The sequence below is a fragment of the Tenrec ecaudatus genome, chromosome 18, assembly GCF_050624435.1.
Source record: "Tenrec ecaudatus isolate mTenEca1 chromosome 18, mTenEca1.hap1, whole genome shotgun sequence".
In the NCBI taxonomy this organism is placed as follows: Eukaryota; Metazoa; Chordata; class Mammalia; order Afrosoricida; family Tenrecidae; genus Tenrec; species Tenrec ecaudatus.
Genome location: NC_134547.1, coordinates 11,768,385 through 11,839,187, shown reverse-complemented (window position 1 = coordinate 11,839,187; position 70,803 = coordinate 11,768,385). Strand labels below are relative to the sequence as shown.

The 70,803-nt window shown below is 52.4% G+C and overlaps 2 protein-coding genes across 3 annotated transcripts; both read right to left on the bottom strand.

The window, feature by feature from the left end:
- Positions 1–17,751: 17,751 nt before the first annotated feature.
- Positions 17,752–21,554, bottom strand: PNMA8A (PNMA family member 8A). Of its 2 annotated transcripts, none has more exons than XM_075536548.1 (2): positions 21,373–21,554; positions 17,752–21,204 (listed from the first exon to the last, which is right to left on the bottom strand). In XM_075536548.1, the coding sequence occupies exon 2, from the start codon at positions 21,164–21,166 to the stop codon at positions 19,601–19,603; it is 1,566 nt and encodes a 521-aa protein (XP_075392663.1). In that variant the 5' UTR covers positions 21,167–21,204; positions 21,373–21,554; the 3' UTR covers positions 17,752–19,600. The 2 variants fall into 2 exon arrangements, with proteins under 2 accessions (XP_075392663.1, XP_075392664.1); XM_075536549.1 differs by having other exon boundaries at positions 21,377–21,554.
- Positions 21,555–51,516: 29,962 nt separating this feature from the next.
- On the bottom strand, positions 51,517–55,305 carry PNMA8B (PNMA family member 8B). The gene has a single exon (XM_075537350.1). The coding sequence runs from the start codon at positions 55,203–55,205 to the stop codon at positions 53,289–53,291; it is 1,917 nt and encodes a 638-aa protein (XP_075393465.1). The 5' UTR covers positions 55,206–55,305; the 3' UTR covers positions 51,517–53,288.
- Positions 55,306–70,803: the final 15,498 nt, after the last annotated feature.

Here is a 70,803-nt window from a genome sequence, read left to right as displayed (position 1 = left end):
TACTTAACCAAAATAAAACTGGCTAGAAGACCAAGATGGAGTTAGAGGCCGGGGCCACCTGAATTCCTCTTTGATCTTTTTCAGCTGGTCTGGCAGGCAGCTTCCATATAAGCTGGTGGCACTTGTCAATTTGTCACCGAGTCAGACATTTATAGCCCCAGGCTGGGCTTGCCCTGGCCTGTTTCCTGTCACAGGCGGCACCTGTCACAGCTCCTGTGCCCTGGAGCTCCGAGGAAGGAGAACAGCCTGGCCAAGGACGGATTCAGCCGCGGTGATGCACAACTCTCTGGTAACAAGCAGTTGTGGAAGGGCTGTAAGACAGGATGGGATAGTTCCATGCTTGCAAAATCCAGGTGTTTCTCTTGGGAAAGAGGGAAATCTTTCGACTAGTCCAGCCCGGAGGCGTGCCTGCCCACGCACAGATATTGCCCTGTCCTTGGCCTGTCTAGTGGCCCGTGGGTGTGAGCTGCCGGGCTTTTGTTAGCGGTGGAGTGCTTCACTGCTGCGCCACTACTGTTGTTGTTGGGTGCTGTCCATTCGGTTCGGACTCATAGCAACCCTATGTACTAATGGGACCGTATCACGCCAGGCCCTTCGCTGTCCTCACCGTGGTTCTTATGTGGGAGCCCACTGTCCTGGCCACCGTGGACGTCCATCTTGACGAGGGCCTTCCCTTCTCAGTCTCTCCTGACCAACCTGTCCAAAGCAGTGAGACGTCATCTTAGCATCTTTGCCTCCAAAGGAGCATTCTGGTTGTACTTCTTCTAACCGAGTTGCTTGTTCTCTTGGAAGCCCGTGGGGTTTTCAGTGGATCGGTGCTTCTTCAGTCGTCTCCATCCAAGGCCCAACCTTCACCTGCACATGCGGGGACGGAACCTCCCGTGGCTGGGGTCAGGGTCACCTCTGTCCTCAAAGGAACACGCTTGCGTTCAGCCCTCCGCCACGCTACGCTTGAACCGGAAACTCTCCTTGGGTCATCCCACGGAAAGCGTTGAGCGCCACAAGATGGCCTAAGGCTTGTGAAGAGATAGCTCACCCCTGCTCACAGCCAGAACATGGTCTGAACGCTGGCGGTGTTTTGTTTCGATAACGACGAAAATGAACAAATGCACTGTCGTCAGTGCCCTTTGGTTTAGACAAGGACGGGCCTGTTTGCTCAAAGCTGTCAAACCAAACTGAGAAGCCCTACGGCATTTTAGAGCTGTGTGTGACCAAAATAAATCATGACAAATGGGGAGTGTGCAGATGGAAGTCCATCCCATGGCTGTTTCTCGTCTCCCGGTACCATTTAAAGGAGTTCTGGGGGCACAATGGGTAACGCCGTCATTTGCTAACTCAGCGGTTCTCAACCTGCGGGTCGAAAGACCCTTTTACAGGGGTTGATCTGAAAACAGATTTCCAATGGCCTTAGGAACCAAGACACGGCTCCTCTATCCGTATCCAGGTGGGTCCGCCCACCTGCAGGTCCGCCCACCTACAAGTACCTGGCATGAAGACTGTTCCCCATGCGACACCGTGCTTCAAGACAACATTTCATTGATTTGCCATTAGAAGTAACTATTTCACAATATAGAATGACATATTGTTTTTGTGATGAATCACCATGCTTTCACGATGTCCAATTTGTAACCATGAACATACATCCTGCCTATCAGATATTCACGTGGTGATTCATCACAGTAGCAAATTGACAGTGATGAAGTAGCAATGAAAATAATGTTATGGTTGGGGGGTCCCCACCACGTGTCGCGGCGTGAGGAAGGTGGAGAACCACTGCCATATGGCGGTACTAGTCCAAAAATCCCTCTTCAGACTCACGAAGCACATGCAATGAGGCCAAACGCAGGGAGATCACAGGTCAGTGGGTGGGAAGTCTTGCGGATCCAGTGGCGGTGGAAGCATCTCAGCGCTCGCAGGGTCTCCACCCACGTGGCTCCTCCAGCTCCAGGGCTCTCGGGTAGCTCCACGCGTCTTCAAAAACAAGAATGTCTCGCAGGGAGTGAGTGTGTGTCCCACCTCCAGCGAGCTGTTTATCTCCTTGGCACCTCCAAGTGAGGTCATCGAGTTGCGACCTGATTGACTGGCTAGACTCCACCACCCCCCAGGTTGACACCGGATTATGTAACTGCCACACCACCCTGGCCTCTAAGGAGCACTCTGGTAATACTTCTTTAAGACACACCGGCGTTTCCTTTTAGGAGCCCACGATCCTTTGAATAGTCTCGGCACCACAATTTTAAATGCACGGATCCTCCTCTGGTCTTCCTTATTCAGTGGCCAACTTCCACGTGGATGTTTTCCCTTCCAGAACAGAAGACTCGTTCATGTATGTACCTGCACACATCCCTCTGGTAGCGTAGCGGTTGAGCACTTGGCTGTGAACCCAGACAGACATCGGAACCTCCCGGCTATGGGGCCAGTCTGCTCCTATAACGGCTGACAGCCTTGGACACCCTTAGGTGGAGGGTTGGGGGGGTGGGGGCGGAGGAAGGGGAGGGGCACGTCTACTCTGTGCTAAAGGGTGGCTCTGAATCAGAATTGATTCAACATTTGAAGAGTGGGTTATCTCTTGATCAGAGTGCCTGTGTTCATGTGTGCAAGTATGTGCAGGTGTATGGAGGTGCACGTATATACTCTAACTTGTCACTTCACAGCTGAGTGTGTGAACCATCCAAATAATTTTTTTTTAATTTTGAAAGCTGAGATCCAATCTATTCTAACTCCTGGCGCCCCCAAGTGTTACAGGGTAGAACTGCACCCCAGGGCTTTCTTAGCCATCATCTCTACAGAGAGGGACCCTGGTTTTGTATAGAGGGCTCTCAGCAGCTAGCCACAAGGTGGCGGTTCAAAACCAGCAGCCTCTCTGAGAGAGGAAGGTGAGACTGTCCGCTCCTGTAACGGGTTACAGTCTGGCAAAACCACAGGGGCAGTCCTACCTTGTTCTTACGGGTCCCTGTGTGTCAGAATGGACTTCATGTCTATATGGAAGGCAGATCTTAACAGAAACAAGCCTTCCTGTCACTGTACCTCTGGGGACACGTGAACCCCTAATTTTCACTCCTTGAACCCCTAACCTTTTACTCAGAAGCAGAGCAGGGTAATCCTTGGACCCGGCCAGTGGTTATGGGGTGGGGGTGGGTGGGGGGGAAGCAGAGAGGGAGGTCAGTTCCACAAGCAATCAACAGATGTTTACCGTGCTCAGTGCAACCCTAGAAGGGGCCCAGGCTCCCAGCGCCCATCCCCCACGCCATATGCTCAGGCTCTGATACATTGTTACACATTTACTTGTTTGTCTCCAACTATTAGCCAGGGGGTAGGGGCCCTTCCGCAGCAGCAGGGAGCCCAGGCGTGAAGGGCCCTTGGCTGGGACGTGACTGACTGGGCGTGTAAGCATCTCTGTAGAAACAATTAGGTGGTGGACTTTCAGGGCAGCGCAGTGCAGCGCAGGTGGGGTCCAAGACAGAGAGGAGGAGGCATGGCAGGCAGCGGGCCTCCTTCCAGGGGGAGGAAGTCTGAGAAGGAGGACAAATGTGTCCTCAGGGCTGGCAGGAAATGCTTCCCCGAACTGCAAGGGCGGGGGTGTGGGGGGGCGGCAGCCTCATACTTGTACTGTCTGTGCATGTGGTTGCTGAGCAATTCAACTTTCTTTAAAAGTTGTCTTTGTGTGTAAGGCGAAGAAGAGACCATGAAAAGAGCCTCCCTCCTGGCCCTGCAGCCTCCTGCAGGGCGGGTTTGAAAGGAGGGGGACCCCAGCAGGGGGCACAAGAGACAAGCTGTCTGTCTACACTGCCTAGGTCCCCACCAGAAATGCAGCCACTTTCCCCAGTTTCCTGCTTTTCTCTCCGGAAGAGAACGCTCTTCCCCTCTCTTGACTCTATTTACTGTCTAGGAGCCCTGGTGGCGCCATGGTTGAGCATTAGGCTGCCAGTAGTAGCAAGGCCAGCCCCCCCCCCCGCCCCGCAGGGAGAAAGATGGGGGGGCTCTCTCTTTCTGCAAGGAGTGACCAGCTCAGACGCCCACAGGGGCAGTTCCCCTCGGCCTTGTAGTGTCCCTGTGAGTTGGCATCAGCCCAATGGCAGCGAATTTTGAGTGAGAAGGAACCTGGTGGCGCGGTGCCTTAAGCACTGGGCTGCTAAGCACAAGGTGGGTGGTTCCAAGCCCCCAGCCCTCCTGAGGGAGAAAGCTGAGTCTATCAGCTCCTATAGTGAGTCACAGTCTCCTAGGAAGGAGTAGAACTCACTGCCTCGTGGGTTTTCCAAGACTAACTCTTCGAGTTATAACTCTTTTTAAAAAAAATTTTTTTTTGAGTTATAATAACTCTTATGGCACAGAAAGCGTCATCTTTCAATGAAAGGCAATCCCGGACCGATGTTCTCAATATCAGTAGTTTTCACCTAATAACCTCCAGATGCGCATTCCATATCGATGGACCCCCCCCACCCCCTCCCACTCTTACAAACAGTATCATCTTGACTGGTGCTTGCACGCTTGCACGTACGTGAGCCATAGCCAAGAGTGGATAGCATACTGTTAGAGAAACGTAGAACAAGCAGGTTGCCAGGGACAAAAGACAAAAAAGGCATGACATTTTTCTTCTTTTAAAAGGGGGAACTGATTACAAGGATCCACATGTGACCTCCTCCCTGAGAGATGGACGGCAGAGAAGGGGGGGGGAGGGAGACTCCGGATAGGGCAAGATATGACAAAATAACAATGTATAAATTACCAAGGGCACATGAGGGAGGGGAAAAAAAAAGAGGACCTGATGCAAAGGGCTTAAGTGGAGAGTAAATGATTGGGGCAGGGAATGTATGGATGTGCTTTATACAATTGATGTATGTATATGTATGGATTGTGATAAGAGTTGTATGAGTCCCTAATAAAACGTAAAAAAAGAAAGGAAGAGAAAAAAACAGAAAATGATTAGGGCAAAGAATGTACAGATGTGCTTTATACAATTGATGTATGTATATGTATGGATTGTGATAAGAATTGTATGAGCCCCTAATAAAATGTTTTTAAAAATCATTATTTGGGGGGCTCGTACGACTCATCATTAACTTTTTGGGCAGCTCTTGAGAAACAACCCCAGCACCCGCTCACCCTCCAACAAGCGTGCACACGGGAGTGTGTGCTTTTGCCGCACCTTTGCCCTCCGAGTGCTACGCAAGCTTCCGCACTTGTGCCAATGAGATACCTGGCGGACCGCTCTGTGGCTGCTCCCTTGACCTTCAAGGGCCTTCTGATCTCCCCATTGCTTTGACGAGCATTTCTCTAAAGAAGCCTGAGGCTGAGCACGGGTTGGTGTGCTTCCTGCCAACTGGTTGGGTTTGTTTCCAGACGAAATACTCCTGACTCCTCTTCAGTCCGTGCCATGTGGTTTTAATTAGAATAGGTTCATAATACATTTTAATACTTATTCAAGCCCCCCCCCTTCATTTTTTCACCTCTCTTTTTTTCTGAGGGTGTTTTGATCTGATTTTCCCTTCTGCTGACCTGGTGACCTAGTGGTCACGCAGTGGGCTGTTAACCGCAAGGTCAGCAGTTTGAAACCACCAGCCATCCTGAGGGACAAAGATGAGGCTTTCTACTCCCTTACAGAGGTGCAGTCTCCGTAACGAACCACGGGGATTCGACCCTGCCCTATCAGAGGGCCGATATGAGTCAGAATAAACTCAGTAACAATGAGGGTTTTGTTTCGGATTTTTGGTTGTTTGTTTCAATTGCAAGGTTATGTGTTGGGCTACTTACCACAAACTGAGACATTCAAAATCACTGAGCCACCCACAGGGGCAGTTCTGCTCTGTCCTGCTGGGTCTCTGTGAGTCAGAATCGACTCCAGCACAGCGCACGTGGGCTTCTCATTCTCACGTGCCGGCAGTTTCCAAACAGCCCTCTGGCCACTCCTACAAAGCACTTGTGTTAAACACACACTCACCTGAACGGTCACCAAGAATGAGCGGATCCTGGCTCCCGGCGATCGGAGGTCAGGGGCGTGCCAGGCTCCACCTGGTTGTCCTCGGCTGATTTCTCTGCAGTGGACGGCCAGGTCTTCCAAGGTTCCTCAGGGTGGATTTGAACCTCCACCCTTTCAGATACTAGTCCATCCTCTTGCTTTTCGTGGCAACCCCAGGTGCACAGAGTCAAACTGCACCCACAGGCTTCCAGGGCGGGAACTTTCAGAAGCAGATCTCTAGGCCTTGATTCTGAGACCCCACTGGGTGAGTTTTCACTGTCACCCTTTCCATTCGTGGTCAAGCACTTAAACTATGTACCGCCCCAAACCAGCCCAATCAACCAACCCCATTGCCATCTAATCAATATTGACTCCTCGTGAGCCTATACAGGGTTTCCCAGGCTGTAAATCAGAGGTTCTCAACCTTCCTAATGCCCAGACCCTTTAATACAGTTCCTCACGTGGAGAGCAAATGTTTTGAGAATGATGAGGGCAGCGAGTGTGCAAATGTCCTTTACACAATCGAGGTATGTATGGATTGATGAGTTGTATGAGCCCCCAATAAAATGATTTAGAAATATTTTTAAAGTACAGTTCCTCATGTGGTGACCCCCCGCCAACCATAAAATTATTTTCGTTGCTACTTCATCACTGTCATTTTGCTACTGTTATGAATCGGGCGCCCCCTGTGAAAGGGTCATTTGACCCCCAAAGGGGTCTTGCCGGACCCACAGGTTGAGAACCGCTGCTGTAAAGCCTTCTGGCGGCAGAGAGCTTCCGCTTTCTCCCTTGGAGCAGCTGGTGGATTTGAACCAATAACCTTCAGGCTAGCAGTACAGTGTTTACTGCACGGTACCACCAGGGGCTCTTAAACACAAAGAGCATCTTGACAAAGCCATGGAGGTAGGGTCTGCCCAAATCTAAGTGTGAAAGGAGGTATCACTTAGGTTCCCAAACTTATGTGGCCGACCACCCCTTATCGCCCAGACTCCCGGACGAGGTGTCCAAACCAACAGCACTGCCATTGAGTCGATACTGACTTGTAGGACAGGGTCAAAGTGCACCTGTGAGTTTCTGCGACGGTAACTGGCTAGTGGTTTCGAACTTCGGGTCTTCAGGGTTGCAGCTCACTGTGTAACCATGGCTCCTTAGGATGAAGTGTAGATTGTGAACACCTGGCTTGCAGATGGCCAGGGATGACAGTGGAACCCCAAAATCCATTTGCAGGGTCCACGCCTGGATTCAGCCTCCGGTGAGTCTCATCCAATCATAGGTAGGGATTTGAAGATCCCTGTTATCGATCAGACAGAGAGCACTGTTAAGTCAATCATGGCAGACCTAGTTAGGTCGAAATGTCGATTCTTATCATTTGCTCTCATTTTGATCCATTTTAATGCTGTTTCAGGTGTTTGTTTTTTATTATTATTATTTTAATCATTTTCTTGGGGGCTCTTACAACTCTTATCACCATCCATCCATCCATCCATCAAGCACATTTGTACATTCGTTGCCCTCATCGTTCTCAAAACCTTTGCTCTCCACTTAAGCCCCTGGAGACAGCTCCTCATTTTCCCCCTCCCGGCTCCCCCCTCCCTCATGAGCCCTTGATCATTTATAAATTATTGTTTTGTCATCTCAGGTGTTTGTTTTTTAACGAAAGGGCTACACATCAGTTAGCTCTTAGCGAATCCCCTCTGATCCGGGACCAGGGCTGTGAACAGCCATGCTAACACGCAGACTGCACTGGAGAGCGGGTTGCTGCAGAAGCAGTTAGGTTAGAACTTGACAGCCTATCATTTGATCTCCTTTATGATCCAGGTGAGAGGTTTGTTTGGATCCAGGTTAAATGTATTCTAATTTAAAAATATATATTTTCTCCCTTCCTTTCTAGTGACTGTGAAATACAGATACCAGCTTTCGCAGGGCCGCCTGGATCGTTCCAGCGACCCCCACCAGGGGGTGGTATCGGCCAGTTCAGCACACACTGCATTGGCGATCTGCCCGGGGATGAGCCTAGAGTGGGCGTTTGCTGCAGTTCCTGAACCTACAGACAGACAGAGGGGGAATTGGGGGGCAGGGGGAAGGGGAGAGAGAGAGAGAAGAGGAGAAAGACAGAGAGAGGGAAGAGAGAGGGGAGAGAGACAGAGAGAGAGAGAGAGAGAGAGAGAGAGAGAGAGAGAGAGAGAGAGAGAGAGAGAGAGAGAGAGAGAGAGAGAAAATGCTGCTGCCAGTCTTCCACTTTTGCAAGAATGGTCAAACCCAGGCTGGGTTTTGTCAGACGGCGCCCCTGCAAAGCCAAACGGCTCCCACGCAAACACGTGTTTACAAAGAACGTCAAAGACCCAGGTGTCAAGTAGTCTTTCCTTGACCCACAACACAGCTAGCTAGCTTCCCAGACAGGAGACAATGGGGGCTCTATTTGGAGCAAACCTGTTTGTCTTTAGGGCTTAAAAAAAAAAGTCTAAATTGTCCATCAGACATACAGGACAGATTCCACATTTACATTCCGCCATTCCTCAATTCATCCCCTCCACGGATCCTGGATCACCCCCCTTCCTCCCTCTGTTTCCCAACTCCCGGTTTCCACGCCTCCTGCGCTCTGAATTTGGCCCTTGGGTGAATGCTGCCCTTTTGATCTTCAATGGTGGATGGCTCTAAGTTGAGATCAGTCCCAGACCTGAAGGAAGGGTGACTTACTAAGGCCACCGTCTTGGGGCGGGGTGGGGGGTGGGGGACACACAACACCTGAGGCCCCACCAATCGCTATGCGACCAGTAAGCCTGGGCTCCTTTAAGGTGCTGACTTCTGTCCCCCGCGTACTTTTCTTCTACGCTCTCCAGGAATGTCCTCGAGTGATCTTTTTTCAGAGTGGTGGGCACCCTCGCGGTCTTCCGGTCTTGGGGTTGCCGAGAAGGATATTTCTGTGGTTCCTTGCCCCGCTGAACAGATGAGCTTCCTGCGTCTTGATTTCCCTCGCTCTTCTTTCAGGCGCGCGCACACGCACAGTGTGGACCACTGTATTTGTGAGCTATCTTATGTCAATTGACCTTGGTGTAGCCTTTGGGCTTTTTTAAGGCAAAAAATATATACAAAGGAACCCTCTATGGGCCTGCAACCCCCCCCCCAAAAAAAAGGTCCTTAATCCCAATCGCCAGATTGTTCTTTCTTCTTCTTCTTCCTCCTCCTCCTCCTCTCCCTCCTGCACCTGTCCCCTCTTCCTCCTAATTGGAGGTGAGACTCACATAACCTAAAACATGGCAGGCTTGTTAAGCCCTCGTCAGCTCATGAACAGGTTGGCAGTTTGAATCCACCAGCAGTTCCAAACCGTGGCCCGCAGCCCCCCCCCCCCTAAAGCTAACAGCTTCAGAAGCACCCCAGGGCAGTTCTCCTAGAGGAGTGCTGAGAGTCAGAATCCACTGGAGGGTGAGGTGTTTGGGTTTTGTTACCAGTGGTCACCTAGGCAAAGGGGCTCTGACGGTGCAGCGGTTAAGCGCCGGGTTCCAAACAGAAAGGTTAGCGGTTCAAACCCGCCAGCGGCTCTCAGGAGAACGATGTGCCCACCAGTATCTGTGAGATGTCACCGACTGGGTGGTGACACCTAGAGCTGCCATTAGCTACCAAGTGCTTACCAAGCCCGCCATACTTCTCGTTCTGCGAATGCACCGTGGAAGCAGGCAGCCTCATCTTCTTCCTACCAGCGCCCCTCTTCGGTGAAGACTGGCAGCTCCGGAGTCCCACAGGAGCCGTTCTGTCCTGTCCCGTAGGGTCACTGGAAGTTGGCATCACCTCAAACACAATGTCCTAGGTTAATGGGTCAGATCACTCAGTCATACGGGACAATGATAGTCCAGCGCTCCCGTTAATCATGATGCCACAAGGTATGGTGTGGGGAGAACTCTCCCTCTTGTGTAGGAGACCCCTCTGCCACTCTGGACAACACACCTCACACACGCAGCCACCACCCATCTGCCGCGCTGATGCTGTCGGGCTTCCCGGGAGCTTCCTGCCCATGAAGGACGAGGAAGAAAGGCCTGGCAATCTGCTACTTCTGAACCCCGCCCCTGAAAGCCCTACGGGTCACAAAAGTTCAGGCCTGCGGGGCACAAGGGCACCGGGATAGGACAGCCAGGCCGCCTCAGAGAGGAGCAAGGTCTTTTACCCAGAGGATTCCGTCCCGCTGTTGGTCGGCTTTCCACACACGCGGAGGAAACTGCTCTGTGCCTCACTACTTGTAGATCCGCCCACCACACACCGGGCCTGTTATTTGCCTTTCTTTGGGTGTTGTGGTTTTCAGCGTGTTTTTTTAGCTTTCTGTTGAAGGTGGCCAGGTTAATCTCTTCAGCTCTCTCCATCTTTGCCCTCTAGCACTTTCGGGTGTGGGGTTCTCCTTTGAAATCTCCTTCTGCTTCTGAATGACCCACGACCCACTCATGGGCCTGTCTGGACGTTTCCGTATGGTTGTTTGTCTGGTAGGTGTATTCACTCCCTCCCTCCCTCTTCATTCACTCACTCACTCATCACTCACTGCCATCAAGTCAGTGCCGACTCACAGCAGCCTCATAGGACAGGGCAGAAGTGCCCCTGTGGGTTTCTGAGACTGTACTGTTTACGGGAGTAGAAAGCCCTGACTTTCTCCCTCAGAGCGGCTGGCTGGTGGTTTCAAACTGCTGACCTTGCTGACCGCAGCCCATCGAGCTACCGCTGTGCCACCAGGGCTCCTAGGAGTTCGGGGTTCTAGACTGGGACTAGAATAGGGGGTGGTGGGGTGGTTAGGCAGGCTTTGTTTCTTGGCATGGGGTTTCCAGGCAGAAATGGTTTAAGTGCTGGACAATTAACCTAAAGGTTGGCGCTCCAGATCCACCTGGAGGTTTGCAGCCTAGCTCCTCAATTTCTTTTCCGTGGTTCAGGAGCACCAAACCAAACTCACAGCCACCGAGTGACCTTGAGAACACCTCTAGAAGTGCCCGCAGGAGTAGAAAGCCCTGCCTTTCTCCCAAGGATCGGTGGGTAGTTTCGAGCTGATAACCTTGCAATTAGCAGCCCAGAGCAGAACCACCATGTCACCAAGGCTCCTGTGTTACAAAGCGCCCGATTTTAGAAGTGAGTTAAAATATGTAAAAGAGATTCAGGCACATCTTCATGTGTCTTAGATCTTTAATTTACTTGTCTATCTATCTGTCTGTCTATCTGTCTTATGTGGTCACTCCCTGGGAGCAAAAACTCTTTACTCCTGTAAAGAGTTACAGACTTGGAAACCCACAGGGGCCGTTCTATCCTGTCCTATAGCGTCGCCACGAGTGAGAAGCCACTCGATCGCGGTGAATTTGTTTGTTTGATTAGGTGGTCACTCTCATCGGATACATTTTATTTTTCCAGAAACACCCAGGTCTTCTCATGGGACAATCTTCCAAGAGCTTTCCTTGGCACCGCAGGATCTGCCCCAGTCCGATGGCCCCACGGAGAATGATGCGGCAGGCAACGTGGGTTCAGCAGCAGAGCTGCTAATGCTTTCCAACAACTGCCTGCTCCCATCACTGCCAAGGACATTCGATGGCAGAACTGCCAAATCGTGCGCCGAGCACGGAGTTGGTCCCTGAGCCAAGTGGCCCTGCACACACCTGCCACGGGGCGTCTTGGGGATGACAGGGCCGTTCGTTCCAGGGCAGGGCCAGGATTCAACGGCCTGGCAGAACCACCCAGAGGGGGAACTGAGTGGCACAGGTGTCTGGAACAAGCCCGGGCATGTTCCGGCGTGAACCTGGGCACAGCCCAGCCAAGCTCTCCAAACATCTCCTCCGCTCCCAAGCTTCATGGGCAAGTGCAAAGATAGACACAGAAGACGTTGTTGCTGGGGACCGTGGGGTCAATTTCAACTCACCGGGGGATGTACTGTGGTGGATTAGAACTGCCCCCCCCGCCCACATGCGGGGTGCTGGTGGCAGGCATGGTGACATGTTGCTGCAAGGTCAGCAGTTCAAAACCACCAGCCGCCCCTCCGGAGAAAGACAGGGCTTTCGACATCAAACATATCGAGGCTTCTTCAGCCCCCAACTTGCACCCGCATCCGAAGCAACTGGAATGTGTGGCTTGGGCCAGGTGCGCCTGAGTCCTCAAGGTAGCATTCTGCTTTTCAACACTCTCGTGCAAGCAATGTCCTCCTGCCTTCAGGAGATTTATCCCTGCTCTTCTTCACATCTCTCTCAAAAACAACGAGGAATCCCGCGGTGCCTCCTGGCAGGGAACACTATGGAAGACGCGTGCTCAGCCAAGTGCGTCAATCTCAGTAAGACAGCACTGCAAGAAGCCACTTTAGAAACGCCTACAAGATAAAATAAAATAATAATTTATAAACTACTAAGGGTTCAGAGGGGAGAAGGGAGTGGGGAGGGAGGGGGAGGGGGGAAAAAAGGAAAACGAGCTGATTCCAGGAACCCAAGTGGAAGGTGAATTTTGAGAATGACGAGGGCAACGAATGTATAAGGGTGCTTTACTCAAACTGATGTATGTGTGGATTATGATAGGAGTTGTATGAGCCCCAATAAAATGGTTTATTAAATTTAAAAGAAGAAAGAAACACCTACAAGATAAAAGGCTTTCACAAGGCAAGAAGCAGGATTTGAGGCCTACCTGGAGGCCTGGGACAGGGTTGGAGGGGGTAAGAAAGGGGAGCAAGATAAACAGTATTGTCATTCCAACAGAGGAGGAATAAAAAGAAGTCAATAAAAACAAAAACAGCCAAACCCACTGGGCCATCCGTGGATGCTGACTCACAGCGTCCCTATAGAACAGGGCAGGACTGCCTCTGTCGGTTGTTGCTCATCTCCCCCTACCTCCCACCTCCCAAGGAGCAGCTGGTGAGTCTGAACCTTCAACCTTATCGGACAAGACAGAATCACTGCTTTATCTGTGGGAGAAGGCGGTCAGCCAACCTCACTGGCTAATGTTTGGACTATGTAATCATTGGCGTGGGTGCTCTCAAATGTCTGTTGCTGTGTTTTAGAGTGTTAAACAAACAAACAAACATACTACCATCATGAGACTCGGACCTACAGCGGGCCCTGCAGGACACAGTGGGTTTCTGAGTCTGTAAATCTTGACCGGGGCAGTAAGCCTCAGTTTCTTCCTCAGAAGGGCTGGCGGTTTGATCAGCAGCTCAACCACGTTGAGAGCATTCCTGGGTCACACCACCTGGCCTGTGTTTCCAATTAGTTTGTTCGTCGTTTGCTTACGCAGCAAAGTAAGCCTGGCGATCCGTTTCTGTGAAGATTACAGCCAAGAAAACCCTAGGGGTGGCGATGGGCGCCCTCATCCGGACGATCTGTCTTTCTCCAGATTCAGATTTCATGCTTCCCCTAAGGAGCCCTGGTGGCCCAGTGGGTTACATATCGAGCTGTCTTGGGCTGCTAACACAGAGGTCATTGGTTCAAACCCACCCATTACTGCAGAGGAGAAAGGGGAGGCTTTCTGCTCCCTGGTGGTGGAGGTTGTTACATGTTGGGCTGCTAACCACAAAGTCAGCCTTTGGAAACAAACAGCCTGTCTGCAGAGGAAAATGAGGCTTTCTGGTCCCAGAAGGAGTTGCAGTCTCAGAAACCCACAAGGGCAGCTCTACCGTATCTTTTTTTTTAAATCATTTTATTGGGGGCTTGTACAATTCTTATCACTATCCATGCATATCCCTTGTGTCAAGCACATGTGTACATTTGTTGCCATCATCATTCTCAAAACATTTTCTTTCTACTTGAGCCCTTAATATCAGCTGCTCGTTTTCCCCCCTCCCTCCCCACTCCCCCTAACGTATCTTACAGGGCCTCGATGAGTGGACAGGGTCTTTCCCCAGATTGAGTTACCCAAACCAATGCCGACCCCTGCTGGGGGAACGTTGAAATGATCCAAAAACCAAACCAAGCTCCCTGCCATCCAGTGAGCGACTCTGTAGGACAGCGTAGAACTAAGGGATTCCCAACCTGTGGCCTTTTGGGGGAGAAGAAAGGCCTGTCTTTCTGCGGAGGAGGAGTTGGTGGCATGGCCCAGCAGGCTGCAAACAACAGCAAACCCCACTGCCGTTCAGCGGGTGCTGGCTCACAGCGACTCTCTGGGACAGGGTAGAACCGCCCCTGTGAGTTTCCAAGACGGTAACTCCTTACGGGAGTGGAAAGCCCCGTTCCTTGACCAGAGAAGCAGCTGGTGGTTTCGAACCGCTGGACTTGCAGTTAGCAGCTCAACTGTAACCACAAGACCACCCAGGCTCTGAAAAAGTAGATATTTAAGCTTCATCCTGGATAGTGGGCTCCACTGCAAACATTTTTCATTGTTGGGGGGTGGGGGTGGAGGTGGGGCGGGGGGAAAACAGAGGTGCTGAGTAATTATTTTTTTCTTTTTGGAAAAGGAGACCGTCGGCCCAATAAGTATGGGGGTCTAATGAAGGAATTGTGGCAGAAAGAGGTCTTGGGGTGGGCCGGGGGCTGTTAGAAAGAACAGTAGAGGCGGGTTAGGCGGCAGTCTATTCCAGGGGAGCTTTATGCGTCAATCTAGCCTGTCCTTCAGGGTGGCTGAGTCAGAGTCCTCTCATCACCTTGGCAACGGGCTTAGAGTGCTTTTAGTCATGGCCTCTGTCGGTGTTTTTCCCCTTTTCCACTAACAAACCCAAAAACAAAGCCTCCCTGCCACTGAGTGGTTTCTGACTCTGGTAGGAAAGGGTAGAAACGCCCCCCGCCCCCTGTCGGTTTCTGAGACGGCTTTTGTTTATATGATTAATTAGCATTGACTTGATTTTGCAGCAATATTTGTTGTTCGCCCCCGTGTGTTGTGTACTACAAACAGGAGGCTACGGGTCACACCGTGGGCGATAGCATGAGGAATGGTAAAATGGATTGAACTGATTTTAAACGACACCCCACCCCCTTGTTGGACGATGTATGAGCACAACGCGGGGTTGTGGAGTCCCTGTTCTTCTCCGTGTTAGGCTGTGTTATGATCCACATGTGTCAAACGCCTTCCCCGAGAAGAGCTCTTTGTGGGAGTGGGGACACTCACCTCTCTCCCGAGCAGCGGCTGCTGGTTTCGAACTGCCGATCGTGCGGTGAGCAGTCCGACCTGTGGCCCAGGATCCTGCCCGGCAGCATGAAGAGAGGGAGTCTTGGAGTGGTGCCCACGGCCCACACACTCAGCTGGGAGGCTTGAGTCTATGCCGAAGTACCTCTGAAGAAAGGCCTGGCAGTCCGCTCTCAAAGACCCACCCCCTGGAAAGGCAGGAGGCACAGTTCTCTGACACACCTGTTGGGGTCAGAGGACCGAGACTGAGTTACCGGAAAAACTGTACGGATCTAATGGGGGTGGGAGGTGAGGCGGGGAGGGAATTCCAAGCTGTAGATCGAAGGGCTTGGATCTTATCAAATCTACCCCCCCCCCCAAGGTTACATCATTCCCAGCTACATCTTGAGGCAGTGGCTGCAACCCCTCCCCCTTGTCGATTTTAGCACACTTTACCTGCCGGATGGAAATCTAGTAGCCTAGTGGTTACACACGGGACTGTGATGCGAAAGGTGGGCAGTCCCAAACCACCGGCCCTTCAGGAGAAAGAGTAGGCTTTCTACTCCCCCAAAGAGTGATCATTTCAGTGAAACTCACAGGGACGGTTCCACCCTGTCGGTCCTGTAGGGTCAGGATGAGTCGGCACCAACTGGATGGCAGGGACTTCGTTTTTTTTGTTTTGACCAATCTGATAGCAGGGGCTGAGGGGGGACGGAGGGTGGGTGGGCAGCAAATCTTCCCTTGAATTTTCAGTGTTCAGTTGAGAGCGAGATTGGGCGTCTATACGTGTGCGTCTATGATATGTAGGTAGTCTTCTCACGTTAAAGTCAGACCCGGTCCGTCTTTTGCTTGTGACTTGCTTTGTCAGCTACCCCTGTTTCTCTTAGTGATTTGCATGGGCTGTTTACATATAGAGGCACACAGCCCTGAACTAGAAGCCAGAGGGAGGTGACGGATCTCCTAAGCATCTGGAACATCAGGCTAGCTCCTGGTGGCCGTGTAGGCTGCTTGAAGGGGTGAGGGTGGAGGAAGAAGCCGGAAAGAATTTAAGAAGCAGCAAATATAAGGAGACACAGAGAGAGGGCAGGGGGAGAGGGAGAGGGGAAGTGAGGAGGAGGAGGGGGGGAAGGTGATAGAGGGGAAGGGGAGGGGGATAGAGTAGGGAGATCAGGCCCTTTGGTAATCACCACTTCTCTTCTTCCACTAAGTCTGGAAGGATTGCTCTCTATCACTAGGCCTGCACCCACTGTGAGGTGTGGGACCCAGGGTGGCCAATCAGGGTACGCCATTCCCCAGGCTGCCTTGGTTTGAGGCTAAATGTGATAACGGGCCTATGAGGGTTATCTCTGAGATTCTGGCAGGTGGGTGGGAGGAGAGGGAGGAGGTGAGGCAGGAGAGAGAGGCAAGGGTGAAGGGGCAAGGATGCGCTTGGGGAGCAGGGGAAAGAACTACATGAACCTTGTGAGAGCGTTCCAGGCACCTGGAGGGAGAGCGGGTTAGTTGCTGGGCCACTAACCACAAGGTCAGCAGTTTGAAACCACCACTCACCCCACCAGAGCAAAAGATGACTTTCTACTCCCTGAAAAATGAGTTCCACAGGGCAGTTACTGCCCTGTCCTTTAGGGTAGCTGTGGTTGGAACTGGCTCACAGGCAGTTTGGTTTGGGGTTATTTTTGGTGACGTGTCCTCCCGCTCCTATCACCTCAGATCCAAGTGTCCTTCTTGGGTTTTGTGCACACGTCCCGTCTCTGATTCTCTCCCGCCATCCTTCCCAAACTCCTAGGCCTTTCCCCCAAGCAGACATGATCCCAACTAGAACTCATCAGCCTTTGTGCAGAGAGCAAGTTTCCTGAGCAAGTGCGTGAGATGCAGGCTGCCCCCCACCCGCCCCCACTTAGTGGCAGGGCCCAGAGTTTCCACAAAGATCCCAGATAATGGCGACTTAGGGACCCACCCCAGTCCAGGACGGGCTAGCTAGGGTGCAGTGGGAAGGCTCTGTCTCGGGAGAGGGTAAGAGAGTGTTTTTCCTTTTCCAGTTGCTTTGAGATCAAGTACTTGCACACCATGTCATCGGTTATTGTTCCAGAAACCTCTGGAAGGTGGGAGAAGCTCCCCCCGGCCGCCTGCAGAAAAACCTTTCGCGTCAGAGAAGAGGCACAGCAAAAAGGAGAGCCTTTTCAATGGCTGAAAATCACCCGGGTCTGATGGTCATTTCATCTGCTACCTATTCGGGAAACCTCTGGAAGGTGGGAGAAGCTTCCTCCGTGTGGAAGAGCCTTTCACAACCGTGGAAGAGCCTTTCACAACCGAGGAAGGCCACAGCACCCGGGGGGAGCCATTTCAGTGGCTTCCCTTCCCGTGGAAGGCTGACGACCACCCAGGTCTGACACCACTCAAAGCTGGCAGGGTGACTCCGGCAGTGGGTGCTGCTCAGCAGGGTTGCCTCTCAAACCAAACAGCCCTGTGCACCAGGCCTGAGACCAACCTCCCTGCACCCCCAGCCAGTTACCATGGGAACCAGTTGCCCGGATGCGCCTTCTGACACACTGCAGGGCTTCACCGGTGAAAGTAGAGCCATGCTCTGCAGGGTTTCCAATGGCTAATTTTCCTGCTCGGGGTCACCAGGCCTTTCTTCCAAGGCACCTCTCAATGGGCTCCACCAGCCAGTCTCTTGGTTGGCAACCCAAGTGCTCAGCTTAAGGCACTTGTGCCCTCCAGGGCACCTCCCACCCCGCCCTCAAATAAAAAGAAAGAAAAGCGTCTATATTTGCTCAACTTTATTTTATGACGAACACATTCCAATTTTATTGGAGCTTGGTACAACCCATTAACACATTGAGGCCCTCGTTGACTCGGCTTTGGAATCAGGAGCTGGGCAGCTGCCGGCTGGCTTCACCCAGCGAGTCCAATTTGCTTCCACGAGCCCCAGGAACCGCGGGGTCCCCCATGGACTCATAGCTGCAGCTGGAAACCGGTCCCTTTGTTTCTCCCCTCTTCCCTTGTACTCGGCCGGAATCTTCTTTCAAGGTGCCACGACGCATATGGGTTTCGGAGTTGAATGGCAAACAAAAGCTAACCAACAGTTCACATTCTGGATCACAAAAAACGGAGGTCAGAACAGAGGCACCCGCCCTACCCCCCTCCCCCCCCCCCATCCCCTTACAAAGACTAGAACTATTGAGGATTGATTACTTAACACAGCACGGGCAGGAGCGCATAGAATACACAGGTTGGCTGGCGTTCACAGAGTTAATTACAAGGACGTGCATGAGGCTGAAGTTCACCCCTTCTCCCTTCCTCATCAAGGTCACAACAAGGACATGAAACTCACTCGAAGGCAAAGAGCAGGTGGAAAAACATGAGCTCGACTTATACAAAATAAAACACCAGGTGAGCCTATGTACACGAAGGGCATTTTGGTGCTCTGCTATGGCACAGTTGGGTGCGCGACTGAGGCGCGTGGTCACGTTTCACCACTTTTGATGACAATATGAAAAGGAACCAGAGGTGGGTGCAATCTTTGTGGTGGCGGGGAGGTTCTCCTTGGGGGGAGGAGGTTCTCCAGGGTACAGTTTGAAAAACAGGGGGCTGGGGTTACCTGCACCTCTGATCCAACCCACTCCCCAGCCCCCACCCTTAACGGCTAGAATGCTGGTCGAATTTAACAACTATTCAGAAAACAGAAATGAACAGCTAAGTGCTTTAAGATCCCCCCCCCCACCCCAGAACTCTTTTGCTATCATGTGAGAAAGACTAAGGGGGAACGGGGTAACCTAGGTAGGCCTCAATTGTTCTCTTCCCACTGTCCCCTCCCCAGATGCTTCTGGAAGGAGCTTCACCCCCCAAATGGAAACCAGGGGTAACCACTGTTCTTAATCCTCTTCTCCCTCCCCACCCCCCTGCCAGTGTATCCTAAAACTCAATGCCTTCCACGTCTAATGGGCATTCTGTTTCCTCCAGAGGAAGTCTTTGGGACCTTCCCACCTCTGGCTAGATGACGAGAAGATGGCAGATGAAACGCGGGAGGGGCACACGGGTCGGGTCTGCGGAAACTCTCCTGACGAGGTGGACGAACATGTCTGCCTTGCTCTTCGAAATGGCCGCCATGAGCCTCCCTCCCCCTCAAATTCCTCCCACTTCCAAGGCCATCAACCCACAAACAAGGTCCCCGAACGGAGCGCCCTGTTGCCTTCTTCCGTTCAAGGACAACAAAAATCTTCTTTCTGGCCTCGGTGCTGGTTTCTCAGTCTTTTCTCCCACTCTGCGGGCCGAGCGTTTCCCCGGCCTAAATCAAAACCTCCTGGATTCTGGCGAGAAAACAAAACAAAAACCACCACACACAAAAAAACCCAACAAACCCAAACCTTTCTTAGGAAATCCAGCTGGGCAGACATGAACTACGACCCCCCCAGGATTCCTCTTGGAACAAACACCCCCCCATAAACAATAAAACCCCAACCCATGAGATTTTTTTTTTTCCAAGGGAGATGGGTCAGATGAAGTGGCTCGAGGCCACCACAGCGGCACGTCAGTAAAGGATTGGTTGGTGAGCTTGCTGTTGCCACCTCCTACGCCTCCCCACCCCCGGACCCCCCCACCCCACGGTGGCGTTCAGGGGTTCCCAGGAGGAAGAAAGGGGTTCTCAGCTTCTGGAACCTTCTCTGTGGCATCAGCAGCCTCAGCCGCCTCCCCCTCCTTCTCCTTCTCCTCCCCCTCCTCCTCCTCCCCCTCTGGTGCACTGTGGCCCCCCTCCTTCAAAGGATCCACTGCCTCTTCCCCCTTGGGTGGGTCTTCCTCCACCTCCCACTCCTGCTCTTCCCACATCATCCACTTGGCCACACACTCTAAATTACTTTTGCGGTCACTCTGACCGTTGGAGGTTTCGGGGGCGCCTTCTGCCTCGGCCTCGGGGTCCTGTGACCCGCAGGCGGGCACCGGTGCAGGCTTTGGGTCTGGCTCTGGGTCGTTCGGGCCCTTCTGGACTGCGACATCCTTCCTGCCGCCCGGGCCTTTCTTGGGGCTCACCGGCGGCTTCTTGGCCTCTTCGGGGTCCATGAGGACGTAGGAGACAGGGCCCAGGCTCACCTTCTTCTTCTTCTTCATGGGGGCCACCTTCTTGGCTGCGCCACATCCCATGGCCTTCTTCTTCGGTGGGGCCTCCTGGCTGCCGTCTTGGTCTGGTTCCGAGACGCCACCCAGGCTCTCGGCTTCGGCCGGGGCACCCTGGGATGGGTCTCGGCGGACCTTTCGCGCACACTTCGCCCCTGGCTTCTTCGGGGTGGCCTCCTCCTGCTTCACGGGGGCCTTCTTGTTGGCCCGGGCGCATTCCGAGGTCTCCATGCCTTCGGCCTCTTGCGCTTCGGCCTCTTGCACACAGGCTGCGCCGTTGGCCAGGCCCCCCTTGGGCTTTTTCCAGAACATGGGTTCCTGCTTGGGGGCTTTGTTCTGCTTCTTCTTCCTGGGGGAGTTCTTCGCCCTCGCCTTGGGTGCCACGGGCCGGGGCCCCTGCTGGGCCACGTTGTACCAGCCGCTGGGGTTCTCCTCTTTCAGGGCACAGGCCGCCCCGGGCGCGGACCCCGATTCCTTCTTGACCCGCCGCCCCGCTTCGGCGGCCCACGCTGCCATCTCGGCCTCGGCCTCGGCCATCTCCAGCGCCCTGGCCTCCTCCCGGTGGCGGATCTCAGCGTCCATGTGGAAGACGACTTGCACCACCGTGCCCAGGAGCACCCCCAGCGCTTCGGCCCAGTTCTCCTGGGGCAGGTTCCGGCTGGCGGCGCGCGGGGGGCCGCTGCTGAGCTGCAGCAGGTGCACGACATCCTCCACGGTGCGCCCCTCGCTCTCGAGGAAATCGTGCAGGTTTTTCAGGAACTCGGCGTCCTGGGTGGGGTCTCTGCAGACCACGCGCCAGGTGCCCCCGCGGCCGGGGACCTCGCGGGGGATGGTGCTCAGGTTCACGCCCTCCCCCATCTCAATCAGGACGGCCTTGGCGTTGTCCTCCCTCACAAAGATCTTGTTGAGCACCTGGTAAGGGCCCAGCGGGGCGAAGAACACGCGCAGGGTCTCCTCAATCTCCACCTGGCCACAGTCCTGCGGGATGCCGGTGACCAGCAGGGCCCTGTGGATATCCAGGTCCATCCCCCGGCACCAGTCTTCCAGAAGAGTCATCACCGCCGCCATGTTCACGGGCACCTGATGCGGCGGTGGCGCGAGCGGTCCTGCAAAGGACAGGGCAGCGGGTCAGATGCCCGGGGAGGGAGGGAAGGAGGGAAGGAGGGAGGGCAATCTTGGGGTCCCCCGCCCCCCACTCCGAGGCTGGCGCGCGGGCGGCCGCGCTTCAGCATCCCCGACCCCACCCCAAAACCGGCGGCCCCGGGGGGGCTTACACGCCTCGGAGAAGCTGCGGGGGCCGCTCGGTGGCGTCCCTGGTCCTGGCTGTCCACCGGGAGTCGACGGCGCGGCGGGCAGGTGAGGGGCGGCCGGGGCGCGAGCTCTGCGCAGGAGCTGCAGGTGCGCGCAGCCGGGAGCAGAAGCGCTGGCGTCTGCCCCGCCTCGATCCCGCGGCTCCGAGGGAGGACCCGCCGCGTCGCCCCGCGCGCCTGCGCACTGGCTCTGTGCGCGCGCGCCCCCGCGCCGCGCGCGCCCGCGGGCTCCATGGCAACCGGCCGTGGCTTGCTGGGGCCCCAGCGCGGGGGCGGCAGGGCCGAGTGGAAGCGGATGCGTCTCTCCAAGGCCACTCTCCATCCTTCCCTGCGCCTCCACGGATGCAGGAGCGGGGGTGCGACTTCAAGGGCTACCCCAATTTTTTCTACCCCAGCTTTTTCTATGCTCTGCTTTCCTGTTGGCTGCAGCCAGCGGGGTTCCAGGGGGGGATACCTGGGATCCCCTAGGGCGAGGCTGAAAAGGCCCAGGTTCAAGTCCCTGCAGGATCCCTTTGTTGGCATAGTGGTTATGCCTTGGGCGGCCAGCCCCAAGGTTGGGGGTTTGAAACCCCCTGCCTCTCTGTGGGAGAAAGATGAGGCTTTCAACTCCTGTAAATAGACCCAGAAACTCTTAAGGGCAGCTCTGCCCTGCCCTATAGGGTCTCTATGGGTTTGTGTTGACTCCTGGGCAGTGAGTCTGTTTTTGTTTTGTTTTTAAGGGGAGAAAGATGAGGCTTTCTGCTCCCATAAAGATTTACAACCCAAAGGGGCAGATCGACTGGACCCTCTAGGGTCACAATGTGTCACATAGGCAGGGAGAAATTCCTCTGAAAAGCCTTTGTGGTAACTGAGATACGCACTGGGCTACTAACCTTAAGGTCGGAGGTTCAAACCCACCAGCCACTCCCGGGGAGAAAGATGAGACTATCCGACCCCGCACAGATTCACAGGATCCCTGCCCTGGCTTGCTGGGAGTCGGGATGGATTGGATAACAGTGCATTTGGTTTGGTGTGCTTCGATACCTCTAACAAACCACAGCTTCTGACCATCTTCTAGCCACATGTTCCAGAAACTTCCAGGCCCTTCTTGCTCCCTTCCCTCACCTCTTCAGGCCTGGGGGGACAGCCTCAACACTTTTTTTTTAAACATATTTTCTTTGGGGTGAGATATACATAGCTAAACATACATCCATTCACAATTTCTGCACGAAGATTAGGGACACTGGCTGCATCCTTCACTGTTTTTACATCACGATTCATTCCTGGTCTCTTAAAGTTCTTGCCTATCTGTGCTTTAAATGAACTGCTGTCAGAGTCAGCTCACATAGATCACTCTTTAAACGACTTCATGAGGTCATTTGGGTCCAAGGTTTAAGGATGGTTTCCCAGCATTTGTCGCCGGAGCGTCTCCCGAGTCTCCACGGATGCAATGAGTCTAGTTTCCACATAAATTTGAAATCCTATCCCACACGTTTCCTCCTTTGGATCAGAATCTGTCTGTTGGGTCCTGGACCAAAACGCTGAATGAGGCTCGTGTGGCACCAGCCACCTCTTCTGACCTCATGGGAGTGTTGGTAGTAGTTTATGGAAAGTGTCTGCCTTTCTTTGTTGGTTCATGAAAGGTTAAACATTTTATGCCTAAAAAATAGAAGTGGCTAACTTAATCTGTGGTATTTACATTCCACTTTCCTTTGGTTTCTTGACCGCAGCTTCCATGAGAGTTGCTTGTGGGCCCAAGCAACTTGAAATCCTTGATGATGTCCGTCTGTGGCAGTTACATCATCTCGTGTCAACTTGAGGAAATGGGTGGCGTCTAGCCTGTCAATCAGGTCATAGCCAATGAGGACTCGGTGTGGGCGTGGCCTTCTCCTAAGGATTCTGGGAACTCCTATATTTCCTCCCTGGAGTCAGGACCCTCACTCTCCCTGGAGATGTTCCTGTTGACAAGCCACACGGAGCTACACTGATGGAGCCAGAGCCGTGGAGCTGGAGGAGCCATGTGGAGACCCACGCCAGCGCTGAAATGCTTCCGTTGCCACTGGATCCACAAGACTTTGCACCCACTGGCCTGTGACCTTCCTGCACTTGGCATCATTACATGTGTTGCATGAGCCTGAAGAGGAATTGATAGACTGGTATCGGACCTGTGGGCTAATATAGAACGGATGGACTTGATCTGGACTGGCCTAGGATGGTTTCTTAATATACAATACTTTATATAAAGCTTTCTTATACACATAAGAGTGTCTCTGGATTTGTTTCTCTAGTCCACCCGGACTCACACACAGTGTTTTCTCCATTTATCATGAGGGTGTCTATGATCTAGTTGTGAGGATGGGGCTCCTGATCCACACTGAAGGCTTACCGCGTCCATCGCTTCTCCGTGTGTCATCCAGGGACATTGGTGGCTTTCTTTGAGTCATGCCCCGTTCTCATCTTCTTTTCCTGAGTCGTTCCCCCCCTGAACACACAAAATCACTGTCCCCTGAACCTCCTATCTCATCTTTCCAGTCGCCGTTGTCACCTTGATCCCATAGACAAAAGAGGAAAAACAGCAACGCACTGCTACCAAGGCAGTGCTGCCTCCTAGCGGCCACCTGCAGTGGGTTTCTGCCATTGTGACTGTTTCGGGAGTAGAAAGCCCAGGCTTCCTCCCGAGGAGCCCGCTGCTGGTTTCGAACTGCCCACCATGTAACCGCTCCACCACCAGGGGCCCACCTGAGTCCCATTACAGCTAGATCTTCAAGGAGCATCATGCTCTTGTGCCCTGTGGAAGAATTCAGTCTGTTGAAAAAAACAGATTCCAAAACAGGGAAAAGGCAAGTTGATTTGTCATTTGGGGGCTGAGCATGTCATGGTGTCATCTGGTCCTCCGGGGGCCATGTTATGGGGTGACTGCCTGATGCTTATAATCCGTTTGTCACATTCTTAGTTGAACATCTTCCAAGGGAATTCCCCAGAGGAGGTCTCATTTTGGCCAGGATCAGCTTTTCCCTGGGGTGGGGGCGTAAGAGAAGACCCAGTCGTTGCTGTGCTAAAGCCCGGGGAGATGGATAGACACTCCTACAATGGTGCTCAGTGCATTTCTAGTGGAATTCACGACCAGCCGGGGGTGAGCATATCTCTCTTAAGAAGCTGATTTCTCTTCTACTTGTGGGTAAACTAAGAAGGGGCAGCCTACCCTTGGTGAAAACCCTTAGCCTTCCTAGTATGGACCCTTCATTAAAAAAGAGTCACCCTGGATCATATGTTTGCTTGGTTTTGTTTTGAAAGATCATTTTATTGAGGGCTCTTATAGCAATCGATCCATCAATTGTATTGAGCGTATTGGTAGATATGTTGCCATCATCATTTTCTTTTTAAGCATCTTATTGGGGGCTTGTACAACTCATCACAATCCATCCATCCACCCATTGTGTCAAGCACATTTGTACATTTGTTGCCATCATCATTCTCAAACATTTTCTTTTTACTTGAGCCCTTGGTATCAGTTTCTCATTTTCCCCTTCCCTCCCCCACACTCCCTCCCTCATGGATAATTATTATTTTTTTCACATCTTACACTGACCGATGTCTCCCTTCACCCACTTTTCTGTTGTCCATCCTCCTGGGAGGGGGTTATATGGAGATCCTTGTGATCAGTTCCTGCCATCATCATTTTCTAAACATTTTCTTTCTTCTTGAGCCCTTGACATCAGCTCTTCTTTTTCCCCCTCCCTTCCCCACTCATCCACCCTCAGGAACCCTTGATTAATGATAAATTATTATTATTTTCATATCTTACACCGACTGCTGTCCCCTTTCACACCCACCTTTCTGTTATTCATTCTCCTGGTGGAAGAGCCGGGGGCAGAATCATACGTTTTTTGACAAAATTTTTCTGCATTTGGGGACCCAGGATGGCAGAGTTTGCCTTTCTGAAGTGCAAGCCCTTCTGTCTCACAACGCAGGTGTCCCAACCTGCGTCTGTCGTCCACCTGTCACTGGGATGCATTGATCTGTCGCCAATCGTGTGTGTGTGTGTGTGTGTGTGTGTGTGTGTGTGAGACAGTTTTCTTTACCCTCTTTAAAGGTTGGTGTGTCCACAAACCACCAAGGCCATTTGGACCCCATGCGAATGGCCTCCCTCCTCCGGACGGCGAGTCTGAGTCTCTATGTTCTCCTTGTCTCTTTTGACGTAATACGTGTTCTCTTTAAATTAAAAAAAAACATGCGTCATGCTCAAGGCAGACAGAAAATGAAGCTTTTGCGCTGGGCTGTTTGAAAGACGCATGTGCGGAGGGGAAACAAGTGTTCTGTTTTTTACCGAGCCATCTTCTTGGTATCATACCGTTCCACCATTCCGTCCGCATCCATGACGATTGTACAATTGCTGCCACGGGCCGTTTCGGAACATTCTCTTCCTTCTTGAGTTCAGAAAAGAAAAAAATCTTTTTTTTCTTTTTTAGAAACAATCATTTTCTAGTTTGTGGGGTTTAGGATATAGGATCAAGAAAACGACTAAATTGATTGTTATATTATCTGTAGGAGACCCCAATAAAATGATTTAAATATATAACAAATCCCCCCCAAATAAAATAAACAATAAAGAAAATGACTAAATTGAAAATTATGCTTAAAAATGGAACTATGAACTATTTAAAATACTCAAGAGAAAAAATTTAATTATTTGTATAGCTGAAAAGGAGTATATATCAGTCGATGTTTATTCACATATAAATGTGTATGTACCTATGTATGAGGATATACGGTTTGCATAATATATATGGGAGTTCCCAAAAATTTAGGAAAAAATTCCATGATCTGTTCATTCCATTCTCCCACGACCTTTGTAAAGCCCCCTGGTATATTAAGTACTTCATCATGGTGTCCCTCCTAATATGGAGGCAGCTCTGCCTGACCCTCCTACCAAGGAGCCACCTGCCATCCAGTGGATTCCAACTCACAATGAATATGTATATATGCAAATGCATAGATATACATACATATCTATCACTGCCATCGAGTTGATGCAGTGACGCTATGGGACTAGAACTGGCCCAGTGAGTGTCCGAGACTGTAATTCTTCACGGGAACAGAAAGTCTCGTCTGTCTCCCTAGGAGTGGCTGGTCCTTAGGAACTGCTGACCTTGGGGTTTGCAATTAGCAACTCAACTACTCCACGACCAGGACTCCTCAATTATATGGATAGACGTATATCGTTTTCAAGACCGTACATCTTCCCAGGAGCAAGCAGTCTCATCTTGCTTCGGCACCTGGGCTGGAGGGTTTGAACCACCAACCTGGCAGTTAGCAAGTGCCACACATTACCTGGCAGCGCCAGCAGAATTCCTTTCACCCTGGTTACAGATTTTAAAATAGGCCTGACGCACTCAGGGCCAGAGCCCGAGCCCTCGTTTCCATGACAACTCACGATGCTCCGGTTCCCATGGCAACAGTTGGCATGGCATTGCCAAGACAATGAAGCCCTGCATCCAACATGACCTCTCTCTGGGTTCCAGGATACACTCTGGTCCTCTTGCTGCCTGCTTCAAGTGTGGGCTTCAATTATGTCTTATTGTGTATTTGGAATGAGAACACACAGAGCTTACATAAACACTGAACACAAAGTTCCAGACTCATCTCCTCTCTGTCTCTCTCTCTCTCACACAGAGAGGCTTAAATGTCCCCTGGTGAAGTACATTGTAATAATTTACTGCGTGCCTTCTGGGAGCTATCCTGTGGCTTGTTTGAGTTCTAAGGACTCTGGCTCGAATCATCCCCTCCCCCCTCTCCACCCCCACAGAAGACCCCCAAACCACCGTCACCCGGTTGAATCTAACTCATAGGAATGCTGAGGGTCAGAGTAGAATGCTCCGGGATGTTTCCAAGATACCATGGCCTCCCAGAAACCCAGACAAATGTGTCTTGGAAAAAGCACATCCTGAAGGTTCCTTAGAAGCCAGAGAGGTGAGATTTTTATCTCACAGGCTTTGGGGGAGCGATCTGTCCTGGAGAAGGCACACTGTGCTTGGTAAGGTAGAGGTCAGTGGAAAAGAGGAGGCCACAGATGAAATGGACTGACAGAGTGGCTTCCCCGGTCAGCTCAAGCCTAACAATGCTTGTGCGGGCGGTGCAGGGCCGGGCAGTGTGTCCTGCTGACACAGGTTCCCTGTGAGCGGGGTCTGACCCAAGAACAACCCAGTGGGACAGGGAAAGAACAAGCGAGCATTCAGCGGCTAGCTCATGGAACATGCAGGAGAACTGAGCTGCCTCAGGGGTGTGTTAATCTCTCTCGAGTGGGACAGGGATACCTCGATCCTTGGCTTCTCGAGAGAGAATTCACGCCGAAGCCTGGGTTGGGATCCAAGTGGGTTTGATGAAGGTTAGAAGCAGTGTCAGGTTGTACAGTCAATGGAACGCAAGCCAGACAGAGTCGGCAGCACAGTTGGCAGGACCGGGCACAACTGCCTTAGGCTGTGCAGCCCGGTGGCACGGAACTGTGGAGCAGCCGCTGGGAGAGAGAGCCAGAGAGAAAACCTCTGGCCTTTTTAAGACCATCCCCCACCCCACCCCCTATTGGGAGGTGTGGTTGATGATACTGGTGGACCCCAATGGCTGAATCAATTTCACCCGGCTTAGATGGGTCAATCCAGGTGTAACACCCACCTAGGTATACCACCCCTTCCTGGCCAACAGCTCGAATCTCACAGGTGCACCTGTTGTCCTAATTTCCAAGTTCTATTTATAACAATTTCTTCAGCCAATCTTAATCGTGGGTGACACACAGGTCGGCTATAATTCCTATGACACATTGTGGTTGCTAGGTGCCATCGAATCAGCTCTGACCCATAGTAACCCTTTTCACAACAGAACAAAACACGGCCCGGTCCTGCTCCATCCTCACAGAGATTCTTAGGTTCGAGCCCGTTGGGGCAGTCACGCTGTCCATCCAGCTTGTTCAGGGTCTTGCTCTAGTTCGCCGCCCCTCTGCTTTACCAAGCAGGATGCCCTTCCCCAGGTGTGGGATGCAAAAAGGTTTGTCCCCAGGTTGCTTCCCATATTGCATACCCCAGCCTAGAACCTCCTTACCAGCGCAGTTTGAGGTCCCGCTGCTTAGAAGTTATCTCCCTGGGGACATCAGCCAGCTAGAGCAATCAGTCCCTGCTGCTAAGGACAGGGATTATTCTCCAGACACAAGGTCAAGCCAACTTACGGAGGATCAAGGTTAGCTTGCCATCTTGAATCTAGGATCCCCCCCCCCCATTTTGTCACATGAATACGTACCCGTCCCTTCCCTTCCTATTGTGCGCACACCCCTCGCTCATCCCGTGACGCATATGCCTACTGTACAGCCCCTTCCTGTTACCTATGTGGTTACCTGTCATCAGGGGGGGCTTGCACGCACCCCCCTCCAAGTATAGATAAGCTTTGGTTAGAAATATAGCTCCAAAAAAAAAAAAGAAAGAAATATAGCTCCTCCTCCCTTCTCTCTGCTCAGGCCTGGCGGCGGAGGTCATGGCCATCCTGGAGGTGAGCCTGCTACTATGACATGTGTCTGACTCCTTTATCTTACTCTCTCCTCTTCTGTATGACTTTACTAGGATAATCATATACGGTCGGCCTATAAATGCGCCTACGATCCCTGTGGTTGTCCGAGGCTGGTTTCCTCTGCCACCCAGGGACTCGCCTCCCCTGACAGTATATGACGATACTGTCTGTGAGACAAAGCCTCCTCCGCCTCGCCTCTAAGGAGCAGAGCTCGGACGGCACTTGCTTTTTTTGGCACTCCGGATATTTTCCACCAACCCTGTCATTGCAATGTGTTCATTGTTCTTCAGTCTTCCTTCTTCAACATCCAACGGTTCCGGGCATATGCGGCGCTGGAAACGACCATGGCTTCCGGTCAGGCACACCTTAGTCCTCAGTGACCTCCTTGCTTTTCAATCCTCCGCAGAGGGCCAGGGGAGCGAATTTTCCCAGTGCGATGGGTTATTTAAGCTCTGGCCTGCTGTTTCCTTGAGCATCGATTGTGATTGTGGACCCAAGCCAGACGAAATCCTTCACGTCAACCCCGCCCCCCTGCCCACTCTATGTATCACGATGTGTCTGAGGGGTCCGGTTGTGAGGATTCGGGTCTTCTTGACGGTGACCTGTGTCCACACTGTGGGATTACATTACGACACGCGGCAGGCCGCATGAAGGCAACAAGCACACAGCGCACAAAAAATTACAGGGAGTCCATAAAGGAAGAAACCTACAATTCATGATCGTGACATCTACTTTCCAGCTGGCCAGAGCCCCCTTATCTTCCCCAACGACTGAGAATGCTGGGGAGGGCATCTCCACTCCAAACAGCACTCAAATGGTAACGGGCCTTTCAAACGCGAGTTTGAACCCTGAAAAGACAAACCCAACCCACTACCACTGAGTCAGTCGATGGTTCTGATTTATATGGCGGACAGGACGGACGACTCCCTCCTGGGGATTCTGAGGTTGTCAGTCCTGACGGGAGCCGACAGTCTCATCTTCCTCCCGAGGAAGAGTTGGTAGAGTGATTCGAATAGCTGACCTTGAGGTTACCAACCCAACACAGAGCCCACTCCGCCACCAGGCCTCCCAGTCAGAGCACGTCCTAAGTCAGGGTGTGACAATACATACAATCAATAAATGTATATACAAGAGGATTCCATTTCAACGTGGCTGATTCCCATCAAGAGGGCTACCATCTTGCTCAGGGCACACGTTCTTATTTCACATAAACACACACACACACACACACACACACACACACACACACACACACACCCTCACTGCCATCAAGTTGATTACACCCCCCAACGCTCTAGGATGGAGAAGAAGAGTCCCAGTGAGCTTCTGAGACTCTGACTCTATTTTTAAAAATCATTTTATTAGGGGTTCATGCAACTCTTACCACAATCCACCCATCCATCCATTGTGTCAGGCACATTTATACATCCATTGCCATCATCATTCTCAAAACATTTGCTCAGGTATCAGGCACCAAAGAACAAAAAATCATGTCCTTGTGAATGAGGGGGAGTGCGGAGTGGGGACCCAAAGCCCATCTGTAGGCAACTGCACATCCCCTTTAAGAAGGGTCTCGGGGAGGAGACGAGCCAGTCAGGGTGCAGTATAGCAACGATGAAACACACAACTTTCCTCTAGTTCCTAAATGCTTCTACCCCCCCCTTCCCCCCAGTATCATGATCCCAATTCTACCTTACAAATCTGGCTAGACCAGAGGATGTACACTGGTACAGATAGGAACAGGAAACCCAGGGTGGATGATCCCTTCAGGACCAGTGGTGTGAGTGGTGATACCGGGAGGGAAGGTGGGGTAGAAAGGGGGAACCGATTATAAGAATCTACATGTGACCTCCTCCCTGGGGGAAGGACAACAGAAAAGAGGATGAAGGGCGACGTCAGACAGTGTAAGATATGACAAAATAATAATTTATTATCAAGGGTTCATGAGACTAACTCTTGACAGGAGTAGAAAGCCCCATCTTTCTCCCGCGGAGTGGCTGGTGGTCTCACATTGGCAACACTCCCGTTAGCCGTGCCACTCTTAACCACGAGAGAGCCTCTTCTCTCCTTCGGCCCAGCTGCTGGTTTGGAACTGCTGCCCTCGGAGTTGAAGTGACCAGCCCAACACATGAAGCCCTCTTCCCACCGGGGCTCCTCATTTGCATGTTCAAGGTCAAGGCTAATTTTTGATCTATCAACAGAACCAAGACAGCTGATTGAATTCACTCTCAGTTGATTTCAAAAAAATAAATAAAAAGAAGCCATTTGTATTGCGAATTAAGTGGAGGTTTACCTTGCAGATCTTCCCCCCCCCCAGAATTCGAACTGCTTTATTAAAATATTCTAGTCTTGTTATAAAATGGCACAACTCGGGGGGAGCGTGGAGGGAGGGCAAAAAAAAGAGGACCTGATGCAAAGGGCTTAAGTGGAGAGCAAATGCTTTGAAAATGATTAGGGCAAAGAATGTAGGAATGTGCTTTATACAATTGATGTATGTATATGTATGGATTGTGAAAAGAGTTGTATGAGCCCCAATAAAATGTGTTTGTTTTTTAATGGGGCAACTCCTCCACCTGTGCACATAAAAACTCAACAGAAAAGATTCTTATAAGAGCATTAATCTTTTAAAAAAATCATCAAGTTTTTATATTCGGCAACTTAAACTGCTCACCAAACCTCCCAATAGCTTGCCGTGCCACACCCCACCTTTTCCCCTCTCCCACATAAACACCTGCCTGCCCTTTACCAAGAGGAGCCCTGGTGGTGTAGTGGTCACGTGTAGAGGTGCTAACGGAGAGGTCAGCAGTTTGAAACCACCAGCTGCTCCTTGGGAGAAAGACAAGGGTGCTATAGAGTTGGCTCCAGCCCATGGCGACCTTACACACATCCGGATGAAACACTACCCGGGCCTGCGGCATGCCTGGGCCCATTGTTGCAGCCACTGTGTCGATCCGTCTCCTTGAGAGTCTTCCCTTGTTTCGCTGCCCCTCCATTTTCCCAAGCATGAAGTCCTTCTCCATCCAGGGCCTGGTCTCTCCTGACAATACGTCCAAAAATCTTGCTGTTAAGAGTGACAGTCTGGGAAACCCACCGGGGCAGGTCTACCCGGTCCTATAGGGTCACTGTGAGTCACAATCAACTCAATGGCAGGGACACCTTCTACCATCATTTCCCAAGGTGGGTGACCCTGCCCCCTGGAGGACACTGGATGCTGGAGGGGGTGTAGAAGCAGACACCTATACTTTATTTGAGGAGCCCTTGATTGAGAGTTAGGCTGCGAAGCACAAGGGCAGCAGCAGAGACCCCATCAGGGAGCCCATCCTCCAGAGGGAAAAAAGACTGAATTTCCTCTTGCTGTAGAGTTTGTCTTGGAAAAAAAATACGGAGTTAGTCTTGGAAACTCACCTCGGTCAGGTCTACCCTGCCGCATATAGGGCCACTCTGAGTCGGCATCGACTCGAAGGCCGTGTTTCACTGGATCTCGACACTTCATCCTGGAGTAGGGGCGATCGTACAGACGTCTTCCATTTCCAGGGGTTGCTGCGTAATTCTTCTTTCTGAAAAGGGTTGGTGGCCCGCGACATTTGGGAACCTCTGCTCTAGCCGGTGGCTCCACCTTCTCATCCTGCCCCTCCCACACACCTGGTGACCATCGAAGGCTGTTCCTCTCGGTGGGAAAACCTTGACCCTGATTTGGTCTCCGACAATAGCTGCCCTTAACTCTCATTTTATCTAACAGCCGGCCGCTGTGTTAGTTCTTGAGTTTAATCCAGAGGCGGCTCCGGGGCCGTCCCGGTCTCCTTCAAAGCTGAGGACCTCATGTTACAGGTTGGAATGTAGCATCCTCAATGCTTCAGCCTGGGGCTGTCCTTGGAATGAATCTTTATCCGCTGAGCCATCAGGGGGAACGAGGCTATGTGAGAAGCCCTGTGGAGCCCTGGTGGTGTAGTGGGTACACGCTGGGCAGCTAACTGTAAGGTGAGCAGTTCGAAACCACCAGTGGCTCCAAGGCAAGAGGAGAAGGCTTTCTGTCCTTGGAAAGAGTTTCAGTCTCAGAAACCCACAGGGGCAGTTCCACCCTGTTTAGGGTCACTATGAGTCAGCATGGACTGGATGGCCGTGAGTTTGGTTTTTGTTTTGAGTTATGTTACTACTATGGCATTAGTTTAGACCCAGAGTGACTCCATGTGATGGGGCAGACCACACACACACACACACACACACGTTTTTGAAGCCCTTTCAAGAAAACAATCACCAGACTCGTAGTTAACATGGCTAATCATCCGTAGCTAATAAGGGTACTACCCAAAGCCAACCATCCACTGCCGTGTAGTTGATTCTGACTCACAGTGACCTTGTACGACAGGGTAGGACGGCTTCTGTGGGATCCCAGCATTGTAACCCTGCGTGGGAGGAGATTGTCCCGTCTCCCTCCCCAGGAACCGCGGGTGGGCTCCAACTGCTGACCTTGCCAATGGCAGCCCCACTGCTTAAATCGGGCCTCGTGACAGAACATTGGTTTTCCAGCCCTGGAAGCTTCTTTCTCAACTCTCGGCCACCCCGTAATTTCCAACTCAAAGCGACCCCATGGATCAGGGTCGAGCGGTCCCTGTGGGTTTCCGAGACTGTAACTTCTCATGGGAGTAGAAAGCCTCATCTTTCTCCCGTAGAGCGGCTGGTGGTTTCAAACTGCTGACCTTGCCATGAGCTGCCCAACTGGTAAGACCCTTGGCCCCGGGACTTGGAAACCCACAGGGGAAGTTTTTCCCTGTCTGATAGCGGGTACTATGGGCCAAAACCCACTGGATGGCAGTTTGTTTTTCTCTTTGGAAGCTGCTTTTGGCGGTGTGGTGGTGACAGGTTGGGCTGCTCACCACAAGGTGAGCAGTTCAAACCCAGGAGCTGCACGTACCACCGTATAAGGCTACAGGCAGAGAGCAAGGTGCACGCTTTTTAAAAGAAAAGAAAAAGGATAGAAGCAAAGAAGTTTGTTCACTTCTTTCTTTCTGTCTGAAGTCCTGGAAAGGAAGCTTAGACAAAGGTGTGTTTATTCATCCGTTCAGACAGGTACATAGAAAGCTGTAAACTCCACCGGAGAGACTCCCCCGGGAGGGCAGTTTTCCCAGTCAGTTTGTTAGATTCGGGGAAGGAAGGCGAGCTTACCTTGGGCACACGCAATAATCACGACCAGTTGAGATGCACAAGTGGCAAACGGAGTTTATTTGCTAGCTCAGGGCCCCAACGTCCAAAGGGAATCAGCCCCAAGCACTTTGTTCCCCGGGCTTTTATAGGCCCAGGGACAAGGGGGCAGTCCAGAGTGGCTGTTCTTTAAACTTATTGGAGAAAACTTCTGGCGCCAGCATTGTCCAGCGGTGATTGGTGAGTAGGTTCGCGCGTGCTTTCCTGATTGGCCGGTCACTGGTGGGCTGTCACTTGAGTTCTATTGGCTAAGGCGTCATCAGGCCATGTGTCCCATTGGTTAGGTTGGATCAGGCGATGTCAGGCGATGTCCCATTGGTTAGGTGGATCAGGTGATGTGTTGCATCAGTGACCAGGAACTTGAAACAAAACTGAAATTGAAACCGAAACCTAGGCCTACCTCAAACCCCGGTTTTCATACAGCCTGCTTTAACTTTTACTCTGTTGATTCTAGCAGTTTCACACCCGTGCCCCACAAGTTAATGGGGCTAACCTCTCCCTATGGTTGTCAGTCCTGTGGGTGGCTGTCTTAGTCTGGGTAGACTAGAAAAGCAAATTCATAAGCACGCAATATGTATGTAGGAGAGGGTCTTATATAAAGGGTAATTGTACATTGAGAAAACATCCCAACCAGTGCAGTCCAAGGCCATAAATCTGATATTAGCCCATTGGTCCGATACCAATCTCTAAAGTCCTCTTCAGACTCACACACATACAATGAAGCCAAATGCAGGACGATCTCAAGCCAGTGGGTAGAAAGTCTTTGGGTCCAGTGGCGTGGTAAGCATCTCAGTGCTGGCATGGGTCTCTCTGTGACTTCTCTGGCTTCTGAGGTCTGGTTGTGTCCATGTGGCTTGTCCGGCTCAGGGCACTCGGATGGCTCCATGTGTCTTGTCAGCTGCAGTGTCTCCCAGGAAAGTCAACCTTGTCAGTAGAGTGTCTCCTGCCTCCAGGAAGGAATCCTGGATTTCCCAGAATTCTCAGGAGAAGGCCACGCCCACACAGAGGTCTCATTGGCTCTCTCCAGATGGACAGGCTAGACTCCACCCCTACACTCTCATTCCTCAAACTGACACCAGATTAGGGGACTCCAACACTGGCTTTTCTCTGAAAACGTTCCAATATGGCATCCTCTGTTGGAAGCATCAGGAACCCTGGTGGCGTGCTCATGCATGGGGCTGTCAAACTTAAGGTCAGCGGTTCAAACCCACAAGTGAGCTCCCTGGGAGAAAGAAAGGCTCTCTGCTCCCATAAAGAGTACATCTCTGACACTCACCGAGGAAATTCTAGCTTGTCTCAGAGCAGCGGTTCTCAACCTGGGGGCCAAGACCCCTCTGGGAATGGACCGACCTTTTCACAGGGGTCGCCTGATTCATCACAGTCGCAACATGACAGTGATGAAGTAGCAACGAAAATAATCTTATGGTTGGGGGTCACCACCCCATGAGGAACTGTATTCAAGGGTCGCGGCATGAAGAAGGTTGAGAACCGCTGTCTTAGAGGATCAGTATGTCGGCATGAACTACATAGCAGTGAGGGGTTGTGTTTTCCTGTTGTTGTTTTTTATCATCTTATTGGGGGCTCTTATAGTTCTTTTATTAGGCTTTTAAAAATCATTTTATTAAGGTCTCATACAACTCTTATCATAATCCACACATACATCAATTGTGTAAAGCATATCTGTGTATTCATTGCCCTCATCATTTTCAAAACATTTGCTCTCCACTTAAGCCTCTGGCACGAGCTCCTCATTTCCCCCCCTCCCTCCCTGCTCCCCACTCCCTTGTGAACCCTTGGTAATTTATAAATTATTATTTTGTCATATCTTACACTGGCCAACGTCTCCCTTCACCCACGTTTCTGTTGTCTGTCCCCCAGGGAGGAGGTTATATGTAGATCCTTGTAATCTGTTCCCCCTTTCCAACCCACTCTCCTCCACCCTCCTGCTATCGCCACTCTCACCACTGGTCCAGAAGGGATCATCCATCCTGGATTCCCTGTGTTTCCAGTTCCTATCTGTACCAGTGTACATCCTCTGGTCTAGCCAGACTTGCAAGGTAGATTTGGGATCATGATAGTGGTGGTGGGGGGAAACATTTAAGAACTAGAGGAAAGTTGTATGTTTCATCATTGCTACACTGCACCCTGACTGGCTCATCTCCTCCCTGTGACTCTTCTGTAAGGGGATGTCCAATTGCCTACAGATGGGCTTTGGGTCTCCACTCTGCACTCCCCCTCATTCACAATGATATGATTTTTTGTTCTTTGCTGCCTGATCCCTGATCCCTTCAACACCTCATGATCGCACAGGCTGGTGTGCTTCTTTCATGTGGACTTTGTTGCTTCTGAGCTAAATGGCTGCTTGTTTACCTTCAAACCTCTAAAACTCCAGACGCTATATCTTTTGATAGCTGGGCACATGAACTTTCTTCCCCACAGTTGCTTATGCACCTACTTTGTCTTATGCAATTGCTTTGTCTTCAGCGACTGTGTTGGGAAGGTGAGCATCATGAAATGTTAGTTTACTAGAACAAAGTATTCTTGCATTGAGGGAGTATTTGAGTGGAGGCCCAAAGTCCATCTGCTACCTTAATACTAAATTTATACATGTATGCACATAGATCTATTTCCACATCCTCATATATAAATATATTTACACATGTACATGCCTTTATTTAGATCTCTATAAATGCCCTTTGCTTCCTAGCTCTTTCCTCTATTTCCTTTGACTTTCCTCTTGTCCCACTATCATGCTCAGTCTTCATTTGGGTTTCAGTAATTCCTCTTGGTTACATTACCCTTGATCACGTCCTACCAGACCTCCTACACTCTCCTCACCATCAATTTGGATCACTTGTTGTTCCCTTGTCCCTGAGGTTGTTAACATAACTTCCTCCCCGCCCCCCACCTCCCTCCTGTTCCTTATCCCCCCGGAACTGTCGATCCTGTTGTCTTCTCCTCCAGATTGTTCATCCAGCCTATCTTATTAAGACAGACCTGTGGAGAAAATAACATGCACAAAAACAAGACAGAGCAAAACCAAGCAACAAAATAAAACAAAACAACAATAGCACCCACAAGCCAATGTCAAAAAAAAAACCAAAAACCCCAACGCAACAAGAAACAAGAAAAGCTTGTAGTTAGTTCAAGGACTGCTTGTGACTCTTATAGCTCTTATAACAATCCAAACATCCATTGTGTCAAGCACTGTTTGGACCAGGTCTGGATCATGTAGCCGCCTCCCCCAGCTCCCCCGAAAGATAGCCAGCTGGACTGTGCGGCCTCTTCCCCCGCCTCTGAAGGTCAGAGCTGGACTGTGCAGTTCCTGCCTCCAGCATTCCACGGAGCTTATCTCTCCCGGCTGGGTCTGTACAGCCCCTTCCCTCAGTGTTCCAGGATGATTGATTCCCAGACCACATCCTGGCTCAGACCCTGCAACTGCATCACCAGAAGGTTCTCCTTCCCCTTATCCGCACATCCGTCCTTGGCTCAAGCCCTGTATATGTCCCCCTGCCTCACTGCCAGACGCGGTTTCCCTGACCTAACTCATTGGGTCTCAGAACCCACCGGAGGGCTCAAGATGCCCCATCCTTCTCTGCTGTCCCTTCCCTCTCGAGAGTTCTTTCCCTGCCTCAATAAAACCTTTCTCAACTCCACATTCCCAGCTAAATTCTCTGTTCTGTATCTCTGTCTCCAACCTCTCATCTCGGTGCCAAAAGACCCGGGAGTGACAGGAGGGGCCTCTGTGCTGCCCCGGCCTTCCTCTGGCCAGTGAGCATCCCGGTGCCCCGTCTTCAACCTCTCAAGCACATTTGTACATTTGTTGCCATCATCCTTTTCAAAACATTTTCTTTCTACTTGAGCCCTTGATATCCGCTTCTCATCTTTCCCTCCCTCTCCGACCCTCCTACCCTCATGAACCCTTGATAATTTATGAATTATTATTATTTTCATATCTTACACCGTCCACTGTCTCCCTTCACCCATGTTTCTGTTGTCCCTCCCCCAGGGTGGGGAGAGTCATACATCGATCATTTCAATCATTTCCCCCCTTTCCCCCCAACCCTCATGGCATCAATACTCCCATCGTTGTTCCTGAGGGGTTTATCTGTCCTGGATTCCATGTGTGGAGATCTCGTATCTGTATCATTGTACATGCTCTGGTCTAGCCAGATTTGTAAGGTAGAACTGGGGTCATGATAATAGGAGGAGTGGGGGTGGGGTGGGAGAGCATTAAAGAACTAGAGGAATGTTTTATGTTTCATCAGTGGTATACTGCACCATGGATGACTCATCCCTTTCTTGTGACCATTCTTTGAGGGGATGTCCAATTGTCTACAGATAGCCTTTGGGTCTCCACTTCCCCCCCCCCCCCGTCTTGTTCACATAGATTGTTTGTTTTGGAGTCTTTTGATGCCTGATACCTGGTCCCAACAACACCTCCTGGTCAAGCAGGCTGGTGTGCTTCTTCCATGTGGACTTTGTTACTTCCCAGCTAGATGACCGATTGTTTATCCTCAAGCCTGTAAGATCCCAGATGCTAGATCTTTTGATAGCCAGGCACCATCAGCTTTCTTCACCACATTTGCTTATGCACCTGCTTTGTCTTCGGCGAGCCTGTCGGGAAGGTGAGCATCATGGAATGCCAGGTTATTAGAACAAAGTGTTCTTGCATTGAGGGAGTACTTGATACTTGATATGTCTGCTACCTTCATACTAAACCTATAAATATATGAGTGAGGGTTTTGTCCTTGTTTGAGTTTTCTCTTGGAAGCATTCCTCTATGGCTGCCCTCTGCCTCCTCTCTAAGAGTTGGAATCAACTCAGTGGCCGTGCATTACGTCTGGTCAAGGTTCCCAGGAGCCCCTGCAGCACATCGGTTAAGTACTTGACTGTTCATCAAGCTCAAGGGCACCTACCAACACAACACTCTAGGTTGGCGTATTCACAGCTCAAGCTTCTCCTTTGCGCTTGCCTCACATATTGGAGACATGTTGTCAGGGGAAACCAGTTCCTGGACCAGGACGTCATACTCGGTAAAGGAGCAGAACAGCAAATAGAGGAATGTTCTCAAGGACACAGATTGATGCAGTGGCAGCCACAAGGGGCTCAAATAGGAGAACATTGGGAGGATGGCGCAAGACTGCGGGGAGGGTTTCCTTCCGGGGCAGTTCCACCATCTCCCATCAACTTGCAAAGGGGTGGAGTCTAGCTTGTCAATCAGTTCATAGCCAATCATGCCTCTGTGTGGGCATGGCCTTCTCCTGAGGATTCTGGGCACTCCTATCTTCCTCCCTGGAGGTGGGACACACACACATACACTCTCTGCTTCATCTTCCTGTTGACAAGACATGTGGAGCTACACCGTGGAAGCCAGAGCCCTGGAGCTGTGGGAGCCACGTGGAGAGCCCTGTCAGTGCTGAGATGCTTCCACTGCTGTAGGGAACTACCCTACCTGGATTTAAGCCATGTACGACCTTTATGAATTTACTGTTTCCTGCCATACAAACTGTTCCCTGTAGTTTTACTGCCTTTGTTTCACCCACCAGATGGTGGCTGTCTTGACCCTTGCTAGGATTGGTGCTCTTTCACTAGCAGCTGCTATGTTCATTGGTCAATACATGACTGGTGGCATTTACCCCCAGGTGCCTGGTATGTTTCATTAGCACACTTACCTGTTCGATCACAGTTGCCCGCCATTTCTTCCTTATTTGGGAGATGCACGACTATTGGCTACCTCAGCTGTACCTTATTTCCATGTGATGTAATGGTGCCCGCCCTTCGCTGGCTATTTAAACCTCTGCTCTCAGCTCAATAAACGATGCTTGATCAGATTCCTGTCTTGCCTCCATTTCTCGCGTCTCTTGACCATCTTCATTTCCAGTCCCTCTTTCAGGTATCCACGTTGTTGATGACCCGTGGGACGGGACACATCGCCACTGGATCCACAAGACTTTCCACTCACGGGCCTGTGATCTTCCTGCATTCGGCATCATTGCATGTGTTGCCTGAGTCTGAAGAGGAATTTATGGACTGGTACTGGACCTATGGGTGAATATCGGACTTACAGACTTGATGTGGACTGGGCTGGGATGTTTTCTCAATACATAATTGCTCTGTTATATAAAGCTCTCTCTTACATATAGATGAGTGCCCTGGATTTGTTTCTCTGGTCAACCTGGACTCACACACCTTCTGTTGTACATAATAGGGTCATTGTGATTGAGAAGCAACTGGACAAGTACACCCCCAACACACACACACTTTCCAAGCCTCCATTGCTCTATAGCAGGCCACCTCAGAAAACTATTATTATTTTAGCCTAATATGCTTCTTTCCTAGTGCATTTTTGGTGATCGTGGTGTCTCTTTTACCAGGTAAGTATTTGTGATATACAGAAAGTTTCTCCCCAGGTTGTGAGGACAGCTGCTTAGAGGTATTCTCCCTGAGGACATCAGTCATCTGGAGTAATCAGACACTATTGTCTGTCCCACTACAGGTGGGGCTCACACCCTGCTGATAAGGACCGTGGATTGTGTCCTTGAAGGAGAGCCCAGAGACAAGATCAAGCCAACTCAGGTAGACCAAGTTTAGGCTACCATCTTGAAGCTAGGATCTACCCATCTTGTCACATGTGTACCCCTAATCCCTTCCCCTCCTATTGCATGTACACCCCTACTTAGTTCCCCTCTCATTGCACGTATTGCCTATTGTCCAGCCCCTTCCTGTTATGTTTGTGGGTACCTGTAATCAGAGGGGCTTGACAGCCCCCTAAAGATATACAAGCCTTGGTCAGAACTATATTCACCCCCTCCACACCTCCTCTCTTCTCCCACCTGCACGTGGACCACCAAGAAGGGCTGAGGTGAGCATGCTACTGTGAAATGTGTCTGACTCCTTTATTCTATCATCCCCCCCTCCCTCTCTTAGTCTCTATACTTTACGATAATCTTTATACATTATTGCCCTACAGTTGCACCTACGAACTTTGGTGATATTGTTAGAGGCTGGTTGACTGCAACAAGTATTTGCAATGGATTTCTTGAATGGGTTACGGATTGGACTGCCAGCCTCCAGGTCAGCAGTTCAAAACCACCGGCAATGCCGCAGAAGAAAGAGGAGACTTTCTTTTAAAGAGTTACAGTCGACGAGTCCGGTGGGGCTAGCGAGCTGAGTGGTTGTGTGAACGCGGCTCCGAGACCAGCCGCGCTTACAGCAGGGCGACCAACTGCCTGAAGATTGGATTGCAGAATCCAAGGAAGTTTTTTCCCTCATTGACAAGGGTGGTGACAGACCGATAACCACAAGCAAGTGGGAGACGTCCTGAGGTCTAATCCCACCGAAGCAGAATTACAAGACATGATGCATGAAGTAGCTGCTGATGGTAATGGCACAATGGGCTTCCCGGGTTTTCTGACAAGGATGGCAAGAAACATGAAGGGTGTAGACAATGAAGAAGAAATAAGAGAAGCCCCCCGTGTGCTCCATAAGGATGGTAAAGGCTACATTCGTGTGGCAGAACTTTGTCACATGATGACTGAGGTGGTTAGTTTATTGTGCCAACCTGGCGGATAAACACATGTGGGGTTAATTGAAGGGTGGAGGGGTAAATGGCTCAGTGAGCCTCTCCTTTCTAGTTCTCGGGTCGCTTGCTTTCTGATGGTCACACAAGGGCCTTAGCCAGTTCCCTGCTTCAGTTGGCAAGGCTCACTTCCTGCAAGACATGCCTGAGGAGAAGCCACATGGACCTACCCTGATGCAGCCCTGGGTGCAGGAGCAGTCATGTGGAGACCCCTGCCAGCGCTGCGATGTTTACACGTTCACTGACTCTGCTTTCCTCCTGCAGTTGGCGTCACTGCGTGTGTTTTGTGAGGTGGAGGAGAATTTTGTGGATTGGTGTTGGACATATGGGTTAATGTTGGACTTGTGGGATTGGGCAGCACTGGGTTGGGATGTTTCCATGATGCCCACTTAACCTTTATATAAAACTCTCTCTTATACATGAGTTTCTGTGGATTTGTTTCTCTAAAGTACCCCGCCTAACACACCGACACATTTCCGTCGATGGTTACTTGCTTTTTAAATGTTGTTTAGCCACTTCAAGGAGATCTACCTATGGCACAGTTTGCCTCAAATCCATTTCAAAGTGTATATTTGTTTTTCAATACAAAAAATTCAATTACACTCCCCTCCCCCCCCCAAAAAATTACAGTTTTAGAAACCCACAGGCACAGTTCTACCTTGTTCTAGAGCAGTGGTTCTCAGCCTTCGTCATGCCGGGACCCTTTCATACAGTTCTTCATGGGGTGGTGACCCACAACCATAAAATTATTTTCGTTGCTACCTTATCACTGTCATGTGAAGCCTGTGAAAGGGTCGTTCGACCCCCAAAGGGGTCTCGACCCACAGGTTGAGAATCGCTGCCCTACAGGATTACTATGAGTTGGAATCATCCCGATGGCAGTGAGGGTCCCCCCACCCATGGTCCAACTAGGAGCCCTGGTGGTGTCCCAGGTTAAGCATTGACTGCTGGGGAGAGCTCTGGGGTTGAAGGCCCCGAGCCCCACCCAAGGGGAAAGCCAAGGTTGTCTCTTTTTGTAAAGACAGAGAGTCTTGGAAACCCTACGGAGCAGCTCTGCTAGTCCATCGGGTCGCCATGAGCCTGAATCCACCCAGCGGCAGTAGGTTTGGCATGTTGGTTAATGGTTCCACTCGAAGAACCACCAGGTTGAAACCATGAGCACCACCACTGGGCCCACCTCTGGGACAATCCTGTTGGCCTGGCTGCCGGGCATGCTGGGAGCCAGAGAGAGGGCCCGCGTTCGGGAGATGACCTCAGGGAAGGGGCTCAGACACTTGGACGTGCCTGGTGGTGGATGCTGGCTTCTGCCAGTTGCCCCCCGCCGCCCCCCTCGTGAAACAAAGCAAGGGAACAAAATGCCCCTTAGTCATGTGCCTCCCCCCCACCCCAGGGCAGTTTACCCATTAGACTGTGTGATCCATGGGGTTTCCATTGGTTGGTTTTTAGAAGATCGCCAGGCCTTTCTTACTGGTCTGTCGGAGTCTGGGGGCTCCACTGAAATCTGTCCACCATGGATCACTCTGCTGGCATGGGAACCAGCAGAAGTAGAGCGTCCCACAGCAGACAACCCACAGCCCCCAAGTAGATTCTGACTCATCACGACTGTGTTAGGCCAGGTTGACTAGAGGCACAAATCCAGTGACCCTCACATCTATGTGTAAGAAAGAACTTTACAGAGGAAAGAGCCAGGAAGCAAAGTATGGATATAGGTATAAGCATAAGTGTGTGCATATGTAAACATATTAGTTCATAAAAATAGAGGTATTGGCCTATGTACATATATTTATATGGCAATACATTGAGGAAGTGGACAGACTTTGGGCCTCTGCTCAAGCTCTCCCTCAACGCAAGAACGCCTTGTTCGAACAACCTGGCATTCTGTGCCGCTCACCTTCCCAGCGCGATCACTGAAGACAAAAGGAGTGCACAAGCACCATAAGCTGATGGTGCCCGGCTATCAAAATATATGGTGTCTGGGCTCTTAAAGGCTTGAAGTTACATATACAGCCATCTAGCAGAGAAGCAAACAAGCCCACATGGAAGAAGCACACCACTTATGCAATCATGAGGTGTTGATGGGATTGGGTAACAGGCATCAGAAGCCTACCCACAAACAAAAAACATTTTGTTGATAATGCGGGGGTCAGAGCAGAGACCCAAAACCCATCTGTAGACAGTGGGACAACCCCTCACAGAAAGATCACGGGGAAGGGATGAGCCAACCAGGGTGCAGTACAGCACCGATGAAACACAATATTCTTCTGGTTCTTTGAGGCTTCCTCACCCCCCACTATCATGACCCCAGTAACTGCCTTTCACGTTGGACTAGACTGGAGTAGGTGCACAGGTACAGATAAGAGATAAGAGCTCAGGATACACGAAATCCAGGAACAGGAATGGGAGTAGTGATACCAGGAGTTTAAGGAGAAGGTGGGAAGAGAAGGGGAGGAAGGGGGAACCGATCGCAATGACCAACACATAACCACACCCCACACAGGGGGATGAACAACAGAAACCATGGGGAAAGGAAGACAGCGGTCGGTGTAAGATATGAAAATCATAATTTATAATTTATCAAGGATTCACGAGAGTGGGAGGGGGGAAGGAGGGAGAGAGAGAAGAGCTGAGACCAAGCGCTCAATAGAAAGTCAATGTTTAGACAATAATGATGGCAACATATGCACAAATATGTTTGGTGCAACTGATGTATGAATGGTTCTAAGAGTGGTAAGAGCCCCCAATAAAATGATCTTTTAATTAAGAGAGAGAAAAAACAACAACACCAGAGTCATCCTCAAGTCTCATGATGCCTGGCTCCCCAGTTCCCTGTATAATTGATCCTCAATGTACTGACTTTCCATCAAGAAGGCATCCCAGTCCAGTCCAGAGAGTCCACAGCCAGCCAGGGCCTCTTCACACCCACACAGCCCCCGGCCACAGAAGCAGAAAGGTGAAGCAGGGTGCAGGGAGGTCCCAGGTCACTGGGGGCAGAGTTGGGCAGATCTAAAGATGGTGGAAACATGGGGGGGCTCCGACAGAGCCCAGCTTGGCTTGTAGGGTGAAAGGCCACCCCTGGCAACCGCTCCTGGAGGCAGGCACAGAATCCCAGCAGGTAGGAAGGCAAATATGCACAGAGAGCAGAGAGGCGCCCCAGGGTCTCTCCTGCCAAAAGGCCACACCTCCCAGGCAGTGACCTGATTGACAGGCTGGGCTCCGCCCCTACACTTTCTGCACAGATTCAAGTTGACATAAAATCCAACTCCCACAATGACCCTATAGGGCTGAGTACAGCCCACCCCACACCCCCTAGAGTATCCCAGTCTGTGGGATGTATGGGACTAGCTCTCCAGCTCTGCTCCCCCACAGAGCATCTGTGGGTTCAAACCGGCAACCTTCTGGCTTGCCGTCTAGTGCTTAACCGCTGTGTCCATAGGTCCATGAGAGACTCAGATAGCCCTGGGTGAGTGGCGGCGGCTCTTTCAGCAGGCCGTGTGGCTCTGAAGTAAGAAAAACAATGGAAATAAAACTGTCTGTTTCGTTTCAAGGAAGTTTTCCAGACGGGGGCGATTTCATTTGTTTGTTCAAATATATTTATGGCTCTCAAGTCCCCTTTAAATTGATGCGAAGGACAGGGTTGGCTTGTGTGTCTCAAAGGTTGGCGAGCCCTGGCCTAGATAATGCCTCGTGTGTGTGTGGGGGGGGGGTTTGAACAGCTGGCCTTGCTGCACACACCTTGACCCATAACCCACTCGCGATGCCACCAAAGCTCCTCTGCCGATGGGAAAACCTAGACACCTTTGGGGTTCAGTCTTTCAAGACCTTTGCTTACAGACATCACAGATATACGTAGCTGTTCTGAGTTCCCCTCGCGTGGTGTCGTCAGAAGCTCCCTGAGGCTGTAGCTAGCGGGGCTGCTGCTAAGGGTAAGGTCAGTAGTTTGAACCCACCAGCGGCTGCCCGGGAGAAAGACGAGGCTTTCTAGTCCTGGAAAAACCTACAGTCTCAGCAGCGCTACAGAAGATACAGTTCAGGGAGTGTGGCAGGTCTGACCTGCCCACACGGGGCAAACCAAGAGGGGAGCAGCAATGGGGGCAGAGCCAGGAAGTCCCTAAGGAATCCCTATCAGAGACTTCTGACTCTGCGGGGGCAGCGCTCTATACCTCATCTGAACTGGTTGGGGCAGGGATCCTCAAACTACAGCCCCGCGGGCCACACGTGGCCCTCTGAGGACATTTATCCTGCCCGCCAGGCGTTTTTGCCCTGTTTGCTTTTTTACTTCAAAATAAGATATGTGCAGTGTGCATAGGAATTTGTTCATAGTTTTTTTTAAACTATAGTCCGGCCCTCCAATGGGTCTGAGGGACAGTAAACTGGCCCACTGTTTAAAAAGTTTGAGGACCCCTGGGCTGGGAGATACTCACAAGGGGCCACACGGAAAGTCTCAGGGTGTAACAGGATGGGCAGTGGGGGTCACTAGACTCCTGCATCCCTGGCTGCAGGAAGAGCAGTGGGGTCTTGTGGAAGGTACACCCCTGGGTCACAACTGCTGTGGAGTAAAAGGGTATAAGCTCTGTTAGGCAAATGAGTCCTGGGATGTGGATCCCTGAAGGAAAGGGGGATCGAAGTCCTGGATTATATGAGGGCCTGCTTGCTATTTAACAGAGGGATGGCTCATCTACTCTGGACGATAGACCTGGAACAATTTGTATTCTCTCTCTCTCTCTCTCTCTCTCTCTCTCTCTCTCTCTCTCTCTCTCTCTCTCTCTCTCTCTCTCTCTCTCTCTCTCTCTCTCTCTCTCTCTCTCTCTCTCTCTCTCTCTTCTTTTGGTGTCTATCTCTGTAACATAGGCAGGGCAAGCAATCCCAAGGAGGCAGCAATGGGACCGATGGGTGGGAGGGCATGGGAGAGCAGGAGGCAGAGGGAAACTGGTGCTGAGCCAGTAAGACAGGGACAGGGGACTAGCAAGGGATGGAAAATTGACGATGAGAAGGGGGTAGCATCCCTGGGCGTGTTGGATCAATTGAAATGCATCCGAGAGGAATTACTGAGAGGTGAACAACGGTAAACATGATCGTGGGGCTGTGTTCTTGTCCCCCGCTGGGGGTCCAGGCGTCAGCCGCCAGCTGCAGACCCTAAATTTCCCTTGGGCAGAAAATCCAGCCACGGTCTCAACTCTCAGCCTCACGATCCCAAAGAAGGAAAGGTGGGGGAGGAAACAGGAGGAGGGGGAAGGCGGGGGCCGTTCTGTTTCCTTTCTGAATTTATTTTTCATAATAAAATAAAGAGCCACGCAGCAAAATCACCAACGCAGGAGGCTCAGAAGACACGCAGTGCCATCCAGTGAATTTTGGAGCTCAGCGCCCTCATGTGCATCAGAGTGGAACTGCACCCCAGGGGGTTTCCAAAAAATAACCAAACTCACTGACATAGAGGTGAATCCGACTCACAGCGACCTTACAGGACAGGGTAGAACTGCCCCTGTGGGTTTCCGAGACTCTAACTCTAGACGGGAATAGAAAGCCACATCTTTTTCCTTCAGAGCAGTCGGTGGCTTTGAACTGCTTACCTCCAGGTTAGCCGACCGAGCCACCAGGGCTCCATAGAGGGTTTCCAGGGCCTGGTTTTTCGGGAGATCTCCACTCCCAACCTTAGACAGCTGTGCCAGTGAACCATCTGCCAAGCCGGAGACTCCAAAGCAAATGGCAGGATTTCATGAACGTCGACGGCAAGAAAAGTCCGATTTATAGTGATGTTGGGTACAATTCGGTGATAAATACTATGTATGTCTGCAGAAGAGCAAAATGTGCCCTGGTAGGGCTGTGGGTGGAGTGCTAATGGCAGGGTCTGGAGTTCAAACCCACCGGCCACTCCCTGGGAGAAAGATGAGGCTGTCTGCTCCAGTCATGATTGATGGTCCTGCTTCTTAGTGCAATACATGCAATTTTATGGGAGGGGGTAGTTATTATTGTAAAAAGTCACGGTGGCTCTAAATAAAGATAAAGAAAGATTTATAATAAATGATTCCTAAAAAAGAAAAAAGATCAGCGGTCTTGGAAACTCTAAGGAGCAGATCTACTCCGTCCTGAGTTGGAATTAACCTAATGGTCATGCGGTGTCTTCACAGATAAACAAGGAAGCGTTTGTTACAAACAACGTGTAGTTTTTATGTCTGGGGAGTGAAGGGGTTTGCGCTGAGAAGGACAGGGGAGGGGCTTTTGGGGGACCAGCTGTTTCCTGACAGGGTAATCGTGTCATGCATAGAGTTTGCTACGAAACTGTTCGTTCCGCGGTTTGTGTGTGTGTCGCTTTTGATGTTGTATATTCCACCAGACAGCTCTGTCTGGGAAGAAGTGGGGCCAGCATACTCCTTAAAGGAAAGGATGGCAAGACTGTGTCTGACACACCTGGATCCCTGGAGCAGGACATCGCCCTTGGCAAAGCGGGGCAGGCGTAAAGATGGACGGACAAAGGGTTCAAGCGCGGGAACCATTGCGAGGGTGACGCGGGAGTGCTGTGCGGAGGGTCACTGTGGGTCGGAACCAACGCCAGGGCGCCTCGTAGCAACACAGTCCACAAATGGATCACTGTTTAAATGAAAAACAAAACAGCCACACAGTCAGGTTCTCGCAGGGAAAGAAATGGAATGCTTATTGTCTAGAAGGTTCTGCCAATGGTCTCTGAGGCGGTAAAACCGTAGTCAGTTGAATCTGACTGGCAGCAAGCTTGCAGCTCCTCAGACGGAGCGATTTAACCAGCGGGTTTGGGGCGCTCCCTGGTGGGCAAAGCGGTCTCTGCAATATTCGTGGGGTGACGCCCCGCCGAGCACCTAGCTTTAGGCGCGGGGATAGGGGGCGGGTGGGATAGGTGCGGAGGCGGGGCAGGGGCGGGGGAGGCTAGGAAGGGGTACCAAGAAGGGACGGGGTGTATTCCAAAGGAGGTTTGGCCTTAGCTGGCCACTGAAGTTCGAGAGAGCAGTTTCTTGTTTGTTCTGGGCTGTTCTAGAACCAGCTCCCCTGAGCAATTAGAGGCTGGGAATGGTCCCACTCCAAGGTCCTGGATGTCAGCCCCCTGCCCTGCCCCCTGCCCTGTCTACCAGCTCCTTTCGATCGCAGTCCATTGCAAATCTAACTAGCTAGAGACTCCTGTGAGAACAGTCGTCAGGTTTAGAGACCACTCTCGCCCTGATGAAGGTGTCCTGGCCGGCCTAGTGGCTTATGTTACACATTGGGGCTGTACAGGTCTGCAGTTCAAAGCCACCAGCCGCTCCGCGGGGGACCCTTAAAGAATTACTGTAGTTCTCCCCTGTCTTAGAAGGCCGCTATGAGTCAGAGTGGGCTCGCTAGCAGGGAGAAATGAGTCTGCACTTGTGGACAGGAAGGGAGTCCTGGTGGCATCGTGGGTTACAGCTGGGCTGCTCGCCTCGGGGTCAGCTGTTCGAATCCTCCACCAGCTGCTCTGCGGGAGGAAGAGGAGGCTTTCTGCTCAGAAATCGACAGCCTCAGAAATCCGCAGGGCAGCCCTTCTCCATGAGCCAGAATCAAGTCGATGGCTGTACGTCTGGTTTGGTTGGGAGTATTTCTCTCTGGAGGAGAGCGAGAGAGGAGCACATTGCAATGCACTGGGCTCCTAAGGGCCACCTCAAGCCACCCAGAGGCTCCACAGAAGGAGCAGTTCTAGTCTGCCCTTCAAGTTGAAACTGATTGAACAGCAGTGGGCTTGGTTGTGCGTCTCCCTCGTCCCTCCTGGTGGCGCAGCAGTTAAGTGCTCGGCTATGTGGCCGTCTTAAGGCAGTTCTACCCTGCTCTATAGTGTCTCTGGGAGTCAGAGGGGCCTCAGCCGGGATGGGTGGGTCCCCTCCTTGGCCCTTGGTCCCTACACGGACTCCGTCACTGCCTTGCAGTCAGTGCTGACCCACCGCCACCCACCTCCCCCGTGGATTTCTGAGACTGTCATTGGTTACGGGAGAAGAAAGGCCAGTCTTTCTCCCTCAGAGCTGATGGTGGTTTAGAACTGGTGAAGCAGGATGTTAACGAAACCCAAGTGATCTCGACTCGGCCCGTGGCATCTGCACTGGCTGCTCCCGTGGCCCACCGGCCTCACCCCCTCGTGGTCATCTTCCCAGGCTGTGCTTCGGAATGGACCTGCTCGACATGAGCTGTCCTGCCCGGTCCTCTCCTCCAGCATCCTCTCCGCTGGGGAGTCCCCCACTCCCCGCCACACACACACACACCTTATCTGTATCCCCCTCACACCGGAAAGACACCCCACGAGGGTCTACATGTCTGTCTTGTTTCCTGCCATTGCACCAGCGCCTGGAACACAGCCTGTTTAATACAATCGCGTGGGTGGCAAGGACGCATCGCTCTGGCTTCTTTCTGAGGGAATGCCATCTCCTTCCGACAGAGGGCAGGCTCGCCCTACTTGACCCTCAGGTAGGATCGCAGGCTGGCACCTGGGGTTGGAGGGGGTGTCTTGAGCCGATCCAGGTGGGCACCAGGCTGAGGCTGGCTGGAGGCAGAGTTGACTAACCCTCGGGCCGGCGTGGGGGCCTAGGGCGCTGGGGCAGGCATCTAAGTCAAAACCAAACTCACCGCCACCAAGTCACTTCTGACTCAGTGGTACCTACCCTGCCGGACAGACAAGAATGGGCCCTGTGGGTTTCCAAGACTGTCAATTTCGGGCGACAGGAATAGAAAGCCTCGTATTTCTCTGGCAAGAGTGGCTGGTGGCTTTGAACTGCTGACCTTGAGGTTAGCAGCCCCAACTATATCCACTATACTAGCAGGGCTCTCGTGTGTGTGTGTGTGTGTGTGTGTGTGTGTGTGTGTGTGTGTGTGTGTGTGTGTGTGTGTGTGTGGAGAGAGAGAGAGAGAGAGAGAGAGATTTGAACAAAAGGCTGAGACAGGGACCAGACTTAAATTAAGGGGAGGGAGTGGGCCAGATAAAGGGTCAAGGCTGGAGACCACGAGAGGGCAATTGGGTAGAAGCTAGGGAAAGGGGCTGGGGAGCAGGTCACTAACAAAGACGTGAAGCTGGAGTGTGTACAATTGTGCAGAGGTTCAAGTTGGGGCTACGGGAGTTGGTAAGAGAGGGTAGAAGGCCAAGGCCTGGCAGAGACATGGCGGTAGGAAGGGAGGGGGCACTGAGATAAAGGTGACACCCAGTCATACTGAGCCTAATAAGAAAGTCCTGGCCAGTGTTCAGGAGCCCTGGTGGCTGGCGCTGTGGGCTAATGGCCAAGCCACCCGCCAGCGGTTCTCAGCCTCAGAGGGTCTCTGTGAGTCAGAATCAACTCAATGGCAGTCAGGAGTGTGAGTTGGTTGGGTTTTTTGGGGGGGGGTGGGGGTGAGTTGGAACCCTAGTGGTGCAGTAGTTAAAGTAGTGGGCTGCCCACCGGAAGGTCAGTGACTGGAATCTGCTCTTTGGGTCAGGAGAGAGGCAAGCCCGCCTTCTTCCTTAAGGATTCCAGGCTTGGAAACCCAAGGGGCTATCCGGCTCTGTCCTATGGAGTCACTAGGAATCAGAACAGCCCACAGGGGAGCCCAGGGGAGAGGGGGCTGGGGCTGGGGGGAAGGTCCACAGAGGATCCCAGAGGAGATGAGGGTTGACTAAGGGGGATGGGGAGCACTGAGCAAGGTGTGACTCCGTGGCAGGCAAGTGTGGCGGTCTGGTTCAAGGCAACCCTGTCGAATGTGTGCCTTGCCCGGGCCAGCTACCCCCTCTCCCCCACCCTGACACCCCCCCTCGCCCCCCCGACCCGAGACAGCAAGGCCAGACCTTAATGTTTAATTCCACTTTACTGAGGGGTTGAAGAGGACACGAAACAACAAGAGAAACGGACTAGTGCTAGGGAAAGTCAAAAGGAGTTTTCCTGCCCGTGGCCGACATCCCTACGACCCCCAAGCTCCCAGGCATCTCCAGTCCGCTGGCCCAGAACCCTGATCGGTGCTTCCAACCTGTGAGGACCGGATCGCTCCCCACACCGCTCCTGCCCCCTTGAAGTCTCCTTCTCACTCCTGGCTAGGGGGTGCGGCACACGCCGGGAGGCAGCATTCCATCCACACCTGGGCATCCGTGATGACCATCCGACAGCCACGTGCGGACCTGGAGACACGCTGGGACCCCTGTCCCTTCCGCTGGATGTCAGAAGACCTCCGGGCAGGCGAGCTTGTCACTCCTGGGGATAGAAACTGGGACACGGACACACACCCCCAGGGGCAAGTATACTGGGGGCCGGGGTGGGGGGAGTCGGTAAGGTTATTACTGAGGGGACCGGGAGTGCGGCGGGATGGGGGCAGCTCACATCACACAAGGGACTGACAAAGCTGAAGCATTTGAGGGGGGGACGACGACCACGGTGCTCCTCCAGGGGACTTGACCTTCCCAAGACAGATGGGCTGTGACAACGGTAGTTCACTCCAGAGGACCCTCAAGTCCTAAGGGGGGGGAGGGGAGCAATGGCAGTGCTGCAGGTGCAACCCATGGGAAAGTGGGGAGCCAGGGGACCCAGAAGGACCCCTGGCCAATGGGGAAATTGACATTGACGGAGAAGTGAGCTAACAAGCCCAGCTTTGAGAAAACACCGCGGGGGGGGGGCGGGGGGAGCCCAGGGCCACCATCAGCCTGGGCGACCCAGCAGGGTCCTTGTTGTGTGTGAGGGGGTGGGGGGCCCGTACCTTCAGCCTAGGCTAGCCCTTTCTTCTTCCTCCTCCCCTTTGTTGTACCCTCCTCCTTCTCTCCTTCCTCAGCCGACACCCCCCCCCATCACACCTCTCCCTCTCCCCTCCTTTTGCTCCTCTTTCTGGAACCATCTCGCTCCAGAGTCGGGGAGGAGGGATTAAGAATACTCTAATGACAAATACGCACTCCGCAGAACCGGGGCACAGCCCCCAGCCCTGATCAGGTGGGGGGGGTCTCCTTGGAATCTAAGTCAGTGTGCCTTTGGAAAGACAGGCACCCAAACACAAAAACAAACTCACTGCCATCAAGTCATTGCTGGCTCAAAGTGACCCTATAGGGCGGTATAGGGCAGGGTAGAATTACCCCGGTGGGTTTCCAAGATCAGACTGTCCACTCTTTATGGGGGTAGAAAGTCCCATCTTTCTCCCGTGGAGGAGCTGGTTTTGAACCACCGACCCTGCGGATGCAGCCCACCGTGTAACCCCTAGGCCACCGCAGCTCCCCAACAGGCGCCAGCAGAACCATAAAGAACTCTGCACTTTCTGCCCACGGGCGGCCTGTCCTTGTGTCCCAGGGTACCCCTTCCCTGCCACCCAGTGGGCGGCCCAAAGCCGTGCTCACCCCCTCCCATTACATGGGGGACCCTTCCATTCCACCTCCTCTTCTTCCAGAACCCTGCCCGCTTTTCTCCCATCTACTAACGGGGTGGGGGGTGGGGCTGGGGTGCAAAGGTTCAAGTGCGCATCCGCAACGCGGCACAGGGGGGCGCAGCGCATTAAGCGTGAAGCGAAGACACCCGGCTGGAGAGGGGAAGGGGGCTGAGGAGGAAGGGGCGCGCTGCGGGGCCTACTGTGGGGGGGCCCCTGCACCCCGAGACTTTGGCTTCCACTAGCGGCACTTGGGGGGCAGCCGGCGGCCCCGGCGCGCCTTCTTCCCGCGGGCGGACCTCGGCTGCGCCTTGGCCTCGCCCTTGGCGTGGGGGCCCAGGTGGCCTTTCTTTTTCTTGGTCCCGGCGCCTTCGTCGTGCGCCGAGGCCCGGCCCCCTGCCTTCTTCTCGGGAGTGGAGGCCCGGCCGCGGCCCCGACCGGCCGCTCTCGGTTTGCGCGTGCCCGTGGGGGCGGGGAGTGCGGCCGGGGACGCGCCCGCCTGGCCCAGGCTCCGCGCGGCCGTGCGCGCCCGCTTGGCCCGCGGCTTCCGAGACGCCCGCTCCTCGGGGCCGGATTCCTCCTCCTCGCTCTCCGAGTCTTCGGACTCTTCCTCCTCCTCTTCCTCCTCGGAGGAGGATGACGTAGAGGAAGACTCCGAGGACGACTCCTCATCGGACTCCATTATCTCGCGGGCGGCCAGGAGCGCCAGGACCTCGCCCAGGTTGCCTTTGGCGTGCTTGTACTTGCCGCATTCGCCCCACGCGGTCTCCTTTTCGTCCTTCATCGCGTCCGCCATGTCTTGCGCAGCCAGGAGGGCCACCAGCTCCAGGAGGCCCCCCTCATCGTCCTCTTGGTCCCAGCCGCTCAGGAAGGCTTGTTGGGCCTTCTTCTCCTCCCCGGGGGTCTCCGGCTCGGCCAAGGTGGAGATGCATTCTAGAAAGTTCCCCTGGTCCTTGGCCTTCCTCAGGACCACGGCTTCCACCTCGCGGCCCGCCACCTCCACCTTCACTCGGGGCCCCATCGTGTCCTTGGACATGACGGACAGGACCTGGGAGAGGGCCTCCTTCGAGTCCTTGACGCCCCAGCCCAGCGACTCAATCACCGACGCGATTTTCAGCATCTCCTCCCGAGCGGAGGGGTCAGAGGGGTCGGTGTAGGCTGCGATGGCCACGAACTCCGGATTGTCCACATCGTCGCTCTCTAGGTCCTCGTCGTCGTCTTGGGACTCGCTGCTGGATGTGTCGCTTTCCGGGAACTCGTCGGACGCCCCTCTGACGGCCAGGAGCGCCACCAAGTCAGGGACACCTTCCCTGTCTTCTATGGTGTCCACGTTGATGGGCTCGTCGGAGGGAGGCTCTTTCGCGGTCTCCTCCTCTTTGGTTTTGTCCGTCACGGTCACCAGGGCCAAGAACTCGCGGGGCCCGTCCCCCTCCTCCGCTGGGTTCTGGGTCGTCCACTTCTTCACGAGCTCTTTGGCGGCCGCCTGGAGCGTGGAGTACAGCGCCCTGCGATCCTCCTCTTCGTCCTCGTCCAGCTCCTCGATGAAGATGCCCAGGCTGCCGTCAGAAGAGTCCGAGGACTCGCTCCTGACCGGCGTCCACGGCCGCCCGCCTCGGCCTCTCTTCTTGCCCTTCTTGGTCAACCTACTGCCCCTGACTCGGCTTCGGCGACCCCGCCGACCCCTCTGAGCTTTCCTGTCTGCACAGGTGGGCGGCCCGGTGGGCCTGGCCGCCTGCCCGGACCCCTGGGTTTGGGTCTCCAGAGCGCCCGAGCTGGCCAGCTCCTCCAGGGCCCTGACCACCTGGCCTCGCGTGGGTCGCTCGTCCAGCAGCAGGCGCTTCATCTGCCTCAGAACCCGGGCGTCCTGGGCACGGTCCTTGCGCTGCACTTTCCAGATCCCGTTGGGGCCCAGGACCTCCCGGGGGACGGCGGCTTGGTTGTAGTCCTCCAGTAACTCCACCAGCACCGCCCTGGCCTTCTCCCTGCGCACCACGCGGGTGCTGCGCAGCCGGAAGTCGCCCAGGGCCTGGAAGGCCGGCTGCAGGACCGCCTCGACGGCTGCCTGGTCCAGGCTCTCGGGGATGCCGGTGACCAGCAGGGCCCGACGCACGTCCACGCCCATCCCGCGGCACCAGTCGTCCAGGAGGCTCAGGGCCATGGCGCGGCCGCTTGGCGCACAGGCGGCGGCCAGGAGCCGGCGGGCAGAGCCGTCGGCAGACGCGGGCGCGGTGCGCTCAGAGGCCACCCGGAGCGCCACCTGCAGACTGAGAACGGAGATGCAGGTGGTCAGGGCAAGGGGGCGGGTCCAGGGGGTGGGGGGTCGCCCGCGGCCTCCCCCGGAGACCTTTCCCCCGGAGATCGGGGACCCTCGGGGTCTTACGTGTCTGCGCTCTGGTCGGGCTCCGGGGATGTGACAGCCGGGCTCCGAGCGGGGTCCCTGGGGGAACTGGGACGGCCTCCCGCTGGCCTCTGTCACCGCCGCCGGCGCGCTGGGCCGGGTCCCTCCGCTAGGTGCAGGGCGAGGGCGGTGTTGGGTGCGGGGGAAGGAGCCGCCGCTCGCCTGCCGCTCCCGCCGCGACTGTGCGGGCTCCGCCACCGAAACCTCAGCAGTTCCGCTGCGACGAGACTGCACCGCCCGCGCCTGCGCACAGCCGCCCCGCCACCGCGCCAGCCGGTCCCCGTCTCCATGGCAACGCTGCAGCCTGGAGCCGGGGTCCGCAGTCCATCAGGTCTGCGGACCTGCGCCTAGAGGGTGGGGTGGAAATAAGACCCATTCCGGATTCCAGGGGTACAGGCTCATTTAGGGTACACAGCCTCATTCCGGGGTGCTTCCCAGCTCAGCCTGGCTACGCAGATCTCACTCTTGGGGTCCGGCCTCATTTTGGCTACGCAGACCGCATTCTTGGGGTACAACAGGCCCCTTCCGAATACACAGACCTTGGAGTACAGGCCCTTTCTGAGTATGAGGACCTCACCCCATGGAACCAGGCCTCGCTCTCTTGTATGGTCCAGTGATTGGAATTGTACAGGTTCTTGGAAACCTGCCTTCTCCTTTAAGGTTTGTATGTTTGATCAGCAATGAGATCAGACTTTCACCTTGCACAACTCCGCGGACAGTCCGAGTGCGTGCCGTGGCTATTCTAAGCCCGCACTGACCTCACTGTTCTCCAAGTGTCCCCTCTCTGGAAACTGGTTTCTGGCGCCCAGCGGAGGAATTGACGCCCCGTTTCTCCCACTTCTTGCTTTGAGGACCCTTAGCTGAGCCTCTGTGTGCCTCCGTGGGCTCCTCTGAACCATGATCATGCACTACATGGTGCTCCTCAGCTCCGGGTGTCAGTCAGTCGGGTTCAATAGGTCCAATCTATTTTTGAGATGGTCCCTAAGTTCAGGGGAGATAAGCTTAAGGCCCTCCATTGGCTCTCATGGACCACCTATTTTCTTTTTCTTCCGTTTCAACTTGAACCTGCATATGAGCAATTGGTGATCTGGTTCCCAGTTGCCTCCTGGCCTTGCTCGGACCGCCCTACCTGTCATAGGGTTCTTATGGGGCTAACATCGGAAACTCCTGAAGATGAGTAAAAGAGACAGGCTGTGGGGGAGGCATCACAAGAAGTGGCTATGAGAATTATTCATCGAGAACATTCCATGCCGTGTTACGTGTGATTTAGTGTTCTACAATGCCCGTTGTTGGCGATGCTATCCATGATTTGTTAACGATTCACACAATCAAATGCCTCTAAGCAGTCCAAGCAACACAAGTCAACATGTTTCTGGTTCGGTTCTCTTCTTTCAGCCAAGATCCATCTGACGTCAGCAATGAGCTCTCTTTCATTCCAAGTCTGAATCCAACCGGGAGTTCCGGCAGGTCCCTGTCACGGTACTGCTGCGACCATCTTTTAAACTCTCTCCAGCAAAACGTTACTTGCATGTGACATCAACGACACCGTGCAGTCATTTGTAGATTCTGTTGGGTCACCTTTCTGTGGAATGGGCACACATATGGCTCTCTCCCGGTTGGCAAGCCGGGTGGCGGTCTCTAAATTTTCTTGGCATACATGAGTGATCACTTCCGGCTGTACCCATTTGTTGAAACGCCTCAGCTGGTATCCCATCAGTTCTTGGATTCTTATTTCACTCACGTCCTTCGGCGTAACTTGGGCGTCTTTCTTCAGCACCGTTGGTTCTCGATCCTCTGTTATCTCCTGAAAGGGTTGGGCATTTGTCAATTCCTTTGCTACCCTGATTCTGTATGTTTCTTCTTTTAAAATTTCTTTAATCTTATTTGGAATTCTGCGGCCCCCCATCTTCTCTTGCTACTGCTTGCGCTGCTCAATAGTCTGCCCATCATATCCTTCAAGACGGCCACCAGGGGCTTGACCCTTTCCTTCAGTTCCGCTTGAGAAATGCGGAGTATATATTCTTCCTTCCGGACCTCTGACTCCAGGCCTTTGCACATTTCAGTATAGTGTTTTTCCGTTTTCTTCGGAAGCGACTCTGTGGGTTCCTCCCTCCGGCTCTTGTACTTCATGTCTTCCACTCTACATTCAGCCCCTCTTCTGACGTCCATGTTGGTCTTGTCTTTCCATCTCTGTCTTGTTAATGGCCTTTTGCTTTCTTCTTGTATGGTGCCCTCCCTGTCATCCCACCCCCTCTAGTCCCCGGTCATTAGCGTTCAGTGGGGTCGCATCTACTCGAGATGCGCTGCCATTTCAGGTGGTGTGCCATTTCCACGGTCTGGTGTCAGCTTGAGACTGTGAAGAGTGAGTGGGCTGCAGCTGCAGCTTGATGACCTCATTTGGAGGCGCAAAGGAGAGAAATAGCTCACTGGAGGCCGACCCATGCTTTCTCTACTTCGTCTTCCTGCTGACAAGCCACATAGATGGTGATAGAGCCAGAGCCATGGAGCTGGAGGAGCCACGTGGAGATCATGCCAGGACTGAGATGCTTGCGCCGCCACTGGATCCACAAGACTTTCCACCCACTGGCCTGTGATCTTCCTGCACTTGGTGTCATTGCATGTGTTGTGTGAGCCCGAAGAAGAATTTGCAGACTGGTATCGGACATCTGGGCTAATATCAGACTTATGGATTTGATCTGGACTGGACTAGGATGTTTTCTTAATATACAATGGCTCTTTGATATAAAGCTCTTTCTTAAACACATGCGTGTCTCTGGATTTGTTTCTCAAGTCAACCCAGACTCACACAGGTGGGGTGTCCTCATGGTCATGCGTTGGCTCTCGTAGACTTGTTTCCATTTTCCTTCAGCTTCAACTTGACCTTGCATAAGAGTGATTGGCGGCCCGGTCCCCAGTCTGCCCCTGGTCTGGCTCTGACTGAGGACACTGAGCTTTTCCATCGGCTCCTTACACAGATGTGATCATTTGATTCCAGTGTAGGCCATCCAATGAGGCCCACGTGACACCATTTATGGGGTGGGGAGTGGGGGCGGGGAGTGTCTTTTCAATGAGACTTCATGTTGCCGTTTTTAGTATATTAAATGTGAGGGGAACCAGCCCCTAACAAATGATCATGGGTCCGGTAGGTGCAATTGTACAGCAGTAACATATAAAGATTATAGTAAAGTCATAGAGAATAAGAGAGATAGGAGGGAGAGAGAGAGAGTGAAAGAAAGGAGTCAGACACATTTCATGGTAGCATGCTCACCTCAGCCCCTCTTGGTGGTCCACATGGGGATATGGGAGGAGAGGGCAGGAGAGAGAGAGGGGAGGGGTATATATCTTTGGGGGTCTGCAATCCCCAGAGAGGGGGGGTTTATATATCTTTGGAGGTCTGCAAGCCCCCTGATTACAGGTAAAGACATACATCACAGGAAGGGGTTATACTATAGGTAATACAGCAATGGGAGGGGGTTAATTTAGGGGTGTATATGCAGTAGGAAGTGGAGGGATTAGGGATACATATGTGACAAGATGGGCGGATCCTAGATTGGATGTCACTGAGCAGGTTGACCTGTTCTGAGCTCTTCAGGGAGACAACCACCGTCCTCTCAATGGGGGGTGAGCCCCATCTATGGTGGAGCAGACAGTAGTCTGATTTCTCCGGATGGCTGATGTCTTCAGGGAGATAGCTTGACGATCATTAAGATCATTTACCATTCGTTGCAAGCAGTGTCCTAGGACTGACATATATTGGGGGGAGATGAGGTCGGGAAAGGCCTCTTTCTTTCCCACAAGTCAAACCTGCTAAAGCCAGAAGCTGTGTAAGGTGGAGACCTGTCAGAGCAGGAGACCTCACGTCGTTGGCATTCCTGGAGAGTCGAGGATGGGGTGAGGGGGGGATGCACCCCGTCAAAGGGGGAAACCCTGCAAGACCAGGAAGCGAAAGATGTTTCCTCCAGTTCTGTTTCCGCCGCGTGAGGAAATTGGTTGGACAGAGGGAGGGCAGGTGGACATAGAAACATTTTTTAAAGGCTTACCGTGAAGTTGTGCGCCGAGCACGTCGGAGCCAAGCGGGAGGATCAGGAGGATCTGGGACGTGCAGCTCGCCATCTCCGCCAACATACTGGGTGTGTCGCTCTTCTGGCTTTGTGGTACTCGATCGCTACGTGGCCGTGGCTCATCGCTACGTGGCCACTACAGTCCTATGGAGCAGGAATGCGAGTGGCGCTCTCTCAGCCCCGGGGTTCCAGGCATAGTCCGCGGCAAGACGGAGGGTGTAAGGGCCTGCCCTCACCCTTCACTCCACCCCCCCTATCCATCACAACATACAAAGCAACTACACCCAGAGTTTTCCAAAACAACCTTTATGTCCTCAAAGTCGTCCTTAATCCTCTGCAACTAGAAGCTGCTATTGATTAGGCCCACTCTAGGGACGGCTGGCTTTTCTACTCCCCCCCCCCAATATAAAAAAAGATAGATATATAAAAATAAAAGAAAGTTAAAAAAATTCGGGAGCTTATACCAACAAACCAAACCCACTGTGTGGTGAGACTGAGCCCTCATTCGCTGCTGATGGAGTTGTAAACCACGACTCCCACCTGTAAAGCAATGTGGCGCGTCCTCAAACCACCGGGAGTCGAACTGCCATGCCATTCACTGCTCCCCAGTCCGTGCCGACTCATCCACTTGCTGTCACAGAGTCCATTCTGACTCACCGCGACCCTCTAGGACAGGGTAGAAATGCCCGTGAGAGTTCCCAAGGTTGTAACTTTGCGGGAGTAGAAAGCCCCGTCTTTCTCCTTCTGGGCCGGTGGTTTTGAACCGCTGACCTTGCAGTTAGCAGCACAACTCGTAACCACTACACCACCAGGGCACCGTAGAAATGCCCTAGGACCCGTGGGAATCACATCACCATGAATGAGGGGGAGTGTGTGATGGGGACCCAGTGCCCATCTGTAGACAGCTGGACATCCCTTGCAGAGGGGTAGTGGGGAGGAGATGGGTCACTCAGGGTTCAGTGTAGCAACAATGAAACTCAAAACCTTCCTCTAGTTCCTGAACGCTTCCTCCCCTCCCAATCATCATGACCCCAATTCTACCTTGCGGACCTGGTTATACCAGAGGATGTACAGCGGTGCAGTGGGGATCTGGAAACACAGGGAATCTAGGACAGACGAACCCCTCAACACCAGCGGTGGGAGTGGCGACACCAGGAGGGAAGGGGATGTAGAAAGAGAGAACCGATCTCAGAGATCTATGTGTAACCTCCTCTCAGGGAGATGGGCAATGGGAAGGTGGGTGAGGGGAGACGCCGGGCAGTGTAAGATAGGATAAAATAATTATTTATAAACTGTTAAGAGACCAGGGGGAAGGGGGGAGCGGGGAGGGAGGGGTAGGAGGCAAAAAAAGGAAACCGAGCTGATTCCAGGAACCCAAGTAGAAGGCGAATTTTGAGAATGGTGAGTGCAACGAATGTATAAGGGTGCTTTGCTCAACTGATGTATGTATGGATTGTGATGAGAATTGTATGAGCCCCAATAAAAAGATTAATTTTTTAAAAAAGTGGGATACCTATGATGGTCGGAAAGAAGAGTGACGTGGATGCCAGGTGGTAGTTTTGTTTGTTAAGCAATGTGGCACGGATATTAAGATGTTGCCCAACAGAGTATTTCTGTACTGTCCTGTGTTTCCACGTGGCTTTGCTGATCGATGAGAGGAGATGAGACCATGGGAAGCCCATTTTCCTTTCTGGCCCAGTCTCCTTTGTCAGGTATCTGACCATGCCTGGGGTCAGATCATCAGTTCTCTTTGGGAGACCCAAATTGAAACAATGATAATGTATTTTTTTTAAGTGCCCTAGGACCCAACAACGGAGCTGCTTGGTATGAAGAACACAGCCGATCTGAGAGATGCACGTCCATGTTCATTGCTGGGTTATTCACAAGGGCAAGAAGATCGATGGAAGCCACCTAGAAGCCCATCAGTGGAGGGATGGACAGACGTGCTTGGGAACAGACGCACAATGGAAATAAGAGAAGCTTCTAGACTAGAGCTGACTTGAAGAACCTTGGGACCCGGATGGATGTGGAGGAGATTGTGCTGAGGGAAGTTAGTTGAAAACCAAAACAAATATTATACGAAACCCTGTTAGGGAACAAAATCAAGGAAGGCTCTCCTACCAAAAAGAAGCAGATGATGTTGGTGGTGACCGGGGAGGGCGGGGAGGGTCCGAAAGGGGATGTAAGAGGCTGGAGGGTCTCGCTGCTATCGAATCAGTGCTGACTCCTGGCACCTCTGGTGGGTTTCTGAGACTCTCGGCGTTTACAGGAGTAGAAAGTCCAGTCTTCCTCACGTGAAGCTGCTGGTGGTTTAGAACTGTCGACCTTGCGGCTCACCGCCCAACCGGTAATGGCTACACCACCAGGGCTCCCGGGCTAGAGGCTGACGGGTGGTAACTCCGGGGGAGGGATGAAAATAACATACAAGAGGGGGCTGTGGCAAAGGGAGGGAAGGAAACACAGGAAGCCACTGGGAGATCTGATAAGTTGTTTAAACTTCTCATACAGGCCGACAAAAACAATCTGATATGAAACCCTACCTATTTCACAATTTTTTAAAAAAAGATTATTCTTTAAAATCACAAGCCCACTGCCCCTGGGTCGATTCCAATTCACAGGGTTTCTGAAGCTGTAAAGCAGCGGTTCTCCACCTTCCTCAGGCCGCCACCCTTTCATCCAGTTCCTCATGGGGTGGTGACCCCCCAACCATAACATTATTTTCGTTGCCACTTCATCACTGTCATGTTGCTACCGTGATGACTCGGGCGACCCCTGTGAAAGGGTCGTTCGACCACGGCCTCACCTTTCTCCTCCGGAGCAGCTGGTGGGTTTGAACCACCCACCCTGAGTGCAGCAGTCCCTGGCCCATCCCCCATCCCACAGCAACGCCTACCTGACAACAGCACCAGGGAAGAGAGTTGAATTGCAAAGTTACCCAGGCAACGGGCCAGGACAAATCCGCTTAGTCAGTCTCTCTCTCTCTCTCTTCTCTCTCTCTCTCTCTCTCTCTCTCTCTCTCTCTCTCTCTCTCTCTCTCTCTCTCTCTCTCTCTCTCTCCAACCATCCCCATGCCCAGATGAGTGTCACCTCCTTTCCTGAGCCGCGCTGTCTAATAGAAACGATCCCCAAATAGGAGCCACACAGGCAGGTTACGTGTATTTGCTGGCGGCCACGTTTCGTGAATTAAAAGACACAGGATGTGCTCAGACGTCGTCGCCTTGACGCCCGTCAGTCCTCCGTGTCCCAGCTCTCCTTTCGCTCTGCATATCTATTAGCATGGCACCGTGGTGCATCCTCATTTGCATAATTAAGTCCCTCTGGAGCCACTACTTTCCAAGTGCTCATCGGCCCCAGGTGGCCATTGGGAATTTGTTCCAAAGAATTCATTAGGGTGTGCATGTGTGTGTGTGTGTGTGTGTGTGTGTGTGTGTGTATAGTGTAAGGACCAGCCACTGACAACCCAGTGGGGGTCAATCAGGAGAGACAGTAACTGGAGTCATAGGTCCGGGGGGCTGGGGGGACATGGGGGGACTGATAACAAAGAGAAGAGGGTGCTGTAAGATGGGTTGTAGTGGTGATGGCAACACACTTCTTAATAGGCTTAAGCCATCGATGATAAGTGAATTATTTGCCCATAAAAACATTGGTACATTTGTTGCCATCATCATTCTCAAAACATTTGCTTTCTACCTGAGTCCTTGGTATCAGCTCATTATTTCCCTTCCCTTCCTCACCTTCCCTCCCTCGTGAACCCTTGATAATTTATAAATTATTATTATTTTGTCATATCTTACACTGTCCGGCGTCTCCCTTCACCCACTTTTCTGTTGTCCATCCCCTAGGGAGGAGGTTATAGGTAGATTCTTGTGATCGGTTTCCTCCAAATGGTTAATTAAAGAAAAGAAAACCCGATGGGGAATTTGGAGGTCAGCAACAGTAAATAACTGGGGGGGTGGGGGGGTGCAGAGTGGGGCAAGCTCTGGGGAGACCTGTCAAAGCGATTCAAGTTATGAAGGCGGAAAGGACGATCTGAGTGGTACCATCTCAAGGTGAATTGAACAGAGGACTGGTCAGGGTCGGGCAGGACCAGGCGGGGTTCTGGGCTGTGGTGCACAGGCTCGCGGGGAGCACATCCTGCTTGACGGCCCCGAACAACCATTCAAGATGACTCGTGTTTTGGGGGTACACAACACGGGGAGCCCCGTAACGCATGCCACTAAACAAATGGGGCCCATTCTGCAAAGTGGGAGACGTGCTTCCGGCGTCAACATCCCAACAGCCCGGTTCCATGCGGTGGCTGGTTGCGCAGTTGAATGGGACCGCTCAAAAGAACCGGGACTCTAACCTCAGGGATGAGACACCGCCTCACGCACACCCCGGTCTTCCCCATCTCCCGGGATCAGGAAACTCTGCTGCTCAGCTCCATTGATGCTGTTGTTTAAAAAACAAACAAACAAACAAACAAAACTCACGGTCATTGAACCCATTCTGACTCCTGGCAAACCGAGCGGGCTGGGTAGGCCGGCCTCTGTGGGTTTCTGAGATGGTCACTCGATATGGGAGCAGAAAGCCTCCTCTTCCTGTGGATCAGGGGGTGGTTTCGAACTGCTGACCTTGAGGTGAGTGGCTCCCTACGGAACCCCTAGGCCACGTGTTGGCTCTTCATGTTGTCAGGTTCTGTCAATTCTGTTCCAACTCCGCCCATGTCCAGCGCCTCCCTCACCAGTACCTCCATGTCTGAGCCCATTGTTGCCGCTGCTGCGTCAGTCCAGCCCATTGAGGAGGGCCTTCCTTTGATTTATATGCATTTCTTCTGATGACCCTCCACTTTTCCAAGCGTGACGTCCTTCCCCGGGACCGGTCCCTTCCGATGACATCTCCAAGCACGTGAAGCGATGTCTCATCATGCTTTGCTTCTCAGGAGCCTTCTGACTGTATGACTTCCAAGAATGGATTCAGTCCCTCCTCTAGCTGTTCTCTTTAATATTCTCCACCAACACCGCGATCTGAACGCATCGGGTCTCCTTCCGTCTTCCTCATTCGTTGTCCGGCTGGGGAATGCTGATCGCTTGGGGTGGGGGCACCCTGGCCTTCAAAGTGACAGACATCTTTGCAGGTTCACACTTTAGAGCTGTCTTCTGCAGCGCATCTCCTGACTGCTGCTTCCGCGGGCGCTGTCTGTGGGTCGGGGCCACCCACAAGCTTCCACGGACCGCTCATGAGGTACACTGGGGTCTGGCCCGGAGTCTCCTCTGTGGAAGGCAAGAATTCTGCCGCTACCCATGACTGCCCTGCTCCACCTCTTGTTCTTCATCCACATGGCTTCATGGGAAAGATCTGCCTTGTTCATCCCATAGGGGGGAGAGAGAGAGAGAGAGAGAGAGAGAGAGAGAGAGAGAGAGAGAGAGAGAGAGAGAGAGAGAGAGACCTCTTAACTGTCCCAAAGAAGCCCAGTGTCAGAAACCACAGGGCCAGTCCCACTCTGTCCCGAAGGGTCGCTAGGAATCTGAATTGACTCGATGGCAGTGGGTTGGGTTTGGTGAGCCCTCTTCAGTCCATGTTCTGGCTGTTCTACACACACACCCCACCCCCCGGGATCCGTCCTTGGCCTCTCTGCTGGTGATGAGGGTTTCGGACCTCAACTCAGCTGGATGCTGCGTCAGGGGCCAAACTGAGGACGAGAGAGCCGTGGGAATCCTTGGTGCATAGATGCATCGTGAGAGAAGCGGAGGTGTCTCTGTGGAAGTGCAGAAGCTCCGAGCCACGGTGTCAGGGCAGCTCGTAAACCTTCTGGGTACTTTAGAGAAACAAATCCACAGGAACTCATGTATAAGAGAGAGTTTTCTATAAAGGGTAACTGCACATCAAGGACACATCCCAACCCAGTGCTGCCCAAGCTCACAAGTCCAACATTGACCCATCTGTCTGACACCAATCCACAAAGTCCTCCTCAATCTCACAAAACAACGCAATGACGCCAACTGCAGGAGGAAAGCTGAGTCAGTGAATGTGTAAGCATCTCAGCACTGGCAGGGGTCTCCACACGGCTGCTCCAGCACCCAGGCCTGCATCGGGTAGGTCCATGTGGCTTCTCCTCAGGGATGTCTCGCAGGGAGTGAGCCTTGCCAGCTGAAGCAGGGGACTGGCTAAGGCAGTTGCACCCTGGTCCGACCATCAGAAAGCAAGAGACCCGAGAACTAGAAAGGTGAGGCTCACCGCAGAGCCATTTATCTCTCCGCCCTTCAAATAACCCCACATGTGTTTATCCGCCAGGTTGGCACAACAAACTAACCACCTCACCTTCCTCATCCCACCAATGAAAGATGAGGCAGGGAACCAAGTGGGCATCCCCAAAATATCCAGCCCCACCCCTCTGCCCTGGAATCATGGGCCGCCCTCGGACAGACCAAGATGAGACTGGTTACCCGCCCCAGCCGGCTGCTCCCAAGTAACCATGGAAACGGTGTCCCCTGGAAACCGCTGGAAGGGAAGCACCTACGGTTTGCAAATTCTCCTCCTCCTCCCTCTGTGTTTGAGGAGAAAAACAGGGTGGGAGGGGGCGCCTGTTAACTGTCCCAGCAATGTTGGATTGCCGGGGGGCTTCCCAAAAGATGGCCTTTGGACTTCCAGGGGTCCCTGAGCCCCATTCCGTGGGCTCAAAACCGTTTTCGTAGGCATGTTAAGGCACCAGTGTCATTTTGCTCTTGCTCTCTCAGGAGCGTTCCATGGGATTTTCCAAGAAGCTGCAGGATAACTAATGTTCCAACGGACTCCCCAGGGAATCCGCCATGGAGCATGAAGAGGTACCGGCTCAGACAGTCAAATCCCACTCGGTTGTCCATGAGTCCATCCCAACTCAGGCAGACCCCGGAGAGCGGCCCCGGAGGGCTTCCAAGAACGGACATCTCAAAGGGACCAGGCCGCTTCATCCATCTTTGGCACAGCAGTGGGGTTCCACTGACCAGCCTTTGGGGGAGTCACAGCTGAGCGCTTAACCACTGCACCACCAAGGTCCTTCTGCACATTAAAGAGATTTTCAAAACCATAAACAATACCACTCTTTCTTCTGATTCTTCCCCCCCCTCAGCCAACAGTTTTATTGGCACATAATTTACATATCATACAATTCAATAGTTTAATCATATCAAGAATGGGACAATCATTACCACATCAAATTTAGAATGGCCCCCCCCATCCCACCGCTTGGTTAAATCGTCTTTAAAATGAGTTGTGTCATCACAAGCCGTTCTAGAGTCCCCTCCCCCTTCCCGACCTCATCATTCACTCCTGAAATCATATTTCCGTCCTTATCACCCACCCCCACCCCTGCGTCCCCTATCCACCCCGGTATCAGTTATGATCTCTAAGCACCCACGCCTCCTGTGCGTCAGGAACTGGGAAACCCAACAGGAACAAGAAAAACACACAACAAAATAGAAATCAGGGGGTCAGAATATTATAGAGGCAAAGGTATAAATGATGCATAAGAAAGAAAAGACCCCAGCAGAGGATGTGCACTGGTGCAGACAGGAGCTGGGGGCACAGGGAATCCAGGGCGGATGATCCCTTCAGGACCAGTGGTGAGAGTTGTGATACTGGGAGGGTAGAGGGAGAGTGGGTTGGAAAGAGGGAACCAATTACAAGGATCTACATGTGACCTCCTCCCTGGGGGATGGACAACAGTAAAGGGGGTGAAGGGAGACGTCGGACAGGGCAAGATATGACAAAATAATAATTTATAAATTATCAAGGGCTCATGAGGGAGGGGGGAGCGGGGAGGGAGGGGGGAAAGAGGACTTGATGCAAAGGGCTTAAGTGGAGAGCAAATGCTTTGAAAATGATGAGGGCAAAGAATGTACAGATGTGCTTTACACAATTGATGTATGCATGGGTTGTGATAAGACTTGTATGAGCCCCTAATAAAACGTTTTAAAAAAAAAAAGAAAGACCCCCTCCACCTTCGAAAAGCCAGGGAAGAAACTTCTGTCGTGGACCCAGTAAGAGATACTTGCACCCAGAACAAATTCAGTTGCGTCTCTGCAGGGTGGTCAACTGGCTGAGTGTCAAGTTCGATCCAGCAGAGCCAAGGTGACAGGCTGTTCAAGACTATTGGCTGTGACCAGAGAGGATCTGCCAGGGGCTCAGTCTGACCAGATACTCTGCAGATGGGTCTGGGGCTCCCACTGGTCTTCTGACTTCTTAAATTAATTACTGGATGTCTATAAAGCCAGTATATCTATATAGCCAGTATATATCTATATAGCCAGTGTATATGTATAATATACACATAACAGTATTCTCCAATCCAACAACCTCCTTGTGGTCAGTTCAGTGGCATTGATGTCACTCGTAATATCCTTTCTTGGCGTTTCGCCATCCCTGAGCCCAGCGCTGCTCTAAGCACATCCCCCTTTCCTCCTCCTGCTCAACCCCTGTTGCGGTTGCGTGAGCTCGAGAGAGTTCTGACACTGAGAGGCCGTGTACAGCGGATGGAAGCACCGCCCTCACAATGGCTGCTGTGCCCGAGCCCACGGTTGCAGCCACGGTGTCCATCCACCTCGTTGAAGATCTTCCTCTTTTTCATCGACCTTCTTCTTGACCGAGCATGCTGTCCCTCTCCAGGGCTGGCCTCTCCGGATCACATGTCTAAGTACACCCTCCTCGTTCTAAGGGGCACTCTGGCTGTGCTTCTTCCAAGGCGGCTGAGGTAGTTAGTTCATTGTGCTCACCTGGCCGATAAACATAGGTGGGGTTAATTGAAGGACGGAGCGATAAATGGCTCTGTGAGCCTCGCCTTTCAAGTTCTCAGGTCTCTTGCTTTCTGATGGTTGGACCAGGGTGCAGCTGCCTTAGCCAGTTCCCCGCTTCAGCTGACAAGGCTCCCTTCCTGCAAGACATCCCCCAGGAGAAGCCACATGGACCTACCCTGATGCAGCTCTGGGTGCTGGAGCAGCCGTGTGGAGACCCCTGCCAGTGCTGAGATGCTCACACGCTCACTGACTCGGCTTTCCTCCTGCAGTCGGCATCATTGCATGTGTTTCGTGAGATTGAGGAGGACTTTGTAGATCGGTGTCGGACATATGGGTTAATGTTGGACTGACTTATGGACTTGAACTGGACGGGGTTGGGATGCTTTCATAATGTACACTTACCCCTTATATAAAACCCTCTCTTATAGACATGTGAGTCTGGCATACCCAGACTAACTCACCATCCAACAACCCCAAAGGAGAAAGACTTCGTGATCATCTCTGGTAAAGATCGATGTGGTTGTTGTTGTTAGGTGCTACCAAGTTAGTTCCGACCCACCACAACCGTATCCACCACAGAACCAAACGCTGCCCAGTCCTGTGCCATCCTCGCCATTCTCCCTGTGCCCGAGCCCATGGCTGCAGCCCCTGTGCCCACCACTCGTTGAGAGCCTTCCTCTTTTTCGCTGCCCCTCCGCTTTACCAAACATCATGTCCTTCTCCAGGGACCGGTCTCTCCTGACAACACATCCAAAGTATGCACGACGGACGAAGTCTCACCATCTTTGCCTCTAAGGAGCACTCTGGCCATACGTCTTCCCAGACGGATCTGTTTGTCCTTCCAGCAGTCCGTGGTATTTCCGATACTTTTCCTGAGCACCGTAATTCAAATGCACCGATTCCTCTTCGGCCTTTACTCAGTGTCCAATGTTCACACGCCTGTGAGGTGATGGAGGACACCGCAGTGAGGCCGGGGCACCTCTGTCCTCAAAGGAGCAGCCTTGCTGTTTTCAATCCCCTAACGAGGTCTTGCGCATCACTTCCCCGATGCAAGTCGTCTTTTTATCTTTTGAAAACGTATCAAGATGACACCTGTGGACACCCCGTGGGGACATTTCTACTCAGCCACACAGACGTCCTGAGAGTCAGAATCAACTCACTGGCACCCAGCAACACCGGGAGAAGCAAAGCAGGTAAATGCATTGTTCTATAAGCACCAGGTCAGCAGTTTGAAGCCACCAGCCAAACTTCAGGAGAAAGAGGAGGCTTTCGCTTTCCTGTCAAGAGATACAGCCTCAGAAGCACACAGGGGCAGTCCTAGCCCGTCTTATGGGGTCGCCACGACTCACGGTTGGCAGTGAGTTTTGTTTTGTTTTGCCAAGACGTGGCATTAGAGAGCAAAGCAGGAAGCACGTACTCAGCCTATCTCAAGCTGAACAAAATGAAGAGGACATTCAAGCTTCAAGTGGTAATACTGAAGGATCGTGGGGACAAAATATTGACTGAGGCAGAAAGCATCAAAAGAAGGTGGTGTATAAACCACTGTATGTATAAAGTTCATAGTTTGTGGCAAGTGGAAAATAAGTGGTAGCTAAGAAGAAGAACAACAACAACATGAAGAAGAAGGAGAAGGAGGAGGAGGAGGAGGGGGGGGAGGAGGAGGAGGAAGGAGGAAAGAGGAAGGAGGAGGAGGAGGAAGGAATACACACTCTACCAAAAAGAACTAGTCAATGTTCAGAAACATCTATTTGTCATTTCTCGACATTTTCAAAGGCCGTGCCTGTTGGGGCATCCACTTGGACCCCGTGTGGCTGGATGGCTGAGTCTCGTATTTCATGAGAGGTTCTGGTGTCACAGTGTTTAAACACTCATTCCCCTGACAACCTGTGGTCCCAGTGCACCCACCCATCCATGAGAGAATGAATGGCGTGGTGGTCCACTTCTATGAAAATGTACAGCCTGGGCTGCTCCCCACAAGGTCAGCAGTTCAAAATCACCATCCGCTCAGCACAAGGTGAAGAGTCAGAGGCTCAGAGACTCAGGGGCAGGTCTACTCTGTCCTCCAAGGTTGCTGTGAGTCAGCATCCACTCGATCGCAGTGAGTTTGCTGGTTGGCTGTTTTTTTTTTCTTTTGGGTTTGGAGATGGGGCAGCTCTACCCTGTGCTACAGGGTTGCTAGGAGATAGAACTGACTGTGGCAGTGGGTTTGTTTGTTTGTTTGTTTGTCTGTTTAGGAATGGAGGCAGTTCTACTCTGTGCTACAGGGTTGCTAGGAGTTGGACCAACTCCAAGGGAATGAGTTGTCAGTGGTCCGTTCTGTTCGTGGACCACGTGTGCTTATCCATCAGCAGTAGGAGATTTCCATGTCCTGACTGTGGCAAAAGGTGTTGCAATGAACATCAGTGTACAAATTACCTTTAAAACTAAAATAAAAGACAGGGCACTAACTCACCCATGGGGAGGGTATTGTTTATGGCTCCACAGGAAAGGGAGAGCGAGACCAGACCTCAACCTGGAGCGCCAAGTCTTGAGGGCAATCGATCAGCA

Coding starts and splice junctions, on each gene's coding strand:
- PNMA8B (XM_075537350.1), bottom strand. CDS start 55,205: ATGGCCCTGAGCCTCCTGGACGACTGGTGCCGCGGGATGGGCGTGGAC.
- PNMA8A (XM_075536548.1), bottom strand. CDS start 21,166: ATGGCGGCGGTGATGACTCTTCTGGAAGACTGGTGCCGGGGGATGGAC.